General features: G+C 45.3%; 1 protein-coding gene across 1 annotated transcript; it reads left to right on the top strand.

Annotated features, from left to right (window-relative positions):
• Positions 1 to 20472: 20472 nt before the first annotated feature.
• LOC106645902 (toll-like receptor Tollo) lies at positions 20473 to 28482 on the top strand. Its single transcript, XM_089589493.1, has 2 exons — positions 20473 to 22290; positions 24028 to 28482. The coding sequence occupies exons 1-2, from the start codon at positions 21327 to 21329 to the stop codon at positions 27408 to 27410; spliced, it is 4347 nt and encodes a 1448-aa protein (XP_089445619.1). The 5' UTR covers positions 20473 to 21326; the 3' UTR covers positions 27411 to 28482.
• Positions 28483 to 72089: the final 43607 nt, after the last annotated feature.

Here is a 72089-nt window from a genome sequence, read left to right on the forward strand (position 1 = left end):
AGCTTTGAACTTTTTCTTTTTTTTTTTTCTGCCCCAAGTACAGCAGGGGATAAATAAATAAATTCAGTGGCACGAGGATGAGGAATATTTTCGCTTCTCTTTCTTTCTCGACAATCGTTGGTGTGTGCGTCGCGTACCATATATGTGTATTTAAATTTTATCGACAGTTTGATCGTGACTTTTGTGAGAGAGGGTTTATTTTCACGACTACGGTGCCTCTGTATTTATTTTAAGAGTAACATAAGGATAATATAATGATGTTTCTGGTCAACTATGTACTTGCAGTGGAAGTCAATAATAATCGTTGTACATCAAGTGTAGAAATGTTATTGTACCGAGCCAGTGTAACTTGATGAAGCTCCGATGCGAGTAAAAAATGAAGCGACCGACGCTGCAGTGCCATTTAAAACAAAAAGAGACATTGTAAATAAAACAAAACGAAAATAATACCTGCTGCAGTACGGAGGTATGCGCTGTTCTTGACGTTGCACATACCGATGTCGAAAATGAAACAAAATCGTTTACCCCTTCTCCGCTGCTCCTCGGATTGTCGTGACTTTTTGATGCAGTGCGCCGAGCACTCGCGCGATACTTACACTGTACGTTACGTGATAAATGTACAATATAAAAAAAAAATCGGGCAAAAGGAAAAAGGAGGCGAGAGGAAAGTGTAAAAAAAAAAATAATAATAAAAAAAAGTACCGCATGATATATACTTGTATCTTGTAATAAACGCGAAGTATACTTATAAAAAGTATTACAAGTGGGAGAGAGCAAAGTTCGAGGAGTGATGTGTATACATCTTATAAGCTGTACTTCTCGAAGGGTGTATATATATATATGTGTGGCAAGTATTTATACCTAGGTACATGCATGTACGTAATATATCTGTAGAGAGACGCCTTAATTGGACATTTAAGCGAACGCGCGCTTCGTTCTTTCTCTCCCTCTTGGTGTGTGTACGTGTATATAAAAGTCAGCAATGACTTGCATAAATGCAGAGAGTCATACACAGCGAGTTACAGCAAAAGGGGGTGGAGGAGGAGGAGGTGGGTGAGTGAGTGAGATCGCGCGGACACGACCTCGGGTGATTAATGATATCGGTGACTCTTTTTTTTTTTCCTCTCTCTCCCTTTTTCCTTTACTCTCTGTCAGCGCTTTACACCGTACCTCGTATACTATAAACCTCCCCCTCTGCTGTTTGTATACGTGTAGCGGTAAGAGAGAGAGACACACACACTCGTACCCACCACATATATATATAATACGTATTGTACCCAAGTGCATGCGCCAGGTAAGGCGACCACAGGGACAATCATTACAGAATACGACCTCGAATCTCTATCGAGTGTGTGTTTAGGTGGTATATGTATAAAAGCGCAGGCAACAGCAGCAGGACGAAGAAAGAGGAGGAGGAGGAAAGGCGACAGGAACATGCAGCAACAGCCGGAGAGTGAAAGTTTTAAGGAAGTTCAAAGGGAGAGAGAGGACGGGGAAGGACCTTACAGCGAGTGGTGCGTGTGTGTCCCCCGATCTAACAACGACGGGGTGGTGCTGTATTCTTTCTTATTTTTCACTTCTTCTTCTCCTTTGCCTTTGAGTTACGTTATGGACGGTATTTTAACACCGCGGAGAATCACCCCGTGCGACGATTTTTTTTTTTTTTTTATTCCCTCCGTTCTTCGCCCGAGAGCCCATATACACGAAAATGCGGAGGATCTCGGATGTGGTTCTTCTCTACTGGCGTTCCTTCGTATGTGGTTGCGTGCAGCCCTGTGTCGTGGGTAGAGCGCAAAATAAGGGGTTCTTTTTTTTATTTGGTTTTCGGGCACGGAAGGCGACCAGGTCGTGTCTAGCTTGATGTTAATTAGGCATCAAGTGGACACGAAGAGAAAGAGAGCCTATACATTATATATATCCTGCACCCATTACACGTTTCCGAGAGCGTAGCGTCTATACGCTACTACGGGTGAAATTGAAAATTATTCCTCCCCCCCCCATGGCCCTGGTGTACCCCTTACCTATTAATAGTTGTGGCGGAGAGGAGGACGACAGAGAGCCAGCTTTTATGCCTTTTTTTTAGAATAAGAGGAAAAAAGTGGGAGGGGCTCGGACGAGATCACGCACCGTCATTTGGTCGAGTGTTCCCTTTTGCTCTTCTTCTTTGATTGGAAATCGGTAATTTATGGGACAGGCAGCGATAATCGTTTCTCGTTACCTCCTCGAGCTTTATTTTTTTTTCCCCTCTATCTCCCCAACCATCTCCACGTGTATATATATACAATATGCCTATCACATGTTGTACGTGTATATGCGTGTAGTATTTGGAGAAAACAATTCGCGATTGGGAAACGCGCGGGGTGGGGGGGGGGAGAGCTGGAATTCAAATGGCCCGCGATTGTGGGGAATTGATTGACGCGCATTACTTATTTTCAAATTAGACGGGGCGGGGGGAGTAAAACGAGCCGTTCCGCCGACGGTAATTGATGATTAAATGTAAATTATGAGCTCTCCCTCCCCCCCCTTGCCCTCTTTGTGCGCAATCACCGGTATATATACATACGGTGACTCTTAATTGAATAACAATGATTATACCGGGGCTTGATAATAATTGATGATTTCACGGGGTTCATGTACAGCTGCGGGACGTTGAAAGGTTAATTAATAGGCCCGTGGCGCTATTGCATTCAACGGTAACTCTCGGGGAATTGAATATGCATGTGGACAATTTTCGGTGCGGAAGAGTAAATTTTTGGGAGGAAAAATGTTAAATGCCCAAACTGTGTATAGGTATACGTAACCCAAAGTGATGTATCGAAGGATTTTTCCGGGGGCGCAGGTTATAACATTGTACCTTTTCCTTCTTCCCCCCCCCCTGACCGAGCGCAGTGGGGGTCGCGGGCTGTCCGTCCCTATTTCGGGAGGTGCGTACAATGCGCGCGTACAGACCCGAGTGGGAAAGCATTCGAGTGTTTGGGACCATCTATTTATAATCCAACAATTGGGAGACAGACCGAGCTCGCGTGCTGGATTTTCCCCAAACCGTTTCCCCGATGTAATTTATGTTTGGATTTCTCTAAACGCCGTGGCATCTCTCGCATGTCGATGGACACGATTGTTTACGATCTCGATAACATTACGGATTTTCGTTCGTTCGAGGTGTACCTATTGGTCTTCTGTCTCCGCTCAGTGTTCACGGTTTTGTCGAAATTCAATGGGCTACGCGAGGGACTAAGATTATTCTTTATTGAAAACATCAAAGAAAGAAAAAAGAAACCACACGGAGTCCTGATTATTTCATCGTATTTCATAGAATATAAGGTATTACTTTGGATGTTTTTTAAAGTGACATTATTTAAATCCGTTGTCCAAATGGCAAAAAAGGCATCGAAGAGGTTGAACCGTGTATATAAAAGTACGATTCAAGTCTCGGATTATATACGTTGGTATCGCTCGTGGTGATACGCGTGAAAACAGGCATATTGTTATGAATCACCAAAATGGACGTAAAGTAATAATATCGATGCACATTATCTGGTTCAATAGTGCTAGCTCTATTCTGCACCAAGTTAACTAGAAAAACTAACTTGCACTCTTTTTTTTTTTTATCAGGCCATGAGCGAGCAAAAACAACAAAGGGATTGTACACGAGTCATAAAAAATGTAAGCCGAGCCACCTCCGTATGATTTATCGGCCTTAAAATAATACTATATGCCATTAATAATAATACACAAAGTGAAAAGTGGGCGCGATCATCGTGCAAGATGAGTGGGCCAAATTTCGAGTTAACAAATAAGGGCGTGTTTTGGCCAATCCACAAAGCATGTGTCTCTCTCTTTTTTTTTTTTTTTTTTTTTTTTTCAATCCTTACAAGGAGACGAAAAAAAAAAAAAAAAAAGAGTCACAAGAAGCAGAAATTCATTATTCGGGAAAGCTGGTATATACCTATCTGGCACTAAAAGCACCAGAGCAACAATACCCGGGGCCCCCGTGACTGTCCCGCGCATAATTTATCTCCGAGCCTCCTATGTATATATATATAATATGCGACGTGCACGCGCGTATATTGTAAAAACGACGGCGCGCGAGAACCACCTGCGCCTCTATTATCCACACTTACGGAAAAATAATAAGAAACGAGAACAACGTCACGGACCGGAGAGACACGAGGAATAACAAATCGCTCGACAGAACCGAGCAAAAGGATCCTCGGAAATTTTCGTAAAACCCACCCCTGGCACGGGTATACATGTACCCATACTGTGGCGATCGAGTGTCCCCGCCCCGGCTCCGCACACACACACAGAGGGGTATCGAGAAACTGCTCGATTTGCGGGCTGCACACACGTTTGCGCGAGTGGTAGGATCTCTCGGTTTAATTTATGATATTTTCAAAGGGGGCGTGCGCCACCGCGCAAGAGCTAGATCTCTCTCTTTCTCTCTCTCGCGTGCCCCAGACACAAAAAGAAAGAAAGAGAGACAACGGAGCAACAGTCGGTTAGCGAGGATAGTTCGACGGGAGGTGGAGGAAGATCGTAGCCCGGAGATACAAGCCGTGCGTATAGGTTCTTGCGGGCTTTTCGGTGACTATCCCCGAATTTATAGCCCAAAGAGAGAGAGGGGCGCGCGGTAGCCGCTCCTCTAATCCATATATATATATATATATTTTTTTTTTTCTCTTTCACTGCAACGGTGCATCCTCTTGCATTTTTTATCACTCGCTGCTCCAGCGACCCGAAGGCGAGAGCAAAAAGTTGTATCAAAAAGTCCTCTCGCGTTTCAAAAATGCACGCAGTACTGCATGTACTTACACGGAGGGTGGGGGTGGGAAAGACACGGCATCGGCAGGGCCCGTAGGATGGCGGTGGAGGGTGATTTACGGCACGAGCTGTGCAATAAAAGCGTCGCGAGGTCGGGCATACAAGAGGACCGCCGTGACGTTAGACGTGTACTCCCGGGAGGCTCTATACACACGGCATATAGAGGGCAGAGGTATTATATGGTGGGTGCGCAAAGGGCACTTTTAACCTTGGCTCCTAATCGCCGTCGTCGCCGTTCGTCCTCGGGCTTTTATTTCCGCAAACGAGCGGTCCTTATGGGCCTGGATGGATTCACGGCCGGAATGATCATTTTTCCAAAAGCCCGGAGATTATGTCGCCCCCCCCCCCACCCGCCCCAGACATCGGAGAGGCTGCTAATGTGACGAGAAGCGAGGATGGCCTCGAACGGTTTTTTACCGGACCGGCCGGTGATTTATTGGCCCTGACGGAAATCAAGGCTCTTCTTCTTCTTCTTTACAACTGTTTTTCGACATTTTTCTACTTTTCGTGTTTTTTGTGACTTTACGGGGGCCTCTCTCTCTCTCTCGCGACTTTCGGGGCAGCAATCGAATATTACGGGTATACACGCGAAGGGTTGGAGGGAGAATTTATGGGCAATGTTACTTTTACGAGTGACGAATTATAAACATTGATTGCATCCATCTCGAGGGGCGGGAGGTAAAAAAACTTTCACAGCTGCAACGCGTGAATCGAAATGTTTTTTTGTTGTTTTTATGATTTATTATTATCGTAATAACGCAATGCTCAATCCAAAAAAGGCAAGTTATGAATTTATGAAAATATATACTTACCAACAAAATAAACAACACGTTGCAGACAAGAGGGAGCGAAGGAGAGGAGGGAAAAAGTAGTATTGTAATACATTAGAAAACGTTTTTTTTTTTTCTTCAAAAGATCTACGTACGTCATGTATACGGTGAAACCGACTGGTCGTACCGAAAATTAATGTTAATGGTACGACTGTTGACTTACCACGCAGTCAAAATAACATCGGACGAGCAATTTTTGTAGCGTCACTCTATCCGTGCACGGTCGTGCATTTGCCTTCTGTGGGCGCATCGAAGTGCCGGCAGTCGAAAAAACACGTTCGAGTGTCCTCCCAAAAAAGAAACGTTTCGGTCTGTCCCATTACCCGCTCATAAATCATACCAGTTGCGCAACTGCTGGCATTTAAAATATTCTCACCTATATGTGCATCTATATGTACACCTCCTTCGCTCGACACCGGGACTGTGTTATTACACGATACGAGAACTTCCCAACGGATCCCATATGGGCGCATCTCGCGGACAGAGCTCCCATTGTCGCCAAACGAAGCACGCCACGTCCAAGTGTTATTTCAGTGAGTATAGTACCGAGAAGCATTTGAGGAATGCGCTTTCGCTTCCAAAGAGGGGCTCAATAACCCCTTTTCCGTACGTGAGTACCGATGCTTGCACCTGATGGCTTTAAAATCACCGCGCAGATTAACTCGCGGGGCGTAAAGAAAAAAAAAAAAAAAAAAAAAAAGAGAAGAGCGAGGGGTGTGGGAGAATTTTCCCGCGCGGAGATAAATTACGCGTCGGAGGAAAAGCTGTGTATACTTTTATTTTTCCGGGGGTTCGGTTTTCCCGCAAATTAGGCGAAAATAATTATACACCTAGTGCTTAATGGTTGCACGGCGCGTCACGGCCTCTTTTTGTCTTTTGTTGTTGGTGCTGTGCTTCTCGGGGGATGAAAAGAAGGCGGGGGAGGCCTGTCGAGGCGGGATACTTTGAGGTGGACGCCTCACGTGGTGGCGCGTGGTGAAAAATTACTTCTGGATCGTGAGAGAGAAACTGTTCAACTATTCGTCTTTTACCTGCGTTTACCTCATGTGTTTTATTTTATCTTTCGTGGCGGCTAAATTTTTGTCGGAGCTCATCTAATCAGAGAGCCAGCCATTCATTTTTTTCCCCCCCAAAATTACCAATTTATTGTTCATTCTGATGTCAAATAATGTTCAACTTGCTTCTTCTCCAAATTATCTGTAAATGCGACTACATATTTTTATTTCTTATACATACATATATTGCGTACTTACTCGATCAATCACGTGTAATTTTTTTCATTTTATACTTAAAGTATATTTTTTGTATTATTTTGCATAGTACCCGACATGGTTAACCTACAAGGCCTCAATAAAGTTACAATGCAACACAATATATTATTTTATTCGACCAACGGGCCTGAGGCCTGAATGTAACAAATTAACTATTGGTACTATAAAATTTACGTATATCTGCACGAATTTATAGTGATCACTATATGTGTAGCTTCTAGTTTTTGCACTTGAAATTTGAATCGCCATAAAATATAAAATCACACGGCTCGTGTGTCCGGCTCTTAATTTATCGTCATACCCATACAAGTACGCGAGCGTAAATCAAACAATCGGCAATAAGTATAATCAAGGCTCGTCGTAAATTTCGTCCGTCCAAAAGAAATACGTTCCTTGGCACCTCCCTCGAAACTGCACTGTTGTATGTATATCTGCATCGGACCCACCCCTACGTTACACATAGAAAACTCGCAGTCGAGAATCAAAAAGTCGTACCCTCACAAATACATACTCCCCAAAGAGACGCGTGGGGTATTATAATTGTAAAAAAAAAAAAAAAAAAAAAAAAAAAAAAAAAAAAAAAAAAAAATAAGCATACGCAGCAAGAAAGATGGGGTGCAGTCCTAGAAGAGAAAAAAAGGGGATCGGACACGAGACACAAAGTTAGAATCGTAAAAGATGGGTTCAGCCGCATAGAGTGGAACAGAGCCGCGCCAACCAGCAGGAGGCTGCGCGCCAAACTCTGCGGGCCCGCTGCCTATTTTGACGCGTCGGCCGTTTAGCTTTGCCCGACTAGCCACGGGGTGCTCCTCTGCAACAATGCACCTCATCCACTCTACGTCACCGTATATACATACCCACCACCGCACTCTTCCGCCCCTGACAAAAAGAAAAAAAGGAAAATTTCTCTTTCCCCACATACGTCGTGGAGCGTCTGCCCACTTTTTTCTCGGTACAACGCGCCCCGTCTCTGGAGATCTCGGAGATGATGCACCCAAAGGTAATCCACGGAGGACAGAGCGAGACGGAAGACCCCCGCGTTGTTGTCACCTGGTCGCGGTACAACGACGTTAAGTACACGGGACCCCAAAAAGCTCCTTTTTTTTTTTTCCTTCTGTTTTCCCGTGCGCGGCTTATATATATATATATATATGTACCTACATGAAAAACCGAGCCTATATGCGAGCGAGGGAATGTGGAAAGCCACCCGGTAAAACGCATAATACACCGAACCCGTGTATTCGGGGCTTTGACTTTTGGCTGCTCCTTTTATACACGCGGAGATATTGTTGTTGCACTATACGCCGGCTAATAAGCCACCCGCAAAAGAATGACAGCAAGTATACGTGTTTGGACGTCGCTTTTCTTTTCTTCGCCGTCGATCCCCCCCGCCGTTTGGCGCGTTGTGCGGTACGCGTTTGTGTGTATATATACACATGTTTATTATTTACCGTGTGTTTTCACTGCTCTTCGGTATATATAAGCGAGCACTTGTATATTGGTACAGCCACGCGCAAGAGAAAAAAAAAAGCCGGGCCGAGTCGATCTCCCTCGGTAACGGCGCGTACCCGCGAGCTTTTCCGCTATTGCTCTTTCATTGACGACCCGCGGCCTGTGAATGCTTTGTACTTTGCCTACTTTGACTTTTATACGACGGTTTAACTATATTTGACTACCGTAAGCCGTAAAATCGCTGCTGCGGTACATTTGAACTGTGTACGTTCATTTAATACGTTGTTGATCCGTTTGTAAATATCTAACGGACGGGTCGTTGATTGGCCTTTCCTCGGATCAAGTATACAGGAGGAATGAGCTCGAATGATCTTTTTTTTTCTTTCTCGTGGGTATACTTATCGTATAAATCTTTAGAGCCAACCGAGCACATTAGCACTTGATAGCGTATCGGCTACTCCATGGGTCTCTTGTCGAGATGAGGTAAGACGGACAATTTTCCAGAGGAAACAGTGCGGGCGAACGGAGAAAGGAGCTAGCATATGATATATGTACGCTATGGATATGTTATTTTTTTTTTCTTCATTGCGCAGAGAACAAACGAGCCAACCCGCAAAAGGGACAAAGAACGTTTACCTTTCATTCCGCGAAACTTTAATTTCCCGAGCACGAAAGAGCACAAAGGGCCAGGAAGTAGATCGCGCGCCCGCCAAAGTTTTTAATCCCCCGCCGAAACGTCCTGGTATTTACCCCCTGGTCCCTTTCCTCCTTCCCCGCATGCGCACCTGGAAGACTCGGTGGCCTACGGCGATTCGCCCTTTGAAAATGGCACTCTCCTTCGGTCGCGGATCGGGACTCGCGGAAAAATCGCACCCGCGTGCGGGACTTTTCAATTAAGCGCCCGTGCCCGTGCCTTTTTTTTTTTTCGTACATCCAAGCAAAAGTTGACTCGAAGGCAAAGGGGAAGGAAGAAAAATGAGGTCCGCCGGCGTCTAGGAGTTGTTTCCGGGAAGCGCGGCCTTGAGCGGAAAAAATCCCCACCGGCGGGGAAGCAATTACACGGGTGTGTATATATACGCATGGTCGTGCAGGAGACGCTTAGCGTTTTCCTTTTGCCGAGGAGACCTTGAAGCTTTCCTCGGCTACTTTTGTCCCGCTGAACGACTCTTTTGCGTTGAGAGTCAAATTTATGCGCCGGCCATTATGTCGCGGACTGTGGATTCTGTTACGCCTTTGTGCCCAGCGACGACAGCCTCGTTTTCGGGCTCGACTGGAAATTTTTTTTTCTTTTTTTTTTTTTTTTCCGGAAACATATATACAACTCGCTGCGTCAAGTCTCTCGAGTCGCTGTCACCGAGCGCAAGAGGGAAATGTCCCCGTGAAATTTTCAAAAGGCCCCCCCTTTTTTTTTCGCAGCCCCCGGGAACATTAAAAATTGAACCCACGCGGTGGATGTAGTACATATATGTACGTACACACGGTTTCTTTGGCATTTCGTGCGACGGCGCCTTTGCTCGGGTGGTTTTTAAAAATTCATCCCCGCGCTCGCGCGCAAAGAGAATCGGAGAGAGAGGGAGGAAAGGTGGAGCCGGTTAATTGGGCGCCAACGTCGAATTTTTGATAAACCCAGTAAGGGGGGTAGGGAGGGCAAATCTCATAAGGCGAGCCGAGACTGCCCGATCCCTTTGGGTAACCATATACCTCCAGGTATGATCTTTGTCATGCGTGAGCTAAGCTCTTAATGGTACGTGTATAATATATGATTCTTTGCGAGTGAAACAAGATTTCGCGCAGAATTTTTCCCGATGCAAGCTCGGCTTGGCTGTTTGGTAGCTTGCGGAGAGAAAAAGGGGTTGGAGGGAGTAAGAAGAAGAAGAAAAAAAAAAAAAAAAAAACGGGTCCAGCGATGTGTGCAGCAGTGCGCGCACGTGAACTCTCGCGGCAAAAAGTCGCCCGACGGACTCGCGCGCGGCGGTGTACAATGAAACGGGAGAAAAAGAAAAGCGACGGGTGGATTTTCTTCGGGAAAGAGCACACACGTAGGTATATATGATACACGCAACAGGACGCCACGACGAGGAGCTGGACGCGCGCGTGTGTATACGTATGCGGGGGATCAACTGCGAGGCGGAACGGAAAGCTTGTTAGACGTCTCTCTCTGCCCCCCTCCCCCCTTTGGCTCTTATATATAGGTACAACAGCAGCAGCATCAACTTATACCTGTATACGAGCGGAGAGGACTTGTTCGCTTCTTCAGCCCCTCGTGTGTGTTGCTTCCCTCCTCGCGGTCCTGTATACCTTCTTCTTCGGGTGGCTGTAAATAACAGTGCACGGGTATAGAAGGACAGGACTCCGATGAACGTGAGATGCTCGAACGAGACAACCGAGGGCAAACGAAAAAAGAAAGAAAATGCGGGGCGTGTGATAATGATACTTTTTTTTATTTGCTGAATTCGCGGATCGTTTGGCTCGAGTACACGCAGTTCGATGACGTGAATGTGGTTGTGGCGCTTTTAGAGGATCGAAAATATTTCCGTTGAAATGTTAAGCTAACAATAACAAACGGTCGATCGGTGCGCGCTCGCAGGGCCAATACCGAGATCTCTCTCGGTGTACCGTAGGCAGTGCGGTACAGCGAGAAAGTTACATTAAACACTACCAGAAGTAATGTGATCATTTCTCCCAGCCCTCGTTGGAGCGAATTGCCGTGGAATATATAATTTGATGGTCTCGGTGGGTATAGGTACATATTATATGCGCGCTGGCTCCAACAGAAAATTCATTGTTATCTCATCACTTGTAAATTTGGTTTGATCGTCGAATTTGAATTGCAAGAAACAAGCGGGAGCTCCCGAGGAATGCGAGTTCGATGATTCGAGAGGTTGGTTCCTTCAGCTTGAAAAATAAAGGGAGACCAGAAAAATGTGGAAACTTAAGGGAGGAACTTACGGAATGTTCATCCGTATAAGGTATGTAGTTTATTGTAAAGTCTTGGCCGAGTTGAGCCCTTGACTTTACGCGCGAGATGTTCATATGGTAATCCAAGGGCTCTCGGGGGAGGGATAAAAATTGTTTAAAATAAGCATAACCATCCGCGACATTGCCAAATTAGAGATGGTAAACGAGCGAGATAGGGAATGAAAAAAAAGGTTGTTACGTCTCATTAGCTTATTCATGATATTCTTAATATTCGTTAGGTTAATGGTACACCCTCCCTCTTTCTCTAAGCGCTCTGGAAAAAAATTTAAAAAGTTGCTCGAAGAGCTGTACTGGTATATATACGTACCTACTCCCGAGTTATTAATTATGAAAATTGTTCCCAAAGTCACCGCTATATAATAATTCGACAAATAGAGGAAAGAAAAAAAAAAACAAGGTTACATAAATATCACAAAAACAACGCGGGCAGAGTGTACGGGTAATACCTAAACGCATAGTTTAAAACTTGTACATATACAGCGTATCTATATAATATGACCTGGAAACTTTTAACAAAACCTCCTGTAATGACTCGCTCCCTCTGTATCGAGTCCTCCGTGCGAAACCCTCCTCCTCGCAAGTATACCTATTACCCAACTAGTAAAAAAAAAAAAAAAAAAAAAAAAAAAGATCCCTCTCAACTCAGAATGGGTCATAAAAGTCGTCGGCCAGTTCGATGCTTAATTGCGGGGTGAGCGGGCGTGCATCGGCATTTCCGCAATATATATATATAAGACCTCGCAAATGAAGCCCCATCGCGGAGTACAACAAAAACATCCATCCACCGAGGCTCCCTTCTTCGGCCGTTGCGAATGAGATAAACAGCTCTCTCTCTCTCTGAGGGAGCGTGAGCGAGCGGTCATGTTAGCCGCGCGGCGTCCCGATTCCCGATCGGCAGTCGGAGAAAGAAAGCGAGCTAGCCCCTCTATGTGGGCATATAATATATACACAGGAGAGAGCCAAAGAGGAATCGGCCGGGAAGAAGCGCCGCGAGGAGACCTCCCGAGCGTGCCTTTTATGTATATATATATGTGTACGGATTTACGTACGGTAAGGGACAAGAAAGGCAAAAAGAGAGGAGGAAAGGAGCAGTACACGGCATCGCGCGGCAGTTACCGGCTCGCCGGTACAGTTAGACCGGTAACACGGACCCCCTCGCGCTCACCTTTTTCGCGGGCTCTTCTTCCTCCTCCTGGTCGTGCTGACACAGACTCTCGCTGTACACATATATATACACGTGCACTCATTTACGATTTGATTTTCACCTATAAAATAATATACTTATGCCCGTATAAACTACTCTCCGAACCATCGATCGATCGCCGATCGTCTCGATTTTTCTTTCGCTTCCTCTGTTATCGCTCTCTACCCATATATATGTATACCGAGGAGATTATTGGACAAGGTGTAAACGTAAATACACGAGCGAGCGCGCGGATGAATATTCAAAATCCGTGGAGGAGGCAATCGGAAGGGGGGGGGGGAGCGATGACACCTGACGAACAGCGCTCTCGTTAAATTTGATTTATGTGGCGTTGTAGCCCCCCCCCCTTCATATCCCTCGACCAAACAGTCATGGTGTATTATAACGTACCTTTCTTCCTCCTATTTACGTATGTGCATTATAAACATCATCGACAAGACGCGTTTTGTGAAAATATTATACATGACGTACGGACAGCCGTGAATCAGCGGTGCTCATTAAGGAGGAGGAGGAGAGAAGGAGAGGGAATCATCATCGCAGGTATTCCTAAAATAAATAAATAAATAAATAATTCAATGGGGTCCCGCGGAGAGGAGGAGAAACGGTACACACCACACAAGTATACGTGTGTGTAGCACAATGGTTGTATGGGAGCGAGTATGGAGGCTCTCTCTCCGGCGAGCGCGAGTTGTAGCGCTGGCTAGTTCGCGCCAGCTCATTTTCATTCCCCGTAATCTCACGATCTGTGAAAGGATCGTTTGTACCCGGCGTGTGAAGGATGCCCCACGGGGTGTGTGTTGGTCCGAGACAGGCCAAAGTGGGAGGATGATGGTGGTGCGATGATGTCTGGCTCCCTTACCCTTCTCCTCCTCCTGGTGAGGAAGAGTTTTTCCTGCGCGAAGAACCGTGAACTGGCGTTTTCTCGCCGAGCGCCAGAGAATCTTCTTTCTCTTTACAATGTAATAGGTGTGCGGTGCCTGCGTGTGTTTATTACAGCACTCAAATTCAAGTTTTTTCTTACCTTTCCGTGAGACATAGTTCATATTTACTTGTAGTTGCGCTTAGAAAAACTGTAGACAGGTAGAAAAAAAAAAACAAAACAGCCGCTGACAATTTGCTTGGACGCAGGTTCGACGGTTGGAAAATTGTTTGTCGACGTTTCCCTATATGTACTTTTTTTTCCCATACATACGCGAGCTCAAAAACTTGCTTTGAAAAACTTTGTTCCAACTGCTCGGGTGCGTGGGGTTGAAGGTGACAATGGCCGGCTCATACTCGGCGGGGCGACTTTGTGTTTTATTCAAAAGTTTTGCTTGACCTATACCTCGACTTTGAGTCACACTTTTACGCCCCCTCTCCGCGAGAGGCAAGAGTGGTATTTTAGTACACGCACGACCGACAGAAAGCTCGGATCGTATGTTTATGGGTCGAGCAATGTATATTTTTTACTTTTCCACGTACCATTTCGTCGATAAGGGCCACATCCAGGTCATACGCTGTGGGAAATATATTTATGGACCTTCGTGATGTCGAGAAAAATAATTAATTTGAAGGAAAAAAAAAGAGGAAAGTTTCGATCTTAAACAGCGGTATGTACACATGTAATACACAGGTGTATAGCGGTCTTTAGACTGTGCCGACGACTTGGTCTAAAATAGAGGAGCTTTGATTTGTGTATTTAATATTTGAATGTAAGATTTTTCGTGATTAAAAACATGTGATTTGTTACCCTGCACGTTGTTTATGTGTGTCCAAAAAAAAAAAACAAAATTTTATTCCAGACGATGGATTTTCTTTTCCCCTTTTTCCCATGAAAAATTATGCATCTGTATTATATAAGTACGACGTTTCAAGTGGAGTTTAAGTTACTCTAGAGTTTGATGTTATCATTATACGCGACCGGATTTTAACTTCTCAGCAACGCTCTCTCTGTTTCTCTAATTCTGTTATTTACCGAGATTTTTTTTCCCCTTTGCTGTTAATTATAAAATTGTTTGTTCAGCCGTGTAATCTCGACTGGTAATACGACGGAAATTAAAGTTATTACAAGCCTTAGCCCAGTTTTGTGTACAAACACCAATAATTACACGCCGCAATATTTCAAACAGCCATTATTCACGCAGTTTACCTCTACTACCAGCGAAATTATTTTTACCTAGCAATTAATTATACTAATTTTTTAGTTCAAGTAGATTCATGCATTATTCAAAAAAGGCCTTAATTTATGGTAATCAACTGAGTCGTCTGATTGAAATTCACCAACAATTAGAGCACGTAAAATGCTACGAAAGTGTTTTGTGTACTTCTCAGCAGTGTACACACACGTATACATGATCAATCAAGAATATGCTAATTAAACCAAATTTTTGTCCAATTTTTCAAAACTTGTTTCGTTTCTCCAATAATTTTCAAATCGTAGGTCTGTAAAAGTTTATCCCTAAACTAAATGAAAATTAAGTCGGTTTGGATGTAGTGTTACTAGAACAAAGTTATCGTAGCCTACGAAGAAATAGTATATTTTACAACTATCGTATAAAATATTTGTTAACAAATTTTGTTGAATAGCTCGATTCATCATACCGAAATGGTGATTGTAGTAAAGAGTAAAAAGTTGTAACGCGGTATGAGCAGCCTTTAGCTCGAGAAATCATCCTCAGTTTTGCACGAGTCCAATAATGTTTGCACGGCAAAGGTGTAGATAACGAGCCCTTTCCTCTTTCACACACACACTTGTCGAAAAAACGGCTGAATTTTTGAGTCAACCGCGACGAGAAAGAGCACCGGCAACCCTTTTTCTCACTTAAATTTGCACGCGTGCGTATACATCATTGCACAGCCGAGAGTTGAACTCGCGTGGTTGTACGTGCCCCCCCCCCCCCGCCGTGCACCACCGCAACTCATGAATACACGTGTGTACCTCCACCTACCCCCTTTCCGCCGAATTGCACTTGCGCTCGTTTCCGTTTCTTACTCGGCTTTGCTTTTGCCCACAGCACTTCCACTCTTCCTTCATATGTACACACAATATTGCTTTGCTCTCGAAATTAACCCAGACGCGAAAAGTACGCCGAGCAGGAATTTTTGCGTCGATTTATCGAACCCCTTAAAAAAAATGAATAAATAAAAATCAAAGTCACGTCAGCAGCAATACTATACATAATATTGTACAGGTAAGTCCCAAGAGGAGTTTGAAAAATTGTTCGCGAGCCGGAATTCACTCTTTCTTTCGTCCCCTCTTTGGCGAACCCGCTGTGCCAACATATTTATACATGGGCCACAGAGCTCTTTTGACGGATCCTTCGCGGTATATAGGCACTTCACTCCTCAAAGTCAAAAGGTATTATATCCTTCGAGTTCTCTCCCTCTTAACATCCCACACCAACACAGCTTGGGGTGCAACATACATAGAAACATAAAAGACCATCAGCTCGTCGAGGATCACGGCGCATCGGAGGTAATGCACCTATACAACGGTTTAGATAATATATGGCCAAGAGAGCGGCGCTTCGCCTCCTTGCGCACGAGTGTGCTCCCTATACCTCCACCTTAGTTTCTATTTGTCCTGCCCTCCAAGTGCAACGGGTAAATATAATATAAAAGATATGCGCGCACATTAAGCATATACCTATATACAAGTACAAGCCCACGTCACGCGAGAGAAGGCCCTCTAATGGGTATACGTACCTATAACCCATAGGAGGGTCCGACGAAGGGCCTCCCTTTTTTTCTTTTTTTTTTTTTCATTCGCGCTTCCCTCGTTTCCTGCGCCCTTCTCCCCCTTTTTTTGCGCAACAGAGTCGAAGGAGACGGACCGCGGGGCGGTCTCTCGCTCGCGCACTCGTTTTACGTTCATACCTATACAGCGGAACTACACAAGGCGGTACCTTACATTACGCACATATACAATACTCGCTGAAAGCTCCGCCTATAATGTACGCTTGTTCCCTCCATTTTCTCTTTCTCCCAGCTGTTTATTAAACATCGTGTCTCCCTCTTCCTCCCCGCCTCTATTACATATTATACGTATTTATATACTTGTGTGCACAACAGTGTATATTATATTATATTGTGTGTTATTTGCGCTTTCACACCCACCCCACACACTCTTACAATATATTTTACCTATATACGACTGATCGTCAAGGTGTATATACATTGCGTATATTATTATTATGATACATCATCGGACGCGTGGGCTCGAGAACATCGATATGGCGGGGCTTGGCGTCATTATATATTATATACACAGAGAGAAAGATGTACGATTGGGAGAGGAAAAAAAAAAAAAAAAACCATACGTATTTGACGAGCTGACGACGTATGGACACACGCACTTTGACGCCTTTTTTCCTCACAGATATGTTATGAACAATGTTGCGCGTAGGATGCATTTTTTTTTTTTTTTTTTTTTACACCTATAAACACGAGATACTCGTATAGAGAAGGGGTTAACAGACTTTCATGCGGGGCAGAGAGAAAGAGGAGGCAGGAACAAAGTATGATGGCTCGCGGCTCTCCTTATGTACGGCTTGAAAAATTCACTGCAGACCTTTCTTCGTCTGATTCTTTTTTTTCCCCTGCGTAAATTGCTTGTGTGTGTGTGTGCGTTCTCCCATGTGTCACTGGCACAAACACACAATCGGGCGCATTTACAGAACGAAAGAACAACCGAGGGAGGAGAGGAACGAAGCTAAGCACCTTTCGCTTTTACATTGCATAGGTACACGTATAACCTTTTGTTTAACTTCCAAGAGAGAGAGAGAGAGATGCTCCGCAGTTCTGTGCGATGTGCACAAACGGAATGGATGCTCTTGTTTTTGCTCGTAAATAAACATGAGTTCGCAGAAGGATGGAGCCTAAGTCGTTTAAGGGGGGAGAAAAAACTAAACCCTTTCTCTTTTGCCGTAAGTTTATATTTATATATATATGTATACGTTCGAGTCGATAGCAGATTAGTAATTACACGTTTTATTGCGAGGTAATAATTTATGTTGCAATATTTTGCAAGTATGTTTTTTTTTTTTTTTTTTTTTTTTTTTCAAGCTCCCAGTGCGTGTAATATCCATACCGAGCCATTTTTTCAATAAGGTACTTCACGTATATCCGAGCTTTCAAACAATTCTCGGCAAAACTGTGCTTTTTTGCTCAAATCAAATGTCATATTTATTTGAAGTGTGTATTAGCAATGCTGCACTAATTATCACCTTGTAAACACGGTATAAACGCACCCAAAAACATCATGCCGCCGGACATACGCGTCATTTGTATATACGAAGTAGCATCGTAATATTGCAGTTACATGTCTCCTAGTTTGCCGTGTGGTCGGAAATCGTATGCATATACACAAATAACGCGCGATTACGTAATTACGTATATTATAATTGAGACAATTACGACGATACTTTTCGCAACGTCTCAAAGTGCACACAAGCGAGAGAGATATGATCGCATATGATCGCAATTTAAATACAAATATTTTTCGCGAACGTGAAAATTAGCTGGATAAGTATATTCGTTTCGCAATACGTTTATGTCCCCTGCAAACGCGCGGTTAAAGAAAAATAAAAAAATAAATAAAAGAAAGAGCTGTACTAGTGTATAATATACGGACACAAACGGGCCGTACAGTTACGCCACCGGCACAAAATAACATTTGTTGCAAGTGTATATGTATTATAAACCGCGCGGGTAAATTTCACTCGCCACGCGCTCGGGCCAAAATCGTCCCCACCAATATACTTTTTCATACTCTTGTTCACGTGCAACGAGAGGAGGCGCTTCAAAAGTCGATTATCCGCTAATAACCGCACCGGTGGTGGCCTCACTTTCTCTTTCGCCCCGCCACCAGGGAGGGAGGAAATTCATCTCGCCAACGCAATGTAACAAGAGCACAATGGCCGTTAACGTACACCCGCGTCCTCACAATGCGGCGATCTCATTAAAACCGCGCGATTCGAGAGAAAGGCAGATAAACACACAAGTTTCGTTTCGAAACGCATTTTTTCATTTTCTCGTTTGTTAAATATCCCCGCGGCTCGCCCGTCACCCGAACATCACTTCTGACAAACAAAGTAACTTGAATTAACTTTTACAACTCGTGTACAGCACTCGAGGGGACGTATTTTGCGTTATCGTTGCATCGCGCATGTACACGTATAGTACATGGATTTAACGTTGAACCGTTGAATGCACTTTTCGCGACCCATATAATAAACGGCACACGCGGGTGGATTCAGAAAAAATGGCACTGCAGGTAACTATACGTGATGCGTCGTGCAATCGGGACTTTATGAAACTTGGATGGATCCTCGTATAGGTGTAAAAAACAACGACAACAATAATGATGAGGAGAGCGGCTTGTAGACGGTAAAGGTCGAGGTAAGGCGAATCCGAAAAATGTAAATAGGGAACGAAGTATCCCTCGGAGTTGCTTCATTGTTGATTCATTACATGGTAGGGGCGGGGGGAGCCATTGTGGCGAGTTGGGCAGAAAAAAAGAAAAAAAAAATATGAGACCGCACAAAGGGAGAGAGAGCAGGCTTGGAAAAACTTTTGATTTTTCGGCGCGCACAAAAGCCGGGGTTGTTTTCGCTGTTGGAAAAACGCTGTCCAAAGGAAGAACGAGAAGGAGGAGAAAAAAAAAAAAAAAAGGGAGGCCGCAAGCTCACGGTTAAATAAACAAAAATCAAATCCCTCGGTAGATTTTCATTTAATAGATCAATGACTCCACTTAACTCCGGCTCCCTTACCTATACACAAGTAGGCTCTCGGAAAAGCCATTTTCAACGAGGGAACGAGATTTTCTCCCCGCGCACCCATATACACACACGTATACATATGTTACATAGTGGGAGAAAAAAATTTTTTTTTCTTCCCCTCCCCGGGACACAAAGAAAAGTAATAGGGAGATACACTGCAGGCACGGCTCAGGCGTCCAAAAGGATGATGCCCCGATGTCAGTGGATAAAACGCGGCTCTCTCGCACCGACAACGACCATATACACAGCATGAACATATCCACGAGAGAGATAGCGCGGCTACAAGCGTCGAGCTCATTCAAATGAAGCGGAAGTCGGTGCGCTCTGGTGCATCGTATCCTCGAGTTCTATTGTACTACCTATAAACGTACATATATACATATATATATATATATTCTTACTCGCGAATTCACCTCAAGCTCGCGGCGGCTGTATAAGAGCCCTGAAGGCTCCTTTGCTGGGAGAAGTAGTAGGAGGAGGGAGCGCCAGTTAGCCGCTCTCTCCCTCTTGCATGTAGCGCTTACTTATAAATGCCAGCATCAGCGCGAGCTGGAGGATGAGCATCGGAGGGGAACCAAAGAGAATAGAATAAGATCCACACGCTGAGGAAGAGCCGAGGAGAGAGAGAGAGAGAAATTCTTCTCTTTTCTTCTTCTTCTTCTTCTTTATTGTATCGTCATAGAGAGAGAGATGCTGGTGCGGCAACCTCGTGGGTGTATAAGGAGAGGGGGCAAGATCATACGGAGGGGTCTCGAGCTGCTGGGAAATAAGAGGCGACTCGAAAACGGCGGCGGTCAGTGGCGAGCACACGGCACCTCATCCGTACCTATATACCTTTAATGTCTGTATATATATATATATATATATATATATATACGGGCCCAGAGAGACGGATGCACCCAACGCATTCTCTCGCTGCACTGCACAAACACACAGAACCGCATCATCCACATAGTTTCTTCCCTCTCGAGGGGGGGGGGAGGGAGGGAGAGAGTGCAAGAAGGCAACATTTTCAAAGCGGCGCGCCATCTCGGCGAGGTAGGGGAGAGCGCGCATCATATGGCCGTGGTCGGGGAGTGGGGAGCTGGAGGGGTGGAGAGCGCGAGAGTCACGCCGCCGCGACCGCCGCTCCGACAGTGTGAATCCGGAGCTGGCCTCGGTTCACCGAGTCCCCCAGCAGTCGCCCGCCGCTCACCGTCCGCACCACACGTCTACGGGGCACGCGAGCAAGTACAAGTACGCAATTTCACTTTTCGCGCCTCTCTTGTCCATTGTCTTTGAATCGAGCGCGCGAAACCGCAAGCACGCCCGCAAGCTCCGAGCCAAAGACGCGCGGTCAGTGTTGAAATTTGAATTTGAAAAGAACAAAAACAAAAAAAAAAAAAAAAAACAAAAAGTCTGTTTCGAGCTGAGAGACTGTATAGAGCGAGAGCAAGAAAGAGAGGGGGACTGTTTCGTGCCGTGGGAAAAGAACGAGGAGCTGCAGGTCGGGCTCTCTTGACCGCGTGCTATGCATACCCGTAATAATACGGCTAAGGTAACGGCGCGAGGAGGAAGAGGAGGTGCAGGAGGAGGAGGTGGAGTAGCAGCATCAACTGCAGTGATGGTGAAGCGCGAGTGCACCGATGTCTTCTCGGACATGGTAGTGTGAAGTTGCGGTAATGGTATTATTACTGGTGCGCCAGTAAACTGTACAGTGGTGATGATACATTGTTGTTGATCAATCGTATACAGAGAAAAAGATATACTGCGAGCAGCTGCGGGTGTGCCGTGTGCGCGTGCAGTGTGACTCGAGTGAAAGAAGCTGCGCTCCGCAGAAAAAAAAAAAAAAAAAAAATAGGAGGAGGAGAAGAGCGCACGGGTCGCTGGATGATGAGATCGTGACGATCGTGTAGGACCCCTCCGAGAAGGCCAACCTACCTACCCACCCTCCCCCGTCATTCTTCGCTCCGGGCCTTGGAAGGAGAGGCCTGCCATTCGCGCGCACAAACACGCGGCTCTCCTTTCAGCCATGGGAGATAAATCAGCGAGGGGCAGAGGAGGAGGCGGATCATCGGTTCTCCTGCCGCTGGTCCTCCTGGGCTGTTGCGCCATCGTCCCGGCCGGACAGGCGCGCAGCATCAACGGCCTCGAGACGCCTCGCGGCTGCAACTGGCGGCACGAGGACGACCGCTCCCAACAGACCCTCGTCTGCCGGTTGCGCTCTATATCGGGGGCTGCCAGCCTCGTGGGCAATATCTCGACCCAGCAGGCCGAAAACGTCTTCTCCCTCGGCTTCGAGTGCAGCGAGGGCTTGTTCCTCGACAGCCAGCTCGAGGAGGGACCCGGAGCCACTGTTGGCCCGGCCAGCTACTTGGGCGCCCTGCCTAGGCTGGAGCGATTGCGCCTCGAACACTGCAAGGTCCGCAACCTGCCCGGTGGGGCCTTCGCCTCGGCCCCGGGGCTCCGTAAATTGACGCTGCGGTCCCACAGCGCCGACTGGTCCTCGGCGGCGTTGGAATTGCACAGGGATGCGCTTCGTGGTCTGCCCGAGCTACGGGAACTCGACCTGGCCGAGAACAACGTGTGGAGCCTGCCAGGAGAGTTTCTCTGTCCGAGTCCGAGTTTGGCTAGTCTTAACCTGACGCGCAACAGGTTGCAGGACGTGGCCTCGCTCGGACTCGCCGATTGGGCCAGCGCTTGCGCCCAGAACCTGGAGGCCCTTGATCTTAGTTCCAACGAGTTGAGCGCACTGCCGGACAACGGTCTGGCTGGTCTTCGTGCGCTCACCGCGCTGCGTGTGCAGGACAATGCTATCGCGGCCGTCGGAGATCACGCGCTTGCCGGTCTCCACAATCTCCGATCGTTGAATTTGTCGAGCAACCGGCTGGTGGCTCTGCCACCCGAGCTCTTCGCCAAGAGCCGCGAACTCCGGGAACTCGTGCTGAGCAACAACTCGCTGGCCGTGCTGGCACCCGGGCTCCTGGACGGGCTAGGTAATTAATTTTTTATGCTCATTTTGTGTCGAAAAACACCTATTCTTTTTGCAAAAGTGAACACAAGTATTTTGAAGGGCACTGTGTTTACGTATGATTGTTGGAAAACCTTATAAATGGGCTCATGGGGGATAATGGATATTGGATTTGTACTACACTTGCGCCTGAAAGTGAATTCGCATTCTTCGCAAACTCGTTTTCCCGATACGCGCATTGTTCTCTCAGGGTAGATGAACGAAAGATAATACTTTCCCGGGATATTTCTTTACAATCATTACTGCATGCAACTCAAGATCTCGACGTTTATTGCGTCTTCATTGCTACATGTGCCCTTTTTTTTTTTTTTTTTTTTTTTTTTTTTTTACTTGTAATCGGTTAATGACGTTAATACATTTAAAATCCCAGAAAAACATATCGTCTACTCGAAAAGTTTGGCAATAAATGTTACTTTTTTTATAAGTTTTGCCCAAGACCATTTAAATAATTTCCCAACTACTTCGATGGTACATAGTATGGATATTTCAAACGATTGTGATCTCAAAGAGTTGCAACAGAGAAAAACGGTTTTTGCATTTATAAACACTGACGATCTCTTAAGATAAACATTAACGTGTGTTCTGTTACCTATGTGGCTCAACTTCTAACGGTATTTCCCAAGTTTTTTACATTCGGGGAAATCTGGGTGTTTGCATTCCTGACACCTACGCTAGTATGAATTTCGATGTATTTAAAGTAACTGACTCATAATCGACGGTACTTAGTCGATGGAGAATGCCCACGCACTTGAGCAAATAAATTCCCGAAATTCTCTGGTTTTTCTTGTGCTTTCGCAGGAACGTCAATCGCTTATTTTATACCGTTCGTATATTCCTTATTTTCGTAAGGAGTGATCGTGACTCATTTGATCAGTCAACTCGAATCACATTAAAATTTATTTTGAGCACAAAATTTACCACTGATTTTTCGTCTTGCCGTGTTTCGAAGCACAAACTTTGTATGATGTTGCGGAAAATCCATCACGTGATAATAGCATTAGTGCTCATGAACTCCCAACTTGTCTCAAGAGTTTAATCGTGTCACAAGTTCTAAGACAACGGCCCGAGGCGTATTTACCTTCGCTACACCGAACGCCGTGTTCTTAGGAGAGATGGAACGTCCTACAAATGACTATTACCGTGATATATTACTGCCATTTGACGATTCCCTCTTCGCAGGGATTTTCCGCGAAGCCTTGTCCTCTCGATCGACAACCTCGCCGGTGTCTGTCTCCGTTTCCCCTAAGCCCCGTAACTCCGCCCCTAATGCGCTTATACCATGAGACTTGATTTTACAATGTTTTGACCACTTGCCCGTTCATGAAATTTTTGTGTATTTCGAACGTCAACAATGTAAGGGCAAACAACGTTTCACGTATACTTAACTGATAATTAGCGTAAACGTTTAATCCGCAACGTGATAATCATCTCCTCTTTGCTACCGTTTGAGTGGAATAAAATCGAGTGTCTTTACGAGCAAGGGATGATCTGGTACATTATGTATACTTTTCCTCAATTCTAACAACTGATTGATATCGGTTTCCAATGGCCAAACGTTTATTGGATGTCGTACACAATAGCCACCCCCTTCCGGTGTTTGTTATAATTTTTTAAAAATTTATTGATTACAATTACGAAACTGCGGTTAGAAAAATATTCGAAATTTATTAAACTTTATTGTAATTTTTCTGTTTATCCATAGAGCACCTCCAATCGCTGGACCTGAGCAGCAACGACCTGACCAGCCAATGGGTCAACCGCGACACCTTCGCCAAGCTGGGCCGACTGCTATTGCTCGACCTGTCGCGCAACGTGCTCACGCGAATCGACGCCCTCGTCTTCCGAAGCTTGAGCCAATTGCGCAGCCTCAGCCTGGAGCACAACAACATCGAGGCTCTCGCCGACGACTGCTTCGCCTCGCTGTCCCGGCTGCGCTCCCTCTCGCTCTCCCACAACAGGCTGGTGCGCTTCCAAGCGACCCACGCTCCGGCCCGTGGGCTGGGCCCCGCGCTCCTAGACCAGCTCTTTCTCGACGAGAACAAACTCGAGTTCGTCGAGACGGGGGCCTTTGTCAATTTGACAGCCCTGCAGGATTTGAGACTCAGTGGGAACAGCCTCGGTGTGGTGCCCCAAGCCGTAAGGGAGCTCCGCAATCTCAAAGTCCTGGATCTGGGAAACAATAGGATATCGGACATTCCACCCGACACCTTCCTCGGGCTGGACAAACTGTCGGGCCTGCGGCTGGTCGACAATAAACTGGAGAACGTGTCGCGCAAGGCTTTCTCGGGCCTGCCGGCCCTGCAGATCCTCAACTTGGCCAGCAACGCCATTCGGCACGTGGAGCCAGGCGCGTTCGCCACCAATGGGCTGCTCATAGCTGTCATGCTGGACGGGAACCAACTGACCGAAATACACGGGGTGTTCCGCAGCCTGCCCGCTCTGGTGATGCTCAACATATCCGACAACAAGCTACTGTGGTTCAACTACGGTGACCTGCCGGCGAGCCTCGAGTGGCTGGACATGCACGCTAACCAGATCAGCGACCTGGGCAGCGCCGACTTTGCCGGTAGCCGGCCGGAGCTGCGCATCAAGAAACTCGACGTCAGTTACAACCGCATCGAGGAGATAAGTGACGTGTCGTTCCCCAATAGCGTGGAAAAATTGTACCTGAACAACAATCGGATACGCAGCGTGGCCGCGGGGACGTTCATGCGCAAGGCGCACTTGAAGAAGGCAGTGCTGTCGGGCAACGAGCTGAGGCGGCTCGAGGTCGCGGCCATCGAGCTGCAGCCGGTGCCGAGCGACCGGGAACTCCCTCAGCTGTACATCGGTGGGAACCCGGTGCTCTGCGACTGCACGATGGAGTGGCTGCCCCGCGTGAACGAGTTGTCCCGCATGAGGCAGCACCCCCGGGTCATGGATCTCGATGCCGTGACCTGCGAGATGGTGCACGCCCGAGCGGCCCCCAGGAGGCCCCTCCTCAGTCTCAAGTCCAAGGACTTTGTCTGCCGGTACCAGAGTCACTGCTTCGCCATCTGCCACTGCTGCGACTTTGACGCGTGCGACTGCGAGATGACCTGCCCGGACAACTGCAGCTGCTACCACGACCACAGTTGGTCGAGCAACGTCGTTGATTGCTCGAACGCCGGCTACCGGCTCGTACCTGAGCGCATACCCATGGACGCGACCGAGATCTACCTCGACGGCAACGACCTCGGCGACCTCGGCAGCCACGTCTTCATCGGCAAGCGCAAGCTCGAGGTGCTCTTCCTCAACAACAGCGGCATCTCCGGGCTGCACAACCGCACTTTCAACGGTGCCGAGTCCCTCAAGGTCCTCCACCTCGAGTCCAACGCCCTGCGTGTCCTCCGGGGCTACGAGTTCGATCAGCTCGAGCACGTGCACGAGCTCTACCTCGACCACAACGCCATCGTCGAGGTGTCGAACGCGACTTTCCGAAAGATGAAGAAACTCGAGGTGTTGCGGCTCAACGACAACCGCATCGTCGACTTCAAGCCCTGGGAGGCTCTCCAGCAGCAGCAATTGCAGCGAGCAACGAGCAGCGACAGAGGAATGGCCCCAATGATGACCAGCGTCTCGCTCGAGGGTAACTCCTGGAGCTGCGACTGCGCGAACGCGGCGAGACTCCGGGCCTGGCTGTTGCAAGAGACGCGAACCAGTGCCGCGGCGGCCGCGGCTGCCGAGCGCATGTATTGCCGCGACAACGCCGAGACCATCGCCCAAGCCATCCAACGCTGCGGCGCCGATCCCTCGACCGAGGCGGTCAGCAGCGGCATCGACGGGCTTGGCATGGACGGTGGTAGCGACAGCAGCAGCAGCATAGTCCACCACCATCAGGCGCCCGTGCACGGTGGTAGCTTCGTGCCCATGCTCGCCGGGGCTCTAGCTGCAGTCATCGGGCTCTGTCTCCTCGTAGCCCTGGGCTTCGCCTTCCGTCAGGACGTAAGACTGTGGGCCCACGCGCGCTACGGGCTCCGCCTCGGCAAACTATCTTCCGGGCCGCCCGAGGAGGAGCGGGACCGGTTGTACGACGGCTACCTCGTCTACAGCGAGCGGGACGAGGACTTTGTGACGCGCTACCTAGCCGCGGAGCTCGAGCAGTCCGGGTTGGCTCTGTGCCTCCACCACCGAGACCTACCGCCCACCCGGCCCCAGGAATCACTGCCCCCCGCCGCTGCTGCCGCCCGTAGGATCATCATTGCCTTCTCGCCGGCTTTCTACGCCGGCGAGTGGCAGCATCCCGAGTTCAGGGCGGCCCTGCGGCTAGCCCTCGAAACGATAAGGCCCACGTCCAGGCGAAGGCGGCTCATACTTTTGTTGGCCACTGAGCCGCCTGCCCGCGATCCCGAGTTACAGTTGTTGCTGCAAACGTGTACGGTCCTCGTGTGGGGCGAGAAGAACTTTTGGGCCAAGTTGCGCTTCGCGATGCCCGACTCGGCGGACACGGGCAAGCGCAAGCCCGCCGGGGGACACCATCACCACGGTGGTCCGCTACACCTGGGGAACGCGTTGCCCGCTCGGTACACGGCTGCGCCCTCGGTCGTGCTCGATGCGTGGTCGGCCAAGCCCACCGCCCCCACGCTGCCCTCGCCCGGACTCATTCAGCAGCAGCAGCAGCAGCAGCAACAGTCGCCATCGCCACTACAGCCGGCCCAGCAGCAGATGCACCATCATCACCACCACCAGCAGCAGGGCTCGAGCAGCGGGGTGCCCTTGCACGCGCCAACGCCGACACCGACCCAGTCGACGTACGTGAGCTCGGCGTCGAGTCGCACCGAGGACGAGGACAGCGGCCACGAGCAGCACCAGAACCAACAACACCAAAACCAACAGCAGCAGCAGCAACACGTGCTCCATCACAACCACCTACACCACCACCACCTGGTGCACCAGGGTGGTTACAGCATGTTGCACCCGAGCGGCTCGGGCGCGGGTAGCCAGAGACCGGCGAGCATAGCCTCGAGGAGCAGCCACCTGTACAGCACGATACCGGAGCTCACGGTCCAGGCCAACGCGTTCGGCAACGCGCCGATACCGATCAACCCCCGTACTTACTTTGTTTAAAGGACCTCGTCAGGCAGTGCCAGTGTTGTTGTTCTTGTTGTTGTTGTTCTTGTTGTTGTTGTTGTTTTCCTCGTTACGTAAAAACGTTTGTTTATTTATTTGAGTTTTTTCTTTTTTTTTTTTTTTTTTTTCCTTTTTTCTTTTTTCACTGTACATAGTTGCGGACTCACGTTTTATACGTTGCGCGTTTTCCTGGTTCGTTTCGAGCGGACGGACGGACTTTCGTTGAAATGCCTTTCGCTTGGTAAGTCCACCACACATATATACAATTAATACAATACCATACACACGTATACGAGAAAAACTGTGCGTAAAATCAATTTGTGCCACGTGATGTGCGGATCACGTGTGCATTGATCGGTCAGGCACGACGAAAAGACTGTGTCTACTTGTAATAATATTGTAAATACTTGAACATTGTAACTGTAACATAGGCTATAAAGAAACGAAAAATCACACGTGAATGCGACTTGAAAGTTTACAATATGAAACCTCGTACTCATCGGCTCTTGTGTATACCGTCACGATATTGTATGGGTCGCCAAGACCGCGTGAATGGCTCATCGTTAGGAAGAAGTCGAGGGGGAAAAAAAAACGGCCCGCGTGAAACTGAAGAAAGCGATGTTCCGAAATTCAATCCTCGTTACGATTTTCACGTATTCTTGTTTTTTTTTTTTCGCCGACTCATCGGCGCCGGGCTACCATATACACGTCGTGCTCATCCCTTTTAGCCAGAAACGCGCACATACCTATATCATCCTGCAGGTATACTCGTATGTATGTATATATATATATATATATTACCTGTACGATCAAACGTGACGTTCCGAATGCATTCCTCGCTCTCGCGCCGAAGGAGAGGAGGATGAGAAACAAGCTCCTAGGAAAGAAAGGGAAGGAGGAGGAGGGACAGCTTCTCGCATATCATTGTAGAAACAAGACTGTTATTCCTCCTCCGTGTGTGTGTGTGTGTATACGTTATAGAGGTGTATACGGGCTCCGGTGTTGGCGAGAAGGTGCCGTGTAACGTTATTTTTATTTCGTCTGCCTTATTCCTCCTTTTCCTATACGTATATATCTTTTTTTCCTCTCTCTCTCTCCTTATAACTCTCGAGTCGACGGACAGGACTCCTCGCACCTTCATTCCTACCGGCCCGTGTGTGTTGGCTCTTCTTTCTCTTTCTCTCTATCGCGCGCATACACATATATAATATATATATACTTACAAAGAGTGTAAAGGGTACACTGTCGGCTTGGTTTATTATTTTTCTCCCGTTCTCCTACGTTCGCGCTTTTAATGTCGCGCCAAATCAAGATCGGGCGATCGTTTAAAGCGGCGAATCGGCGCGGGATCTCGTTCCTATACAAAAACCCATTGTACCTATACGCACATATGTTTAATATACACGTAATGTTTAATATTATACGTATACCATACGGACGCGCGCGCAAACTCTATATAACAAACGGTGTATTTATATATATATATTATGCGTGCCACACGCAGAGATTTTTTACACGCATATAACAAGTGTACAATATATAATGTATCGAAAGACTGGGCTGTCCTTGTTCGTTGGTTCCTCGCCATTTGTAAGTGATATTACAAACGTACCTATATACGCACAGTACAGAGAGAGAGAGAGAGAGAGAGAGAGGACATATATATACCTTACGACAGGGGCTCGGTCGCTTTCACGCTTACTAGTGGTTTAAGAGACACGCCGTTGGAATATCTTGTGAATAATTGTGTCGAAACTAAAAAAGAAAGATAAACAAGCACGAGAGTGTACACGGAGAGAGGGAACAAGTAAACATAAAATGTACCAATAAATTATGAATATATATATATACTTACTGATATCGCAAGTGCTGATGAAAAAAATTATGTCTGTAAATACGTAACTAAAATTTAATTGTACGAGAGAGAGAGAGAGAGCGAGTGAAAAGGTTACATTTGCCGAGAGGGAAAGAGAAATTAGCCGACGAATCTGGTTGTAACTTTGTACGTCACTTAAACATGTAATTCGTTGTGAGTGCCAACTCTCGGAGAAAACTTGTAATTATATATATGTACATCAGCGTATGAATAACTTGAATGAAAACTTTGATGAATTATTATGTATACGTGCATTCTACTGCGTTTCCGACGACGAACTTTTTTGTAAATAGTATTATTTAAACTAAAGGAAATAATGATGAAAAAAAAAAAAAGAAAGAAACTGCCGACTTGCGTATACGTAAATCTATATAAGCGAATCGATGAAGCGTGATTCTGTGTTGTATAAAATACGAAAAGAATTATTATTATTATTACTATTATATATATATATTATATTATATTATATGAAAATTTACGAATTTCGGGCAGCCCTTGGACTCAAGAGGTGAGTCGAGGCTGCGAGTCACTAAAGAGAAAGAAAATAAAAAAGCAGTTTGTTATATGAAAAATAAAAACACCGACTTGACATTTATTTTATCATAGTCCCTCTGTCCTCCTCATTCCATTTTTTCCTCTCACCTGTGACCTTACACGTACGCATATATATACTACTTGGATGATACACAACAGATCCTATAGCTAACTTTAATTAGCACAAGCGTCATGTCACCTTTTCCTTCTGTGTCGCTGTTGCTACTGCTCCACTGACGTAATAATTAGAGTAAAAGCAAAAAAAAGAAAAAAAAAGGATGCACAGTGGAGCGAGTGAGTTGACAGCAGCACAGGATAAACAAAAAGCAGTGCTGGATTAGAACGTTACAGCAGGACTTGGGAATTAAAAAGCCCCACAACCTGCACCTATACTTGTGCCTTTTGTTGTCATACGTTTCCCACATTTTTTTTTTTCAACATCACATCAAATGAAATTGAAATTCAATAATCAGCGTCGTATGAAAATAATATTTTCTACCCGCAGAGCTCGTGAGTGAATTTTAAAACACAAGTGCGTGAAAAAAAAAAAAAAAAAAAAAAAAGAAGAAGAAGAAAGAAAAACATTCGCCAGTGTATAATCAGGGTACACCTCTCGATCCTCGTTTGAAAGGATTACCATTTAATTGCTCTATCTATCGAGGGGAGAGGGAGGGGAGTGAGTGCCATACACATCAACGGCTAATGTATTTACTTTCCGCGCGTAATTATACACACGTAGGTACTTATATATATATATGTATATACGTGCACACTCGGCGCCTAATCAATTATGTGCATAGCTGGGCCGACATCACCCATGCATTTATGCACAACCTCCGAGGACGATTAATGAAAATTTATGACTTTGCTTTAAATCACGTGACAATGTATAAACTCGTAAGCGAAAATCGGTGCTAAATAAAACGCCGTATGAATGACCATACACCGGTGAAAATTTATTGGGTAAAATCAACGAAGAAACAGTGGTGTTTGCGATGAGAAAACTTTGGGTTAAAATAAAAATAAAAAAAAACCATCAATTATCTAGCAAGGAATGGAAATTAGAGGAGCAATTTTTTCCCCCCATCTCCCAGAGTCAAAGTTCCTAATGGTCGTAAACATCGGGGAAATAGAGCAAAACGCGGAGGGGAAAAAAAAAGTATGTACAAAACTTAGGTACCGGCCGTGAAAATATGAATCCAAACTTTTCCCGCGGTCCAATGCATCATTCCCGGTCCCATTAAAATTTCAGCCAGCCCCGACAATAACCACAGTCCCCCCGCGTCTAATTAAAATCTCCGTCTCTCCTCCGGGCAGTAGGGAAAAAAAAAAAAAAAAAAAAGAATTTCGCCTTTTCCGTGGGGGCTAACCGCACAACAAAGAGCGGGAAACCAGCAGCAGCAGGTAGGAGAGCGCAGTTTTCCGGGAAAAATTAATTTTCCAAGGGGACAAGCCGTAGGAGAGTAAGAGAAACTCGCAGCAGGAGAAGTATAGAGCCCGGCCAGCGCGTGCGGTCCGTTTATAAGTAAAATTTCGCCGGTGTCTCCTTTCTTCCGTGCCGGCGGACCCTTTTGTCTCCGAATTAATCGAAGACTGCACCGGCACCCGCATACATATATATACATATACCTTTTCCAGCCAACGTCCACTTTTCGGCACAGTCACTTTCCCCTTGGCACCCCTGCATCAGCACTTTTCAAGTCACAGGCTGACCGCGCCTTATTTCCCCGGCTGCAATCTCGGCTCTCTCCACGAGCGAGCAAAACTTTCCCCACCGCAGCACAGCCGGATTGTTTCAGTGCTCGAAAGCTCTCTCTCTCTCTCTCTCTCAGTATATCTATACATACCTGCGTCCCTCCTGCGAATGTATGTAAAGTTGGCTTCCACGCAACTTCTCTCTATATACGTAATATACGTACGCAGGCATCCAACCCCCCCCCGAGGAAACTTTCATCCCTTTACGTTTGACAGATCGCGAACCGACTACGGCGTTGTTGAGCCACTTGAAACTCCACTGTGTATTACGGAGGGGTGTATACGTGTATATACAAAGGAAAAAGAAAAATATAGGGGGAAACTCGGACTTGCGACGATTCCCTGGTTCGTACGGTAATCATACGAACCCCTACAACCCGATGCCGTTGCTTTGACGTTGCGATGAAAAGAAAAAAAAGTTGCTCTCTTCCGGGGTGGTTTTAATTTCTAATGTCTTGTATCGTAGGTATGTTGGGGTGGGACCGGCAATACTAAAATAAGGTTGCATCGATGACACACGATGTATGGGTACCCGATTGATTAATCAATTACATATATGCAGTTACGCATGGATAGCCGATCACCGCGAAGTATATATAGGTATTACGTCTCGATACGCCGCACATTTTTCCCCCAAGGTATAGAGTGTTTACATGAAGCAGCTCGACAGACCGAATCAGCATTCGGAACAGGGGCAGTAATGCCAGCGTCGGGTTCGATCGATCAAAGCTCCCTTATTCGTCATTCGAGGCGAGACTCTCTCTCTCTCTGTCGAGATTCGTTCCACATTTGCTTACCTGTGTGTGCGCGTCGTGATTCCTCGCTCGTGTCTTTCACTCCCCGCGTATTGGAACTCATTAATTTTATCCGATCTCGAAATCGCGCGCCGTTTCCTCTCGATGCGGGTGAGTAATGTAGATGATGTGTACGCTCGTACACGCGAGTATAAACGTGTTGACACGAGGCGCTGACGTATATATATATACTTATAGGCGACCTAGGCGTGCAAGCGAGAGAGTGAAAAAGTAGCTGCATCGGCTCGTTTCTGGGCGCGTAGAAAAGATCGGGCTCGTGGATCGATTTTCGGTTCCGAGGCAGAAAACGAGAAACGAGAGTGTGTACGGATGCATGTGTATAGTGTACAAATTGTATAAGATCTGCGGATGATTATAATATACTATTGATTATCGATTTAACGGCACCCCCAACAACCCCCTCCCCTCATCGAGTGCTGAGGGGCCGAGAAGCGGTACCTACTCGGCAATTAATATAATGAGCTTTCGAGAGGTCCTTTCCTCGCGGTTGGACGATCGTATCGGCCGATTTTGAGGAGGTTGCCGGTATAATTATTGTAATTGCCGAGCCAGCATCCGATGATATTATACCCTCGTCTGTATTTAGTGCACTTCCTCTTTTGGCGTGAAAATGACAAGATGGTGGAGACTTTGAGCGAATTGTCGAGAGATTCGCAACTTCGTTACAGTGTATGTATAGGTTTGCTAACTTTGTTGTTCGAGCAGTTGGGAGGGACAGGTTTATTCGTTGGTTTTTGTGTTTTTAATTGATACTGAATTGGAAATTGTTAGCCTAAAGTTGGCTAATACAAAGGTTGGCCGATTCGGTATTTCCGTGCCACTTTGCATTGTAGAAAAGCGTCACTCCCTGGAAACGAGATTTCTCGACAAGTTTAAACGGAAGCAAACGTATATGGTTTTTAATATTTACATAAAAGTGCCACATGTATAATATGTATATTTTTACGAGAAGAGGAAGAAAGATGTAGCCACGTGTACGGGAATCGTGTCTATTTTTAGTGCAAAACTCATTTCGGGGGGACCTAAATCACGAGGATGATCCGGTTGGATGGCACCCACCGTGTGACTTTATGTGTATGTATACTCGGGTATATATGTAGGAAGACGAGTATGTTAATGGACTCTCCTCGAAAAGGTTGACATTCGATTATTTCGTGGGTTAGCTTTATATTCTAGTGGTTAACATTCTAGGGACGTCCAAGCGAAGAAAAAAAAAATTCATCGGCATCAAAAACAAACGAAATATTGGGTCCCCCCCAGGTCCACGGACTGTATAAAACAGAAAAAAAAAAAAAAAAGATGCTGCGATATGTTCAACACTAACAGTATCATCGTACGTTGTACCTATACACGGTACCTATTTGCGACTCCCGTGAAAAAGCTCATCCTTTTTATTTTGGCATAAATAAAGCCGCTTACTTTCACCCGTACCATGACTCGCCCGACAGCTCCAAAGCGCTAAAAAATCGCGGAATTCGTCGACTCGCGCAAATCAACCTCGAGCACAAGAGAGCGCCGAGCTTTAAAACAAACGGACGTAAAACACGTGCCCACGCGCCCACGCGTGTGCCCTTCAACTCATCCCCATCCCATAAGAGCTTGCGCAAGCTGTGTAAGGTGCGAGTGACGCGTGTGGATCACGGTTGAGTTTGGGGGGTCGTCTCGACGGACCTACGAGCATATATCAGACCCATATAATATATACCCAATACCTTGTAGAGCGCATTAATCCCCTTTGCCTAATATGTGCCAGTGTGGCCCATACCCCCGTTAAGCCTCGTCCATATACCGTTGGATAAACTGCAGTAGAGAAAAGCAAATCCGGCGAAAGAGGAAAGTCTCTCTATCTGCTCTGCTCAACCAAATCCTCCTTCGACTGCTCTACCTCTCGTAGCTCAGCCTTTACCTTATACCGATAGATATATATATATATAGATATATATATACTCGCAGGTAGTTTGTTCTCGACAAACTGCTACCATATATATGTATACGTATATATACACGCGCACACTCGTATGGCTCAGGAATTCAATCCCCCGCCCACTTTATCCTCTCCTCCGATGTCTCTCGTGTGTTCATGTTTCATCATTTTATCATCCGCGTGTCTTACACCCATACACTTTTACGATTCGTACGTGTATGTTGCCCGTGTGTGCACGTGTACGTTGATCGCGCAAGTATAAGGTATAACTCTTTGGCTCTCTGCGCGAGAACGGAAGAGGATCGAGGCCCGATTGATGAGCCTCGTCTCTCGATGAAGTCAAGCGTCGAAATCTGTTCGATTGCATCGGACGAGCCTCGCAGCAAGCGCGAGGGCACCTATAGATAAATGAAGCCGGCAGGCAGCCCACGTGCACCGGTACCCATGCAGTGTTTCATGCTTCATGCCTTTTACATATATACATGCCGTGTATTATATGTATGTACAGCCTACTGCTTACTCTCGCTTTTACTGGAGCATCTCCCTCTCTCTGCATGTTGTACAGACGAGGTTGTAGCATATTCGTACACGTAGAGGGTATAGGTACGGGTCGAAATTTCTACAAATTACAATAATTATTTTTTCTTCCGGCAAAAAATACCCTCGGGACGTCCGTTATTTTCGCTTCGGAAATATGTTGATGCATACATTTGTTCAAAGTAGATTTGTTTTAACAAAAGCTTAAATTAAAAGTGTATAATGCAAGGTAAGAGCTCGGAGTAAAAGCTTAAATTTTCGACGAGAGTCACAAGCGCCAATGAGATGTATCTCTATGGAGTGACGAGGTATTCAAATTAGAGATGGTTTCATTACAATCCACGACGAAAACAGTACAACACCCACGAGTCGTGGGATAAAGGTATTCAAATTTGAAAAAGTTAAAAAAAAAAACACGGTTATCCAAAAAAAAAAAAAAAAAAAAAAAAAAAAATTGTTTTTCCCTCCGAATTCCTACAATAAGATGATGACATTTCGAAGACTCCGTTTCATGTATATAATACATACATGTTGTGTCCGAGCTCCTCATCCGCATCATCTTCCACTTGTATACGTTACACGCAAAGAGCGACTTTTCGTTTTGTTTCCGCTTAACGAGTCGGCGGATGTATAATAGGATGTAATATTCGCATCTGCGTCAAGAGCTCTCTTGGCTCGTCTTCTTTTTTTGATTCGCGCCTCCTGTCCGACATCTGCATGGTGTGCCGCCGACACCGCCGGCTATTCGGATGCATTGTAATGGAATCGGGGTGATAATGAGATTTTCGTCGGAGCTTTTATTCGTTTCATCGCGGGGACGTGCGTGCACCGGGACCTCTGTCTGCCACATGTATATGTGTGTGTACTATATATACATACACAGCGGGCATTAGGTGTATCGCACCATTAACGCGTTAGTAGACTAGCCGGAATATATATCACATGTATATACTTATATACATGTGTGACGGCTGGGCTCGTTGACGGCTGCATATAATATATGAGAGCGCAGAGGCAACAGACAGACAGACAGACAGGCTAACTGAGAGAGAGAAGAGGCTAGTTTGAAACGACCAACGAGCGGAATGGGGTGTTAAGTGAATCAAGCGTATATATATACGCAGGCACGGGAGACTTAGAAAATTACGACGGCTGTGATTATATATTTATGCGCTCGTCTGGCGTGACGATTCTTTTATCTATTTTTTTTTTTTTTCCAACACGGACTGGCTACTGAAAATCATATACATTCGAGTGGGTACAGCTAAATACCAACTTTGATTTCATTGCACGCGTCAAAGTAAACATTCGACAGTTCCCATTGGCCGGCTGATGCAGGAATCGTCATTGTTTGTGTTTTTATCATATATATAGACCCTATTCGACAGCAATAGGTATAACCCGCTGCTCTCCGTTGGCAATGACAACTGCCAGAGGGAGGAACTCGTATGAATAATACACGATATATTATAACGTTCACAGTAGTTGGCTACATATTGTACAGCACTCACTGTAAAATCATTGGCAATCAATTTAAATTCACGATAACGTGTTTCATCGGCTATCCAATTAAAGGTCTAATGGAGTCTATTATGGTGTGGTGTAACGTTCAACTGGGCTAAAATACACCCAAAAAGGCGAACTGTTGGGTGTTGAACGTTCAAGCTTTTTTTTTTTTTTTTTTTTGCTTTTGTTTTCAATTGACTGAAGAGCAGCAACAACACAAAAAAAAAAAACAACATCAAGGTCAAACGCACAATTAGTTTTCACTACTATTATGTTTTTTTTTTAATCATCACCCACCACCCGGAGAGAGCGCGAATCAATCGATCGCTAGAGTCCATCGATCCTCGCGCCCATCCTCTCTCTCTCTCTCTCGGGCACTATCTAAAACCATCCATCTGTTGTGTGCGGTGTACCGAGGGCTCAGCGGGAGCCGGATAAGTACACTGACCCCGACGCCACACGTTTACGGTTAACGACAGCCGGGCCCTACCATTTGGCCTTCTTCTCGCGTTAATCGCTCCTCCTCCTCCCGCTGTTAACTGTTACCGCGTCCGCGTACGTAATACACTCGGCCTCTCTCTCGCTCGCTCCCAAAGGTAACTGTGTGTGAGATGCTGCGCCCACATTTGCGCCGACAATTAAAGCGGCATTTATTTACCAGCAATTAGAGAAAGAAGAAGACGGAGAGAACGTTCCTTCGGTTGTCGTTTGTCCTCCTCGTTGTCCTTTTCTCCTTCGACCGGCTGCTGATTGAATTTTGCAATTTTAATTGCTTTTCGGGGGACCTTCCCACCAACCCGTTACAAGCGCCAGCGCGACTTTTCGCCGAACTCCCTCTCTCTGAGGACACTTCCACGAAGGAGGGCTCCTTTTTTTCTTCCCCCCGTCTCGCGCGAGACTCTTCGAAATAAAAGGGACAACTGCAGCGTCACGCGCGACTGCCGTATATATACGTGTAACTACATACACGTAATATCTACGCGCGATGATGCTCACGGCGCGCCCGTTTGTTCAACTCTTCCCTTAATTACTCGTCCGTGCATTTACTTATATACTTACGGGACTGCCCGACGTGTGTTTACCCGATCCCTCTCGCGTTGAATAACCGCGTGCTTTTCTCCATACCACTTCTTGATTTTCGCGTATTTTACCAAAAAGCGCCCTTTGTAATGATAATAATTAATCTGCCGAGTCTCTCTTTGCCGATTGCGCGCAGGGGGTGTCCCATTATGTATACGCGAAGGGTCGGAACAGCGCATACAACATCGCTTGGGATGATAATTGCGCGCGAGAGCTGATGCAGCGGGAGGGGGTTTTAAATAAATGCAGGCCAAACGAATTAACGCTCGATGCAACGGCCGTCACTTGTTTAACGGGGATCGATAAGGTGTTGTCGTTGGCCGTGCAACGCACACCGTTGGCTTCATCGCGAATAGTATATATTTTCCTTACATGTTGCATCTTTAGTCTGATGTACTTACACAATATATTATTGTGTATACATGGTACGCTTCGACACGGTCAAGATGTTATTGATTTTGGAAAATGTCGCTCCAAAGTGCATATACCCATCATGCGTTATATACACGCCCGTAAGAAATTTATTCGATAATGCAATGAATTGGACTTTGGAAAACGAGGAGTGTGGGTGTAGGGAGGGAGAGGGACATAATGGAGATGGACAGAAGCCGGTGGGACATTAAAGCCGGTATATAATGCACCGATAAGTGGAGCTTTCGAATCGGCGCATTGTGCGGAGCAGCGGCAGCCAGATAAAGCTCCGTTCCCGGTATTGCAATTATGAAGAGAGAGAGAGAGAGGGAGTATGTATAGGTATAGCGTAGGACACGGGAAGCGGGAAAAGCGTCCGCTCGCTATAGTTTATGTAAGCTCTATCGCCGGGGCCCCGAGCAACGGCCTCCCTTTATTCCATTGACGATAAAAGGCAAACTGATGATGAATGAGGAAAAAATACAGGGGTTTTTGTTTTCTTCCTTCCTTTTTTTTTTAATTTACACTTGAGCATACGTAGCGATGCTCGATCCGACGGGCATTAAAACAAACGATTAAAACATTTACACCGATCAACGTGGTTTTTTTAATGAAACGCGATGTTTCACTTTTATACGCGATCGTAAGACTATTCGGCTCTCGAGGCTCAACTGATTTAAACGCCCCACTGCGAACAGCTGAATATATATATACAGCGCAATGTATAGGTATAGACAAAATACAAACAAACGGAGGAAATCCCAATACCTTTGCTCCCTTATTTTCTTTTATTTCACTGGAACGATCAACCTATACAAGCTCCACTGCAAGCTCTCCGTTGTAGACGGGGAAAAAAAAAAAAAAAAAAAAATGTTTGAGAAGAGAAGGAAAAAAAAGGTAAACGAGCACCGTCGCAATTTAATCCAGCTCGAGCGGCCGATGAATAATCAAGCGTCTTTGGCCCCCTTTGCCCCGAAAAGCTCCTCAACTCGATCCATTCGGAAAATGTTGAAGCTGCAAGCTATATACGGCACGAGTCCATCCACGCGTATACTCACAATGGAACACTCGTCCGGAGAGCAGCGGGGAACAATGGGGGGGACCCTCGTCGGCTATATACCGCTCCGAGCCATATCGGACCTACATTTTCAAATTAAAGCGGCCAAAAGCCGGTGCAAGCACGGCCCGTCCACCTCCTCGGATATGATTACAAAATCAGAAATATGTTATAGGTACATACATACAACGGGACTGCGGCTACTATATGCTCGAGTGCCATTATCACTGCATGCACGGATTCGTTCCTCCGTACCTCGAAAGAGAAAGAGTCATATACATACACTCCCGGTAATTAAGGGCAACAGCGCCGAGATCCTCCGCGCTATCGGACTTGCGAGCTTCGCTTCGCATACTGTATAAGCACAGGTATATACGTGTCTACATGAAGGCAGCAAAGCATGCATTGCACGGTGTAGCTGTACCGTATACCTACCGATGTACACACACACATGCTGCACCTATCACAGGAGGAGAGAGACCCGTGTTCGTGCCTGGCTATCTCAATGGGCATTAACGGTCCTCGTCAATCTGCCTCTATCAATTGTCTCCTCCCCCTCTACATATACATATACATACCTACGTACATTGGCCTTCTCTGGATATACCCTCCTCTGTCTCGGTCTGCACGATCTGCTACTCTTCCTCCTATATATACTTGCTCCTTACTTACTTACTTGACTGCACGTGTACATGTGTGTACTGTGGCCGAGGCTTTGGCCATCTTAATTTACTTGGGAAACAGACGATTATGATTAGATGATGCGACGACTCGGGGTTCTGGATACGTACACATGTATATACGTGAACACGTACAATATATAATATATTATAGGTATACCGCCGTAGTGGCGGGCCGCTCGTTGACGAGAAAAGAGATGGATCCTCGTGAGCTCATGTTTTCTTTCCTTATTCCTGTAGGTATCCGATTTCCTCGCGCGAAAATTATTTGCTTCATTGAAAATGTATTCTCTCCAAGAGACGCTTCGAACGCGACGCTGGGCGTGGGCTGATGTTGCTCTATAAGCTGATGATCTCATTTTTTTGTTTTCATGCATCATTTGATATTATTATTATTTTAAATGTAGCGTGGTTACTTTGTTGTTATTTTTATTTTTTATTTTTTTCTTACGTGGTGGGTCATTGCGAAAAAAAAAAAAAAAGAAAAAGAAAAAAAAAATAGGAAGAGGTTTCGAGACCTTGGCGAAATGTAAAAGCAGTGCACAACGCAACGCCACAATTACGTGACCAAAGTCCCGAGGGTCGAGACAATGGGTCTTTATCTCACACGGGACATCAAAGACACTACTGTCCCATCTGCCAAACTGTCGCGTTTTGTATACACGCATGTATGAAAGTATACACACACCATCATGTTTCGGTCGTTGTTGCATAATATTATATCGTACACGCGATATTTTTGCGAGCCTTTGTTCGCGCATGATTATTGCGCAGAGCGTGAGCTTGAGTTTTGTTGATGGCCTTGCAGTAGTTTAACAAACAAAAATGATTCGCTCGAATCTTGTCTCGCGACGATAGAACAACAACAACAACGGGTATAATTTTAATCGACACCCCAATCACCCGAACAACTGCATAATATGGAAAAAGTATATCCAGTGCCCTCAAAAAGAAATGCTCCAACCTTCCAGTTTGATTGAGAAAAAACGAAATCTCGAGAAGTCCCGTGAATCACCAGCAGATCATACATATAGGTATACTCGTGATACTGGAAACGCATGCAGAGCCCAATGTCTTGCCAAACAAAGTTGCGACAAACGCAAAGATCCTCGCCTTCGAAGTTCTCGTACAATACTCGTTCAACCGAGTGCCTATATATATATACATTATATACAGAGACGCTCCAGAAAAGAGAGCCGAAGCCGCGTGTCGTAATATATATAAGATACATTGTGCACCTTATATTCACGTGCAATATAAATATAACGTGATGGCACTGCAAGGGCGCAAGTGGTTGTCGTTGTTCCGAAACTCGAATCGTAAAGTACAATCAGACGGGAGAGCTGTATGTACTTTTGCGTTCCAGTTCTGCTCTTCTAATGCACCGATCGCACGTATATAGCGGACGTCAGAGATCGCGTAGGTGGCTTATACCAGCGGGTGACGTTTTTCGCAATGAACTATATACAACCGCACGAGAGTGTATAAGAGAAAAAAAAAAAAAAAGCGAGAGACGAAGAAGAAGAAGAGTATATACAAGTAATATAAGGAATTGCTGATGTAAAGATCGTCCACCGATCCGATGCAGAAACGAAATACCTATTCATTCGGTGCTGACCCTAATTTTTCAAAGACCCGCCACCTCGAGGTCGCTCGTCTTTGGTATAGGCACACACTAATGGGTCCGCTTCGTTGTACGCACACACATACATAGGCACCCTCTCATGTTCGCAGAAACGAAAAAACCCAGGTGATAATGACGACGCCGAGATATACACGTGTGTATCCGAGTTGGCTTTTAGAGAGTGAGATTCTTTATTTGGTCCCCCCTACCCATCACTTTGATCGAGTGTATACAGCGAAGAGTCTGCGATTCGCCGCCAATATTATTCTCGGAAAGCCAAACATCTTCGTTTGAGGCTGATGGAGCCTCATTGTTTTTTGAGCAGAGAAAAAGAAGAGATAAAACAATCAAGTACAATTGCAACTGTATAACTACGTCATTCGCGAGACAATGGGGAGAATTACCATGTTAATTAATTCTTCTCCCGTCCCGTGGCGACCCAAGTTTTTCAATCTTCGGAGCCGTAGTGTATTACGGGAGATGTTTCACAAAAGTTTCGCAATCGCATACACACACAGAGATGAGAGCTAAAGTTGATTAATCGAGCAGCATGTACTTATACAAAGTTCCGCGAAGGAGATGAGCAACGGCAAGCGGGGGTCAAACGCACGAGATGTCCGTGGGTATTGTTCACTTTGCCCCGATATATTGTAAGTATATACATCGGCTCCGTTTCTGCCACCGAGCAGGGGAAGCCGAGATAGAGGTAAAAGGCTACCGCTGCCCCCCCCCCGAAGAAAAATTACTGCAATTTGCTTAATAAATCACCGTCTGCCTCATCGTATCTCCTTCCGAAGATGATGTCCGAGTAGCTCTCGGGTCTCTTATATGCGTGCAGATACGAGTCAAATGGCATACGGTCACACTCCCTCCCCGCGTGACGGAATCTCGAGCTCGTTGATAATCTAGGCCTTTTTTTTTTTTTTTCATTCAGAATCGCGCGAAACGAGAAAGAGAGACGAGCGAAATTATACGTATAGCCAAGACAAAAGATGAGTCTCCAAGGCTGCTTTGTTTATCTGCCCTCGTATAACAGCATCGAACCAACGAGCACATATTATATATTATATAGATATGTATGTGAAGCCGATACCGCGAAATGCGTGAATAAAATATGGCAAATTCGGATTGCCTCGCAGTAGAGGGGACAGTGTATCGATTACGAGAGCGGACGCTTTTTTCTTCCCGGCAACTAGACATCATGTTCCATCGACCACGCGTGCACACGTACATATGTGTGCATAAATACGTAATAATGGACGGATGAATGGATACGAGTGCGTTTATAGATGATATACGTGGGTGTGGGGTGTACATATATGCGCTTCCAGCTGATTGAGTTTTTCCTGTAAAAAGAACGGACGACAGGGAGATTCCTGTGGCGGTGTTATGGATATGACGAACCGTAATTCGTTCGACCATCCCATTGGAGATTGGGTGTAATTGTCATCGAGGATGTTGGCCCTAATTATTTTCACTTTGCTTATTTTTTGAAGATTTTCTGATTATTATTTTTGGATCATGTAGTTATACTCGTAAATTTAATTAAGAGCTTTTCCTCGCTTCCTTCGTTTTGTTAATTATCGTTTATGTACGATTCTCGGAATTTTAATGATACATAATTAACGGGGTCCCCGAGTTGTATGAAAATATATTTTCCTGTTACATTTTGTCGAGTTAATGAACTATCCGATACACATTCACGGGTCCTCCATCAAATTAACGCGAAAAGCCACTGACGCGGAATCGGATTTTTTTACCCCAAAAATCAATTTGCACTCGTGGGATATTTGTTTTCCCAGTCACTTTATCTGATTTTCAATACTGTTGTTGTTGTTTTTTTTTTTTTTTCAACATCCAAATATAAACTTTTTTCCAACCAAATAAACCGGCCAATACAATAATCATCCTCCTTCGTTCCGCATTAATATTTAAAAAGGGCGAAAATAATCAGCTCGACCGGGTACGCGCGAGACCTTTTAATTATGTCGTAATGAAACAACTCGGGGCACCGAGCTAAAATTAAATCGTCCATCTCTGTGCGGTGTACAAGCAAGCCGAAGTAAGAAAAAAAAATTAAATGTAGACTTTGTGCGTACGCTGCATTTGAATGTAAAAAAAAAGGGGGGACGTTTTTCAGCATTCCAGCGAGAGATAAGGTTGAAAGTATCCAGCGCGAGACAGACGTAATAAATAATGGCTCTAGTATTATGAAAGCGAAGGAGGTAGGAAAAAAAGGCCGACGTTCTAATTCCAAGCGTCGCGAACAATAGGTGAAATATTTTAGTGATACGGTGCATTATACAGCTGTGTTCATAATACATGTATGTAACTATGCATTTTAATGTGTATAGAAGAAGCAGGTACGCGAGAATCAACGCGGACCGTTTGGCCTTTTTTGTCTCGTTTCACCAGAAAAAGCGTCAAATGGTAGAAAAAAGGAAAAAACAAAACAAAAAAAGAAAGAGAAAAGAGAAGAAAAAAATGCACCTGTGAAGAGACACTCTCGTGGCACTGCTGAGTAATACTTACGTGTCCTCCGTAACGTGGACATAAAACACTCCTGAAAAGGGATACACACTCTAGTATACCGCATGTACGTACGACGGATACACACCAGACGGCATTTATATTATATTATATATATACACACGCGTACACATACATGTGGGAAGAAACACGCATTCGCGTTTACGCGCACACCTTCAACACGCCGTGGCAACATGTACATACGGTCTCAATTTAACGTTAACGCGGCGTTGGTGGTGTCGTTGTCGTCTGGGTGACGTGAAAAAATAGGCACAGATAAGGCGAACATGCCGCGGAAAGCCATACGGTATGCACGCGCGCGTGAGAGCTCACACGAAAGGAAAACGAGGAGAAGGAGGAAAAAGAGGGTAGGGAGAGGGTGACGTTTAACGTGCGCCGACCTCTGGGCGCTTTATCGGCAGCTCATTAAAAATCAGGTGCCCCGGAAACAGTGCCATCGACACCCCCGATTTTTTATTTTCAGTTTTCGGATGTGCATGTAATATATAGGTATACCGTTCAGAACCCTCAAACGACATTGCTCGTGCGCAAATACAATGTAACAATCACGAAAATCTGAAATGAATAAAAAAAGAAGAAAAAAAACGGCACCTCGAGCCGCAGCTGCAGCTGTGATTTGAAAAATTTGCTCGTCCCAGCTGAGCAAGCTCTGCACCGGGTGTAAGTGTCAGTGGGAGAATTTGCCGCTCGGCACATCGTAACCCACTCAAAAAGGGTAAAAGAAGGGGGTGGGGCAAAAAATACACGAGAGAGGAAAGAAAAGAGCAAAGACACTGTTTCTCTCAATCATCCCCCCTCACCCCATCCACAGCCCGTAACTTATTCTTCTTCTTTACACTCGCGAGGAAATAAAAGTATTCGATATTCATCCCGCGAATTTCGCATCCAGGCGCACGCACTGCGTATCATATTTTCGCGCGTATACATACACGCACATATATATATATATATATATATATATGATTGTATATACATCAACTGAACTCACTGCATACACGTATATGCGTGTCTCTGTGTACATATTTATTGACCCGTCAAGTGGCGAATTATTCATCGTTTAATCAAGCGTATGCAGCCGCGTGTGTGTATACGTATATATATGCGCGTCCGTCGCCACCGGCTACATTATAGCCTCTATATGTTGCGGCGGCGTATATCGTGTGCACATACGCGTATACGTAGCATACACTTATCTGGGTAGTCAACCGTATACCTATACGTGTGTTTGTATGCATGCGAGAATATCAGCAATGCCGGGGGTAGGGGGTGGGGGTGGGGGAGCAAAAAATAAAATCCAACAGCACGTCACAAGTGGAGAGAGAGGCCAAGGAGGGAAAAAAAAGCCCAAAGTGACGAGCGACAACAAACGCGTCGCCATTATTCTCTCTCTCTCTGGTTTTTTATTTTTATGATTTTGCACTTAATTTACATGTATATATATATTTGTACACCGTTCGCTGTCTTTTGCGCTCTCTTTCACACATACAGAGTAGGTACTATATTATGATGTTTTGCAATTTTAAGCATACCATTGGCATTCTTCTCTTCGATTCGGACTCTCTCGCATTGTTACTCGTGCCCCTGCTTGTTGGCATTTATTGAAATAACGAGCGCACCCGCTGTTATTTGAAACACGTATATCATACGCATATAGATATATACTTTTGAAAAATATATCCACATGCCCACACAGTATATGCGTTTGCAATATAGTTGGATTAGCCATAGTATTTGTCGAATTTCTCGCACGTGCATCGTTTTTCTCTGCTTGTACAGAGAACTGGTTTGTACATACACACCGGACATACATTGATTCAACGGGGCCTTTTTCTCTCTCTCTCTCTTTCTTATTCGCGTATGGTTTTGTTCTTTGAACCATGGTACGGCTGATAATATATTTTACGCAGATATGATAAGGAGAAACCGGGCCATTAATTTCATCAGCCCCCCCCCTGACTCTCCTTGCAACAACTAAACTATCGAAAAGTTCTCAAACGGCACACGAATAGGTATACTTATATACACATGTCGTAATGTGCCATTGCGCGACAAAGGTATCCAAGCGGCTGAACACTTTTTTTGTTTGCTTCTTCGAACAACAGATGTATATATATAATATGTGTACCGCGAAGGACGGCTAACGTGTGCACGTGGTGGGTAAGAATAATATATGCCATGATTCAAATTAGTATAAGCTATGTGCGAGTGTGTGTGCAATACAATCACGATGTGTATACCGCATTGTGGGCAGAGCGAGAGAGGGTCCTTTGACGCTGAGAGTATATATTATATTCGCCAATCCAAGGCTCGCGTCAAGTGTAGCCTGCAGCCGTCCGTTCGGCTACTGTTGTAAACGTACGCTCTTAATTAACCCAATTACCGGCACTCGTATACCATGCACGTATGAAATAAGTTATATCACCGCACCCGTGACGGAGCCTCGCGCCGGGGCGATAAGAGCCCATTGGAGCGTAACAGCCCCGGGGGGGAGGGGGAATGACAAAAAAACGAGGAGCTAAAGAGAGGGGAGGGAGAAAAAAAGAGGTGGAGGAGGAACAGAGGCAAGTAGCCGCGGCGGGCCTCGCGATGTAAAAGGAGCGCCGCGAGAGAGTTAAGCTCATCGAGGATGAAGGAAAAAAAAAAAAAAAAGAAAAAAAAAGAAAAAAAGGAGGAGGAGAAGCAACAGCGACCATACGATGAGAATAAAGGAGAAGCCCATGGATGGAGGGAGTATAAGGTTTATGTGTGCATTCACGTGTATATATATATATACGCGAAGCCAGCAAATAAGAGGAGAGGAAGAGCTAGGCTCTCACACGGGCTATCTCGTCCTTCTTTCTCGTATCGCCTGGTCAAGGCTGTATATATATACATATATACATACACGCATAAAGAAAGGAGCACCGAGAGAGTCTCGCGTCGTCTTTTGCGGAATTACGAGCCCCCAACAGCCATCGAGCACAACACACGCGGTACGTGTGCAGTGTGTATATATGCACGGGCGCACTTATCGGGGTACGGTATAAAGTGGCGTTTAAAGAAGAGGAGACTTGTAAATCCAAGTGCCCGTCGTCGAGGGGGTGTGTATATGTATGTACGGTGGGTACACACGTAGAATACATACATACATATATATAACGCTTACGCGCCGCTTGTCAGCACAGCTGTGGATTGACGCGCGATCGATCCCGGCTATAATAATAATTGCCGATTCTTCTGTAGCTCAATTCGACGAGGGGGAGAGAGGCTCGCTTACGTCCGCGCGACTTACGTATACCTCCCACATGGATGGTACTTCCTCTATTTGTAAATGTATATACGCTCATCTTTTTTTCCTCTGTTTTTTTTTTCTCCTCCTTTCCATTGAACTAGTTGACGAGACTGTAATTGCAATTGCGTCAATCACTACCAGGTCTAGTCCACAGCAGCTGTACATGTAAGTACATGACGTCGTACCTACGTAAGTTTCTTTTGAATTAAAACTGCATCAAAGGGGGTGGGTGTATGATATTAATAGAACACCTATACATATATACGTACGTGTGTATAACAAATACATAAAAATATACGCACCGAGGAGTTTTGGCGGGATTTTATCGTTTCGGGTGTATATATATATATACACGCCTTAATGAGGACGGGAGGAGGCTCGTAATCACGGGATTACAATTGACGTTGTGTACAAGGTGTAGAGGCGATGAGAGGGAAAGTGTATATATACATATACTTATAATGTACATACGTTGATGTGTATACAAGCGATATGTTAATGAATGGCTGATGGGCGGGGGAGAGTCGATACGTATACGTGTAAACTGCATCACGTGCAGTGCAGTGTATAGCGGACAATGTAATGGATACGTGTGATTTTTCAACCTGATCCAATTGAATCGAGCCGGTGGTTGTTTCTCCTCGTGTTCTGCTATTGTGATACAGCTCGCGATTAACCGCGACCACACGATGCTGAAGTTACAGATATATATATGTATACTTTGGGTGTTGGTGGGGAAAAAAAGAAGGAAAAATAGAGTTACTCCGGTTTTCAATTAGATCGCGGACAATGAAAGCGTGCGTTTTTGTTCTAGGGGAAGTTCAAGGGTAAAGAATAACTGACAGTGGAGGGTGTCTGGTATATACGTATATATATACGTGGAGGGGCAAAGGGGGTATATATATAAAGGAGGTGTTGCGGGTCACACTCGCAGCTTGGGTGGCAACGAGACGGGGAATGATATTTTTACGGAGCCAACGAGTATAAGAGAGAAGGGAGAAACACGGTCTCGAGTGGCGGGGTTTTGATAAGAATGGGCCCGCGGAACAGGAATCCGGTCGACTGAAATTCCTAGTAATCAAAGCAAGATTTGATACGTAAGAGAGAAAGCCTTGTATTACAGCTTTATCTCCCTCTCTCTCTCTCTCTCTTGGTGTACGGAACCATCGCCGGGCATTGTTGGATTTCTAGCGATTTATTTTCCCGAACGTGTTTTGTTCGCCGATCTTTTTCTCCGGCGAATCGACTCTCGTTTGCGCGCGTGCATGTGCTTCGGACTCGCGAACCGGTAATAGTTGTGTATATTTATATACGTGTCCTTATTATGATGCAACGCAAAAGCGCGATGTAATTGATTTTTTGTTTTTTATTTCCGTGATTAATCCGCGGAGTGACAAAGTGGAACAACAATCGTAATAGACGGAATACCAATTAAAGAGCGATATTTTTCTTCTGAGCGTCGCGACGTCACTTCCAGAGTACCAACATGATGTGCTTTTTTTTTTGTGACAAATGGCTTTTCTTTTTTTTCTTCATACCCTCGCGCGGCTTTAAATAGAAAATACTATACATGGAGGGCCGTCGTGGGACGCGCGGGGCTCTCCCATGGGGATTAGGAAGATTCTCGTGACTCTCCAAATGAAAGAAGAGCCAAAGGGAAATGTGACCGAGTACAGTCTTTCTCCAAACCCTCCCTCCCCCCTTTTTTTTTTTTTTTCTTCTTCTTATACACTTTTTCATTCCAATTAAGGGGGGTAAAAATACCCATCATTCTTGATCCGTCGAGGAGCAAAAAACTTATTTTCTCAGTGACGGAGCGCGAGTTTTTTCACGTGTACACACTTTTATAATTATTCTTACGAAATAGCGTGCATCATCGGAAAATGTACGATTGTGCTTACCAAAAAATAATTTATGCTCCATTGGATTCGGAGAGGAAGCTCTTGTAGCCGTGAAACGGACGGAAGAGCGTAACAAAAAGGTACAGATAAAAAGAGAGCACACGATAGCAACGCTATCTCGGATCGAGCCTCGCTGGGAGAGGAAGATTGCACGAGTTTCCAGGAAGCGGGTGGCAGACACGGGGAGTATAGGTACACGGAGCGCATCAAGAAGCGGTGGTACAGGTAATAGTAAGTACTGCACGAGAGAGAGAGAGTACGGCCGAGCTATTAAAATTAATGCCCGAAACTTTCACTTCCTGTGGTTTTTGGCTCCCTCTCGGTACTCGATCGCCCCGGCCGATTTTAAATATGCAAAGTGCCGCAGAGAAAAAGAGAGACGCGCACAACCGAAGCCAGTGGCTGTGGGTGGGGGGACAAAACAGTTGTATCAATGCCCACTGGAGTGTGAAATTCGGGGAAGCCAACGGAGGCACCGATCGGCGGTTGAATATACCACAGAGCGAAAAAAAAAACAAAAACAACAACAACAAGCGACGGTGAAATTGATCGAGGGAATAAAACTGACAAAGTTTTGCTGATCCCCATTGGGAGTCGGCGCTTGACGTTAATCCAAATGAAAACGTCCGTCTCGAAACAAAGAGGGAGTTTATGCATCGCGGGAGATTGTAAGAAATTTTTCGCAACCATTGTAATACACGTCCTCGGCGCTGCACTTGCTTTTTCTCCGTCAACCGAGCGTTGCGTAACCACGGGAGGTACGATGGCTTGTACGTAATTCAGAGGTGAAGGAAGAAAAAAAAAAAAAAAAAAAAAAGGTAAACGCCAGAAAACCAGCCTCCACCTTTTCCCCGGAGGAGGAATCTCGAAGCCAGTGGCAGCTGATTACGGGTAATGCCCTGTGTAAATAAAAAATTTGCATAATTTCGCGGTAATCGGGAGGCTCCTTTCACGCGACTCAAATATGGTTACGCACGCGCCTGCACGCGCCTTGTCTCGGTCTTTTCGCTCCTTTTTTCTTTCTCACATTCCAGCGAATCAAGCGCGGGCCCCCGTAAATTAAAGCGACTCTCGCGAGCGCCGTCTTTTTTTTCTTTTTGCTCGCCTCGTTCTCCGCTGACGATTCTCCCCCTTTCGGAGGCCGAGAGTTAATAATTAGTTGACGAGACTTTTGTTTCCCGAGACTCGCCGAGATGAAGATTTGCAGTTAAGCGACCGACGGACCGTGGAATTCTCGATCCAGGAGGATGAGCGTAATTGGCCCTTCTATGCTCCACGTATTAACGGTCGGAGCAAAAAACGAGACAGGTAGCTGTTTAATTATACTGTAGTTGCGAGTATAGGCACGTGTCGTTATTAATATATTGTTTATTTAGTGCCATATCGAGAGCGACGATCTCTCCTCGTATGTACACCGTATCAGCTGGTGCATAATGTACGTGTTCACTCGCGTAATTGACGGTTGATTCGAAACTTCCCATTTGCATAAAACAAAGATATCCATCTTTGCTCCGAGGGAGCAGCACATAGGTATACTATTTCTCCTTTTCGTCGCATAAAAAAACTTGATTCGACGTATTTATTGCTTGTATCGCGCGGTAATCGGGGGAAAAAAAAAAAAAAAAAAAAAAAACCTTTCAAAGATTCACGCGCGTTCTCGAAATTTATTAATTTCAAAGCCGCCGGCACGAACAGAGCGCACACACATTTCCAACGCCGATCGAAAGGAGATGAGCTAACCGGATGATGAAAAAAAGAAAAAATTAAATACCCAACGAAACGTCCGCGCTGTACGCGCTCCGGCAGCTATATCGGCGCACATTCTACTGTGCGATCCATGAGAGGGCGAATAAATCAATCACGCGCACGCCCTCCGTATATAATATATAATACACTTATGTGGGTGTAATAGGTACACAAAGAGCCGTGACGAAAAGGCGCGAATAAATAACTCGTCAAAGGAAAATTCCATCCGCGCTCTCTCTCTCTCTCTCTCTTGCTATCTTGCGTACATATATATATATAAGCATCGGCCGAGGCAAATATTTAAAAGGCATACCGCGCGCATATCGGCGCACCGGAACCTGACTCGCTTCGCAATTATCTCTTCGCTCTTTTGCCCACGAACGAAAAAATAAAGGCTCGTCGCAAGTTTATATCCATGCCGATATACACGTTTATATATATATATATATATATATATATATATATATATATATATATATACAGAGGAGGCAGAGAGGACACTTTGGACTGCAGACCAGGTGCGTCTTCCGGTGTGTATATGTAACATATATTATACCGAGAGCGCATCTGTGTAAATGTACGTATACAGGTATATCCTCTTTTCTTTCGTTGAAGGAGATACGGGCACAATGGACGGCACAGACGGAAAAGCAAAGAGGAGCGATACTTAATCTTTCGGGTTGGAGGAAAAAAAAAAAAAAAAAAAAAAAAAGATGCACGCGCGTGCCCGCTGCGTTTACGTGCAAGACCTATACCTATACACGTGCAGTGTGCACAGGTGGTGGGAGTTTAAAATCGCTCGGTCTATGCACCTATACGTATAAATGTGTATAGCCCCGGCACACACGAGCAATTAGTAGGTACATGTGACTAAACTCACGCTAATGGCTGTTCAAACTTTGCTGCGGAACAAACGAGAGGACATTGAGGGATGCGGATCGGGAAAAAAGAGAGCAAGGGAGAATATACGTAGTTGCCTGCTAGTGTATTTGTTTTTCTGCGTCTATATGTATGTACCTTCTTTCCGTATAATATACCTCCGACGCGGAGTGAACTCTCCCCCCCCCTCTCTCGGCAAATATTTAATCATGACCGCGGATTCGGGGCAACGCTTGGGGCAAATCTACTCTTCCTCTTTTTTTTTTTTTTCTATTTGTTTGTATACGGTACAACAAGGTGAGAGACTGTATCGGGATGCTCGGATGGGAGAAACAGCTAAAGTATTGTTTTTTGTTCCGGGATGGACCTGGTTGTAAAGTTTCAAGGTTATCGAAGTAATGTAAAAATAATCTCCTCAAAGTGTCAAACCCCGTAAATTACACGGCGACGCTTCAATGCCGTACAGAGTGAGACGCGATTGATGCGAGGGAACAGCTGACTATCAAAGATAGCGTGGCGCATCTTTCCACGCGCCCCGAGGTTTTCTCCGATAAAATTTAGAGTTACGCAAGAGCAGGGCTCTCTTTTCGTGTATATTTTCCTTTGAACTCGATGAAGAAGAAAGAAAAAAAACTCGTCGCCACGGAGAAAGAGATAAGACGCCGGCAGCGCACGTCTTAATAGCCCCTCTGAAATACATATTATATATTACACGGTGTGGGTCAGATGGGCTGTATGGCATTCGGAGTCGCAGCACGAACCTCGTATGTTTTATGTTTATACTCGTTTTCCTTATCAGCGGGACGATTTTCCTCGTCGCGCCCGAAAACTCCAAGAGTTCAACTAATTTCCGTAAAGAGAAGCCCGATCGGTAAATCAGCCGATCCCGCACTTTTCCCGAGAACGATTGCCCGTTCGCGAAAAACCCCAGCTTGTTTACCGATATATTATACGCTATGATCGGTAATCCATTCCAAGTATGTATGTTACAGCAACACAAAAGAAGCCCCCTGAAGTTGTGATAGCCCCTCCTTTCGGCAAAAGTTTCGGCAAGTGCACGCCCCGTCTCGTGTATATATACGCGTACGGCCTTTTTTTCCCGCAACTTTTCCATTCTCGATTCCTCGAAAGATCTGCCATTGGGGCAAACAACGGCTTATCTCCGCGGCGCAAAGTCAGTCAAAAGCCGAGAAGACTCTCCATAACGATTCGTTCATTTTTCACCGGCCCCTCGCTCGCATACACGCGAATATTGAATTATGACGCGCGCAAAATCCGTATATGAGAACTGCAAGCGTATAGAGAGGCCCCGTGTAGGGGGATGGGGAGAAAAATAATCCGCGAGTCATTCCCCGAGCGCCGTCGAGTTGCTGCCGTTCTTTCAGAAAACCGGCAAAACGAGCCGACTATATGCGACGCACAGAGCCTCCCTCTGTTATATGGGTACATTATATGTGTGTGTGTGTGTGTGTGTATACTCTCGGGGGAACTGCGCGCTGTGGCGATGCGTTTGATTTATCGTCGGGAAACGACGGCTCGTCGCCGTGACCTGCTGGTCATCCTCTCCCTCTGATGTGCCTCACAATGCGCGAGCCTCTTCTTCATCTTCTCCGTTTTCTATACGTATCTTTCATACCCTTTCTTCCATGTACTTTCCGGCCTTTTGCCCCCTTATTCGGCCTTTCTCGTTTTCTCTGTAATATACTATACGACGATGCCGATATTGTTTCTCTTCCCCCGTCCCTTTCGCTCGTTGACGGGAATGTTTTAAAATTTTCGCCGAATGGAAAGATCCGCCGCTATTTACAGCTTGTATCACGTGTTATTTATTTAGTTTATTTTAAGCAGTAAGTTGATGTGCAAAATTTTTGTACTCCCGCAATTTTTTTATTTTTTTTTTCCTCCCCCCGTTCGGTTGCTTGTACACAAACGGGACTCTGAGTGAAAATAAACATTGTTAAAAAGCAAGCACGAGGTAAAACAAAAGTTGCGTTGTTTACTGGAGTCAATACTGGGGAGTACAAATAAATCGATACATATACCAACGCAAGGCAATCCCATACAGCACGACTCGAGCTGTGTCACGTTGCGTCGAAATTCTCTCATCTCGAATTGATCGAAAATTTAATATTTCACGTGCTTACTCGGTACGTAGGATTTTACATTTGTATATACAAGAACAGAGAACAAATGGTATACTATACGGAGTCTCTCATTTGACAAATTGAAATGACAAAAAAAAAAAAAAAAAAAAAAAAAAAAAAAAAAGAGAGTCAACCACGCGGCACTTCATCTCGAATTTATGTGTATCTTTTCCCGAGATTTATACGACGCACGTTACACCGCAAGGACCGATATTTTTTTCAAAACAATGCCCAATGAATTCCAAACGGCTGCCGTTGCTTTATCACACCGCACTCCGTGCATAAATCGCTAGATAATTAAATTATTACGGGCAGCCTCGAGAACAGGACAAAATAACCCGAGGAATTCACAGCCGCATCGCTTTTTTTTCGGACATCACGGCGTTAGATCAAACTCTCGAGTGTTTATATCTATATAAAAGATAGTTCGAGCACCTATACATAACTCCATATGCACCATCGGCATTGTGCAACCGCGTAATGTATAACAGCCAAGAATTCCATTGTCCGGGTACGCATGTACCTATATATTATACAGGGTTGGCATGAAAAATTATTCCACGAGCTTACTTGTATATATTACACGAGCAATGCAACGCCTGTCTATACACATATACATGTATATTTTGTAGGGCAACAAATTATAAAACCGTTCAAATATAGCCGTATGAATAAAAAAAAATACCGTCCCACTTGATTAACCATCGGTATAGTATAGCAGCAATGCAGCCGATCTCGATCCTTCCCCGATTTTCATCATCTCAATCCTTCCTCGGTACGTATACATATATGTGTGTGTACATAAGTCACAGGCAGGCGTGCACTCAGCTCACAAATCTGACAAATCACCCTTTTATACGCGCTCCCGCTCCCGCGACACCCCTTTAATTAATAATCCGCGCGCTGACGGCGGGCGCTGACGCTTCTATATGCGCGCTTGTATATATATACACTAACTCTTGCTCCGAAACATCAAAAAAGTCACGCGTGCGTGTGGTGCAACGCTCCGAATAAATCAAACCCGAGGAGAAGGAGGAGGAGCGTGAAGGAGCAGGAAAATCGTGCTACCGAAGTAATGCGTCCGCTTAACCCTCCCCCCCAACCACACGCAGGATGGGTATTAGAGCCCGACTAGGTACAATGGCCGAAAATAAACTCCGATAAAAAACACAGACGCGGAAGCGCATCTTTTTTCCTCCTCGTAGTCCCCGTATTATATTATAGGTACTATATACACCCCAGTAGAAGCAACTGACTCCGCCACCGTCAGCCGTGTGTTCGTACAATAATGAGAAAAGCTCCCCCCCCCCCCAACCGATGCTCTTGGTTTAAAAGTTGAGCGAAACAGCGTCGCATCGACTAACCGGCTGGAAATTAATTTTCTATTACACGCCGCGTGCACAAGATATTTATGTATATAGGCGTCGTATTATCATATAATACACCTAGTACATAATATATATGTGTATATACTTAAGTACGAACAAAAAAGAAGAGAGCGGTTCTGTGGAGGATCTCTCTTTTCGGGAGTGTGTGTAGGTGCTAAGGCGAATCGGGTGCCGTCGAGCATCGGTAGTGCACACAAGAAAGAAAAAGGGCAGCCGGGATCTCCCCTCTGGGAGCGAAAGCAAAAATCACGGCTCGATCGTTTTTATACTTGTACATGCTGGGTGAATGATCGATCGGCCCGTTTAACGGCTTTTACCGCCGATGCGCGCTTCGTTCCGTAGGGAAATTGCTCCTTCTGATGATGACCGATGTGCAACCCTGCACGGGTGTACACCCATATGTATATATATACGTATGCGCGTGACAACGGGTCGACGGATGCGCGCGGAGAACAATAAAATAATACAACAATAGCCATCACGGTTACAATACGAAGAATTGGAGGGAGTGGAAATTGAATTTTTCCAGTCTAGGCGAGCGCGTGTGTGTTTTTTCGGAGGAAGTTTTTGTTTTGGGCAATATTTGGCTTTTTAATTGACCGATGTTGGTGCTTTTCTTTCACATGTATACGTGACATGTATACACAGCTGTTGCGGTTCTTAAATGCTTTCGGTGCAAAGGGCACCATTTTCTTCAAATTGATAAAATCAATTGGAACCAAAGTATTTATATGGATATAATATGCACTTGTCGGCAATATGTCGCGTGTCGTAACAATCCGTGACTTGTTCGATCGGCGGTTGAGGTGAGCTCAACGCTGAGACAAATGGCTTAAAATTTCGCGGTAGAAAAAAGTAAACATGGAGACACTATTTGTCAAACGAACGCAGTAATGACTGTAATCATGAGCATTTGAAGCCGGAAGAGGGGCAAAATGAAGGCGGACAATACGTGCGATTATGGCACGTCCACCTTGGACCGGGGGGTTCCACCTACTGCGGAGGGATGACCGGCGAAAAAAAAGCCGCACGCCCGTACATCCCGTGGTTCGCGAAAAAATGACTTTCCAACGACTCCCTAATGACCCGCCCGACGCGAGATGTTCCCCGAACGAAGACAATGGTCCCAGAGGCGAAAATAATCCCAAAAGTGACGAAAAAAAAAAAAAAAAACAGCCACCACTCCTTCGCGCGACTCGGCAGTGTATGAAACGCATCGTCCCCTCGAGGAGCAAAATAAACACAAAGAGGAGGAGAGAAAGAGCAGACGGGGGCGTCGAGTCGGTGTACAAGACTCGGCTGCACATGAACGAACGGAATAGAACGGATGGGCCGAAGAAAGAAAAGACAGGAGGGTTGAGGGGGGGTGGAGACCTTCGGTGTGCAAGCATCGTCGTGAGCTACCGAGGTGGAGGCGGATTAGTCAAGGACTGGGTGCACGCCACCCGGGTGATGCGCATTTTGCGCCAGGCCGGCCTCCCTCTCGTGCCGGTTGGTGTATAGGACAACAAACGCGCCGTGTATAAGATTGACTGCAGTTGGGCCGTGTCTTCTTCTCCAAAGAGGTGCCGCTCTCACGGCCATCACCGTTCCTCCCTTTTATTCCATGCCTCGCTTCTCTTACATTGATTATCGATAAATTGTTTACCGGGCCCGATAGTGCGGACCCCCCGACTACGTTGCGTGCCGTTTCGTTGGGCCCCTCGACCTTGCCGGCGCACCTATCCGTCCCTCTGGAGTGTAACTACATTGACGCGGGAAATGAAGGACGTGTGCGGGTGTCCACGTTGGACGAGGCCCTTTTCACGAGCCTGTGCTTTGTCCACACTCCAAAGGGCGGTTTTTATTGCAAGGCCGTGAGACGGTAGTTTGAGAACAACACAATCGATGATCTTCCTATGAAATTTCCATGCGGGGCTGTGTCTTTGCTCGGGTTGTAAATTTCAACGCGATACGTTCATTTGAAAACACGTACCGAGAACAAAATTGAATAGGGATGGATTATGGGTGCGTGTGGAGGTACAATACTCACTTTTGACGCGAGGCGAGGTTAAGCAGACAAGGCGCCACGTTTATGCAGGTGTCGATAAATTATCCGTGGGCTGCAATGCTTAACTTGCCTCCGCAATAACATCATTTGTGACTTATCGATGGTTACAGTGTCAACACACTCAAAGACCACGAACCTGATAGAAACGGAGACTCCGTTCTGGTAAAGTGTCGAGTTTGAGCAGTTTCTTACAAATTTGGCCATTATATGACATTTTGGGCCATCGATGTATATGAGATGAGAGGCATATAGGTATAAAAAATAAATGCGCCTATTACATAACGCGTATATAAATATAGATGTATGTATAAGACCAAGACGCCCTCGTGGGTGTAGTAACGTTCCAACTGATTGCCACGAAGATGAGCGATGACAGGGCCGAGTAACTTTCGAAGCACAAACGCTGAGTGCCGATGAGTTTTTCTTTCATTAACTTCGTTCAAAACAATAAGTACGCATAGAGGCACTCGATAGTTGGTCCATCCGACTTTGGTAATAAGGATGGGTTGAATAACACCTAGCGACAACGGTACTGTTGCACGTATATATGAGGATAAGTAGTAATGTTAGTGCAATGTGTTGCCGGAAAATAGCTTCAACCAACATATACGATGGGAAGAAAGGAGCGGTGATTCTTTTCGGTTTTTCGTTGCTCGCCTCCCCGTGCATTATCGACGCCTCATTAATTAGCCGTGCACACGAGAGTGAGATATTTTGAGCTCTTTCAGCCAGAAAATTAAATTTTCTAACGAACCGAGAGCGCCGGGAGAGAGAGAAAGAAAAACCCGTCAGCCAGACAAATGGCCGGTAATTTACGCCGAACGCGTTCTCGCGCACTATACTCCCCGGTTCGGTAATTCTCTCGCTCTTCGAAACTAATCAAACGCGGATAGTCTGATGGATCGATTCCCTATGCAGCTCGACGCAGACTACACGTCTATTTTTTGAGACGTTACTTATGTATACGTCACACACGAGGGGGGCGAAGGAAAGGATGGATTTAGACGAGTGCTCGAACTTTTTCATTTTGTCAACACGAAATACGCGTAGGGAGGCGTTATATTGCTTCTTGATGTACACAAGGGTATACAACGCGTTGCGAATCGCGACATTCATGAGTGGCGTGGAGGGTCGCAAAAGTGTGTGTGTGTATTATATATATGTACATAACATGTTTGTATAGAGATACGGGAAGAGGAACGAGATGATAAGTCGAGATAAGTGGACAGGATATAACGCCTCGTCAAGTGTGCGGCTCTTTGTCCGCACCGCCTTTTATATTGGCGGGATATACCCTTCGGTTCGTGAGAATCCGTTGTCTTTGCACAACATAAGTATACCCACGCGTTATTTACCTTGTGACTCTATTAATAACGCGGAGTTTTTGGCTAACAATAAAAAGTCTCTGGTTACAATTGTGAGGAAATACTGTATCATTTTCTGGCAAGTAATTTTATAGAATACTTTTTTTTTTTTTTCTTTTTTTAATGCAACATTTGATAGCTTTGAAGAGAGTTTACACAAGGGAATTCGGTAAATAGCAGTCAAGCAAAGAAAGTTGGTCAAAGGTAAAATAAAAATGGAAAATCATAACCATCCGCGCAGACGAAGATGAAATTCAATAATCTGCAGGAAAGAAAAGTGTTTTTTTTTTGTTGTTGTTTAAGTCCCAAAACTTTTCTTCGGTCAATCGATGATGATACTGCTGATACGCGTCCAAGTGCAGTAGGGTACAGCCGACTTTTTGGAAGAAAAAGCTCTCGACCTGAATACCCAAGAGAGCATCAGCAGCGAGAAATAATAGCAAAACAGGGGGGAGAAGTGCAATCGTTCATCGATGGAAAAAAAAGGGGGGTGGGGAAGCGAGCTCGATTCTCCGCGAAAGGGGAAAAGAAAAGTGGCAAAAACAACGGCACGGAGGGAGCATCGGTCGGTTCGTTCTACTTCGTCCGAGTCGCAAATTGCCGTGGTTTTTTAATTGAAGGCTTCCCTCCGTCCCCCGATCCCCTTCTATATACATCGCGTAATGAAAAGGTGATGCTCCTTCGATTGAAAAGTCGGGCAGCAAAAGTCGGGGCGATGAAACGATCAACTTTTTTATCGCTATGTATAGATCGGGTCTTCTTTTAATTCGCACGGACTGACGGAAGGGAGAGCCTCTCGTCTTCTTATTTGCCGGGTATATAGAAGGGACGGGCAAAGGGGCACGAGTCTTTTTGTTATTTTTCTGCCGGCTGGCCTTTGGCTTCCTTTTTTATGTTTTTGTCACGCTCCGTCTGCTTGACCGAGAAAATTTGATCGGAAATGAAATCGTCTCAGGCCTGATTGAGCAAATTTTTCGACAATGGGCTCGGTTTTAACTTTTTTTCTTTTCTTTTTTTTTTTTTTTTTTTTTTTTTTTCGCTCACTTCCATTGCTCAATGGCGCTCTGTTATTCGAAACTATGCGTGTTGCTCCGACGAGCTGTGCTGTGTACGAAAGAGATTGAACGCGTGGAAAGAGCAATTTATCGACATTCGGTGGATTAAATTAAATTTTACCTTTTTTCTTGTTCACAATGTGCGACCGGAGAGGAGAATGTTTTTTACATTATTTCATGTTTTTAAAATGTCACTCGTACGAGCATATGAGGCGAGCTTAGTATCTCGGTGCTGTGAAACGAATCTCTAGCATCGAAAAGTTGAATTATCAAAGTTTCCAACTTATTCAATTTTTTTAAATGAAAAATATATACCTAGACAACGTGACATTCAACTCGGTTTCGTATAGCTACAAAGTTTTTAATAGACTTTTCGTTTCTCTTGACGCGAGTATATTATATAATCTGCCAATGCGGGCATACACCGAGAGAGAAAAAAAAATAATAATAATATACCATGCTACAATGTTATACTGGTGCCATTACATAGTTCAGGGATATTTTACTTTGGCAACCTTATTTTTACCATTTTTTTCAGTAATTGAATGTATATTGTACAAACAGTGAAACGTCCCCCCAGACGACGAAACATCGCCAGATTGGTACAGCAATTATTATTATTATATTTTCTTTTTCTCTCGGTATATAAATAAAAAATTCACCCATTGACAAAAACAAAATGTTGCCATTAAATATCTTCTAAAACATGGTTTTAAATATTTTCTCCTTTTTTTTTTTAAATTACTTTTCTTCCTTTCGTAAGCTGCGTCATCAGCTCAAACAGTGGAAAAGCATCCCGAAAACCCCCTCGCAGCAGTAATAAATCTCAGTAAATCGGCCGACGTATAAATTTGGCCCCATAAATGTCGCAAACGTCCCAAAAGCAGAGGAGAGCGAGTAAACCGGGCAAGCACACGCGGGAAGAAGAAAAGAGACACCGGAGAACGAGGCGTGCGCTTGTGTATAGCCAAGCCATGAGCGAGTGAACTGTTGTGGCGAATTGTGCGGCACGTCGTTATTATAATTGATTCCCGGGCTTTGGAGCCTCCCCTTTGCTCGGCCGATCGAAACTCGATTGATGTATACGTACAGGGCGACCAACCCCCCCCCCCCGAGCCGAGATATTGTGGGCTCGGGCAATTAGCGACTGGCCTTTCGACAGTTGATTGACGCTGTGCGGCAAAGCCGGCCGATCAAGTCTTTCTCCCCCATCTGCTCGTCGTCTCCGTGCTCGCTCGAGAAGCCCCTCCTCGATAATTCTCCCGAAGGGTGCCGGGGAGAGAGAGAGAGCCGAACAACTCGCTCGACTGTTGGGTATAAGGTATATTATGCCTCCGCTGTTACAGTTCGCGAGAGTAGTTTGGCTTGACAATTGGCCCGTTGCGCTCCTCTCTCTCTTGATGGGCTGCTGCGGGTCTTTGACGTATACACGGCTAATTGCTCGAATCAGCTTTATTTGTCTCTTCCTCGAGGCGCGTCTCTGGCGGCCAGAGGCGCCTTATACCCACTCGCCAAAATACATATGCTGATCACCGACTCTGTGTTTTATAGGTATTGCAACTGTAGTAAGAGTGGCTTGTTTGGTGACCGCAGTATTTTGTATATATTTATACGTATACGCACTCCTCTCGGGAAAATATTACGATGTGCATTTTGTTGAGCAATGGGCCGAGCTGATGTTGGTGTCGAAAGGACTCCTGGGTTTCTTTTTTTATAGGTCGCGGCGCGTGGTTTGGCTAGCTGCGGTGTCTTTTTTTTTTTTCTTCCTTCATCTCTATGGCTTTTACCACGTCGGTACGTGTATATATGACATAGGGGGGAGGCTTTATTGTTTTTGACGAGGTTTCGGACTTGGGTATGGGAAATTTTTCAAATGGGCCTAGGAATTTTAATCGAATTGCGCGCGACCGCGGTATCATCGCGTTTTAACGATGCTGGGAAGATGATCACTACTTTTGACGTTTTTAACGATTTATAATATTCGTTTATCGAGGCAATTGAGTATCGTATGTATATTTATGTTGAGTACATATAGCGCGACCTGCTAGGGTTTGGAAGATGATTGTCTCGGTTACTGGTAAGTATGTGGATACTGGGCTCGTCGAATCTTTATGGTTTCAAACTGTGAAAACGAGCATTTCTGCTATCTCTACGATCGTGAAAAAAAAAAAAATGTATTATCCACTGGGTTTTAGAAGAACGGTATTTCTTTGCCTGATAAGACTGGATTTGTTGGCTACGGTCTTATGTTTGTGGAAAACTATTAAAAAAAAATTTTTTTCTTTTCTATTACCATTTACAGCCTTTTTTATGGATAATAAAGATATTTTTATTGTTTTACCGTCCATTTCGTGAATTGACAATTGTGAAAGGTCTTGAGGTGAGTATACGTTTTATTACTGTGACTTAAAACCTATTACCTTTTGACATGATTTTGAAAGGTTTTTACGATAACTTTGAAGTTCATTTGAATTGACATTGCCAATCCATTAGATACTACAGCTTACTTTGATTAAAAAATATTGGGGAATACACAAATAAAAAGATTCGATTGAAGAACGGTTTTGATGCATTTCATGACTCTATTGGTACACGGTCAAGAATTGTAATACGATACACTGTGAATTTTGAAAGTTGTAGACTTGATTTTTTCATATTTCCGTATAATTTACATTATTTGCTATAAAATCTATAACATTTAATCGATGCGATGGATTTTTGTTGTAAAAGTCGAAGCTAAAAATATTGGATGGATATCCTGAAAAAACATTCGATGTGTTGGAAATAGTAATCGAATCCATCGAACATGTGCTCCGATAAAATTTAGAAACTGTGAAAACTTTTTCAATTATTTTTGCAATTCGCAGATTGGATACAGGTTTTCGAAATCGCCGAAAGAATTTTCCATTCATTCGTACACTATTTTAAACCGAACATCATTCCCAACTCCATTCGGTCGAGCAACCCGAAAAGAAATCCTCGATACGTCGATCGGTAAAAGGATCTCCCAAATAAAAAATTAAGGAAAAAACCTTTTCAAACAGCCTCCATTGCCATCGAATTTCCCATTTTACTAATGCATCGAGTGACACTGCAGTCGCCGCACAGGTCCTTATTTTGGTAACGCAATCGTTATTTTTAGAAAAAATATAGAGAACCGCAAAACGGCGGGGGCGCCCGGGGATGTTAAAATAATAAGCAGGGGCCGACAGCAGTTGGGAGAACAAAAAAAAACTTTAGATTACAGCTTTGTTTCTCCATCTCTCTATGCTCCCATCCGTTCCGTGTATATTTTTCTTTGCCCCCCTTTCTCTCCGACCCAACATTGTCTTTGCTCTCTCTCTGCTACTGCATCATTTATTTAAAAATTCCTGTATCTATTGGCCTCCCCCCTAGAGCGCTTGTTCACTCGATTCTCTCAGCCAAAGAGAGCTTGGAAAATTGGGGGAAAAAAATACACACACACAAACAGGCAACAAATTTTTCAATGGTAAAAATTACACGCAGGTAATACGTAGTTTTCCCGGAATAGAAATATATCGAAAATCTCTAACGAATTTAGTTGCTCCATCCCTTGTTCTGGAAACAAAAGCCCCTTGTATTCACCTCGAAAAAAACGTGGCGAATCGAAATGGAAAAAAAAAGAAGAAAAAAAAAAAAAAGCTCTCGTGCATATAGGTACATACGGCAACAGCCCAACAAGAGATCTCGTTTCGAAATCCAAAAGACCGCTGTTAATCGCGTTTCGAAGCCATACGTGTACGTAACACACGTACAGTATGTACGGGGGTGCGGAAAAAACTATACATACAGAGTTGTCCACACACGTACAGAGAGATACCATTGAGAATTTCACAGTGCCGTGGTGTGTATACCCTCTTTCTTTATCTTTTCACTCTCAAAGTGGGGGTACGAAGCGCGAAATCGTGAACAACCTATACTATATGTATACGGGAGTGGAGGCTAAAAACGAGAGCCGAGCTTCTCTCCCCGTGTATAATAATAATACACACGGTAGCCGCTCGCTGGGAAAAAGAGAGCGAGAGAGAGAGGAGAGCTCCGAGCGATTCGTCAGGGATAGGCATCGGGCACGTGTATTATAGGTCCCGTGACCAATTTAACCGGATACCCACCTCGAACGGCTACCCTCTGCTTATATACGTAGGGCTCAGCGACTCAAGAGAGAGAAAGGAAAAAAAAAAGGCCCGCCGGTCTTTCTCTCCAGGATTTTCCTTCTTCTTTTCATTATTCACGGAATATTCATCGGGCATCGGCTTGTTGTTGGTGTATCTGTTACAGTGGCCGTTTTATTTACTGCTTGGGTGTGTGTTTGCTGTCGTGTTATGTCAGAGACAAACAAGAGGACGAAGAAAAATCGATGCAACCGGGGGCGCGACAAATTTTCCGAACCAATTGTCATCGTAAAAAAGTAAATAGAAAAAGAGGCTCTTTACACCGTACAATAGCGGTAACATGCGTGCTGGACAATATTTGCGCCTCCTTTGAAGCTCCTCGCCCCCCCAAGCCACGACACTGGGAATATCTGGTTCTAGCGGTAAAAGGAAGGAAGGGGGCGGGGGGGATTGACTTCCCTCCAACTCTTGCGAGGAGATTTATGGGCGCTCGCGTGTGAATCTCGACGATGTTTTAGGCGCGATTCTGGGCCGATGACTTGGAGGGGGGGGAGAGTCCAGGATCTCCTCCCCCCCTCCCCTCCGAATGAATCGCGCGTCCCGAGATAACGAATTAATTAAATAAAAACTCAAGCTGGCTTATCTCTCTCCCTGGGACGCCGGAATTCATTTGATAATTGGCCTATCTCTCTATTATATGGCCCCGGGGCTCTCTGTCTTCTGGATCCTTTTCCCCTCGTTCTTGCTCGGTGGATTGTGTGGGTCTGTTTTACTTCGCCAAAACTGGATTTGATTCGCAGCTCGGATTATCGCTTATTCACGGCATCGGGTCCGTGGGCCCGCATAACTCGCGCCCCGATTACTCCCCGATATCGCTGCTTCGGTAAAAATTTGTTTGTCTTATCTTTGGCGGGATACGGTGCCAGTATTTTCGGTCCCTCCACGGGAGCTCCCCCAACGCTCGTTGGTTTTTATCGATTTTACATTGATCGCCGTCATTTTCGCGGACGTTTTACTGTACACATCGGAGTATATAGCACCGATAGTATGAATTATCAGTTTTATATTAGTCACCCATGCGGTATTCAAAGTATTATATACATATATATATGTGTATTTGCTTGAAACAAATTGTTTGCTCGAATAATTTGTGCGTGGGTTGGACGTGAATTTTACGACTTTCGACTCGATGATGATGCGCTCTTTCCCGTGTGTACAATGTAAATTGAGATAGACAAGTTAAACAGACGCGTCATTTCTCGTGTGATTTCGAAACGCGGGATGGTGGTAACACGAGCGATTTTTCAAATCTCTCGATGGTGATAAAGTATATAATTTACATTAACATCATCGCACGAGAGAAGAAGAGGAAGAAGGGGAGGGAGAGAAGAAGCGTAACTCGAGCCTTTCCACGTTGTAGTATTGACACAATTTTCAACGACATTTAAATTTCTCACGCGCCAGCTCGAGACGACGGCAACGACGACGCCTGTGGAGCCCGTATTTGACTTTGCGCGCGGCCTCATCAAATTTCAATCTAACGGTCCTTGAGAGCTTATTAATGACTAAGTCGGGATAATGTATATATACGCGCGGGAGCGGCGTCAACGTCGTTTTGGATTATTTCAGCTTGACGCGTGCACCGTGCGCGACACGAAATGGCTTGCGAAAACCGTGTTGGCTTTCGAACAGTTTTACCATTCCCTTTATTATTTATTAAATAAATTTTCCAGCGTGTACATTGTATCTCTCGAATGGCCCTTCAAAAGTCCAATTACTTTTTAACGGATCATAAATGTTTCCATCGTGCCATTTTTACACCTGATCCCGATTATCCGAGCGCGAGTTGTAATGGTCGGAGGAGTTAATATTACACGTCGAGGATATGCCTTAGTATTACTCGATTCCTCGATCAAATGGGGAATCCGTGTCGTCATCAATTTAGATTTCGAAAGGGTATTAATAATTACAGCGCGCGCTCTGCCCGAAACTGATGTTTAGTTTTCAATCAGCGTTTCGAGCGGGGAAACTCCCGGTCGACGTGGCTCGTGGAAAAAAAAAAGTTTTCAAATTTATTGCGCCCGGATAAAAAAAAAGGTAACGAAAATGTGTGTTCTTTGTTGAATGTCATTATTCGAACATGACGAAACCTCGGGCGAGAAGATTCGTTTTTCAAATTACCCGCCGCAAAGGGTATCACTCGATGAAAGCTCTGCTCCGATCCGTCTCTGAAACTGTACTCGCTGAGCACGTGAAACGGAAGCTAATGAGTAATCGTAGGCGTCGCCGGGAAAACAAAAAGTGGTTGGTTGGACGAGCCATGCGTCATTATTCAAAATCAATCGACGAATCAGTCATCTCGCGCGTGACAAAAAGTGCTTTCTCGCTCAGGAGAAAAAAAAAAGGTGCACTCTCCGATAGCGGGTACACTTGGATAAGTCTTTATGGTAGAGTGGGGCAATCGTTCACAGGAAGTAAATCGATCGTAAGTGCTGTAGGCGACGATGGAAACGGAAGGAGAGAGTTACTCTGGGAGGGGGGCATTTGGCAACGCGAATTTTCGGTATTTAGGATGGTATTTAAAATGCACTTTGGGAAACGAAGGGTCTTTTCATTTTGGCTCCCACTTAATGGCTCGTTGGTTGGCTCGCAAAAATTTACGATATTTTAATGAGCTCCCTACAGTACTTGAAAAAAAATCGAATAATCGCGATAGCCGATGTAACGTTTTTTTTCTTCGATCGATTCATGCGCTCCGAAATACTTTTATCAACAAAGCGTTTCGCCCATCGGTGAATTTAATAACGGAAGTCATTTGGGAGTCCATTATACTTTTTTAAATAAAATTGCAACTCGCTCCCAACATTTATATATAGGTAAATCAGCTATGGAAATCCAACCCGATTTCAAAGAATGTATATAAATGGTTAATCTGCGCGCGATTCATCGCAACAATACCTGCAGCTCGAGGCTGGGGAGGAAACAAAGAAAAAAAAAAATATTTTTCAGCGCTTCTGTCGAAAATGTAAAGCGCGTTTAAACGTAGTATATTTCGAGCACTCGTAGGTAACGTGAAGTGTAAAAATAGGCATTTCTGTCTCCTCGAAACGACCTGAAAATGTCGAAAAACTAGCTTTTCATTTCTACGAGAGACGGACTTTGTTATTAACTCGCGCGAGTAATGAAGCTATTGCACATATTTTTCAACTTTACTACAATCACATCTAACGGGAATACAAAGAATAAAGCACAAATAACTTTTAATGAGCTAAGGACGAATCCAAGAAATGAGTATAGAGCCAATGAAAAACATCGATTCGCAGTGTCAAGCGCATTGAAAGCCAATCGAGCAAGTAAAAAGTAAAAAGAAAAAAAAAAAAAAAAAAAAGTTATATTAGGTATCACAGTAGCGAGACACCGTTAGCACCCTTGGTCGCAACATTTCGCGAAGCACGAGGCAAACGGACAGATTTCCAAATGAAAATCAATTCGAGCGTCATCGCCGGCGTAATGGCCAATACGTGTACACACTTGCATGCCGAGGAAGACACGATGACAATAATGACGACAAAAGAGCGACGTCTCCTCGCGCATCAAGCGGCAGACGTTTCTCGTATCAGAGATAATATCTCTGTCTCGTATTCTCAATTAAGGTCGGAGGGTATTTAAGTAAGTAAGTATCGCATCCGAGGAGAAGAAAGAAGGGAGGAAGAGGAGGAAATTCGTAAACATGTCGTCGCCGTCGCCTGTCCCTCGCACGAACAGCGGCACCCGTTAACGGGCAAACATGCGCAAATATACACACACACACACACAGAGAGAGAGTCGCGTATAGTCGTATCGCTCGTCGGGCACTTTATATCCCTCTGTCGAGCGAACTGCAGAGAGACTTACTCTCTCGAAACGTTCCGGTAATGGCCGAGAAAAAGAGAGACAGACGGACAGCGACTACGGCGAGGGCGATACGCGTATATATGTGTATATACGTATATATACCCATTATCGTGCCCAATGTCACCCCCACCGGTACACAGCAGATGGGCTGATTCTCATCGCCGAACGACACGACTCTGCTGTGGTTATTTCGAGGCTCGCATGTATATATATACGTATAGGCAAATAGTGTGTACATAGCAAGGAAAAAAAAGGGGGGGGTTGGGGTGACAGACTAATTTTCTAGTTTGGAAAATTCATTTGCCGGAGCTTTTTAATTTGCCCTCGATTCCCTTTTCAACGGCGGCGGCAGACGGTCGCTGCGTATACGAGCATTAATTATCCGATGAATTTGCTTGGGACTATGTGTATAATATTACCCACCCACCGGCCCGTAGTTTAATTTGAATTTCAAGCCCTTTGCCGCGGCGGGAAAATTAATTTTCATTGCTCTCGATCCTCGTGGTTTGATAGCCGCCAAGGATTATTCGTATTTTTTTTTTTTTTTTTTTTTTTTTTGCTTTTTAATCTCCGGTTACTGGTGTCGGTAAATTTTAATGACAAAAGCGTGGCAGGTGCTCGCTTGGACCAAAATATCAATCTTAAAATCATCGAATCACAGCTCATACGCAAAATAAAAAAAAAAAAGAATTTTTATTTTCCATAAAAAACCATACCACAATGCAGGGCTCTCAAGTGGGTACACCTTGGCAACGCGCACAGACAAACACATAACTACCCGACAAATTATTTACGATGGTAGTTTCGCGCTGCAGTCACGCGTGTGTTTATAAACGCGTCGATCGGCGTTACAAAAATATACGCACGGTGAAAAAAATGTACGGGCGTGCATACCTCGCGCCTTTGCCGTGCACCGCGGCTACATACTTACATAGTTTTCCAGCCGCCGAGGCACGCGCGTTATTTGTTCTGTTCGCGAGAGCACGTATTTGTTATTCGTGCAACGTATATATTTATAGGCGCCGGAATTATTATAGGTAAAAGTCGCCGCGGCACCGAGATATATAGGGAGCAGTTGCCGCGAGTCGGGGCTCTCTCGTTAAAATTTACACACTTGGATTTCTTCAAACAAAGATGTGCTTACACCTCAACGATGAAGAGCGCAAGAGCAATTTTGTTTTGCGCGAAAATAGTTTCGAAGGAACGCCGCGCCCCGGGGGTTTTTACGTTGCCGGCGATATTGCCACGTTTGCATTTTACAAATATAAACAAGTATGTAACATAGAAAGGGAGGCGCGCGAGATGGAAAATACCTCTCGTGTATTTATGCTCGTCGGGTATTTTTAACTTTTACCGTGGGACGGTTCACTACAAGGGATATGGTTCAATGGCAAACAGAGAGCGAATATACCCATTACCGCTATGAATCGGTAAAACTGGAGCCAAAAAGCCGTAAGATTGATCGAAATCGGCAGACGGGGACCCACTACTGTTTGCTCCCCTAATGCGCTGCGTTCCGTATATGTATCCTGAAACAGATATATAGAATAATATACACGGCGTGGAACAATACACACGCGCGACATTAGATATCCTCGAGATGAGATTTCGGAAAAGGTTTGCACATCGGTTATTACTCGCCACGGCGCTGAGTGATGTGTATTTTCTTTGCTCGGGTAAATCTACACCAGAGTCCGTGTGCCATTTTTCCTCGGCTCTGATTTTCCTACACGGCCCGGGTGGTACACGATTTAACGTTTCGAGTTACTCGCGTTTTAGGGCCCTGTGTTTGCGCTCACGATTACACGGGCGTGTAGTCAATAAATAGCTCTCTCTCTCTTTCCTTAATGTCTCTGTAAAACAAAAGTGGATATCGACCCTACACGTCTGATTTTTCGAAGAAACCAGCCCTTACCCTATTACGCAATCCTCACGCAATATTGATTTCATAGAATAAAAAAAAAAAAAAAAAATGCCACTAGCGATAAATATAGGTGCACCTGCCCGTATTTTTTTTTTTTCTGCAAAATGTCACGTCCAACGGAAAATATTCGATAGACGCGATCTGTAATAACAGAGCAATTGTCTGTGCACAGTTGGTTGAGGTATACCTACGTGAGAAATTGTCGCGGAGCGCGAGATACATGTATGTAACAACGAGCGGCAAAGCCATTCGCGCGTGTCATACTGCACGTGTGAGTACATATATCCGCGCAATTTAACGAGCAGCTGAATATCGAAATTCTAGCAGTTGTTTCGGGCATATAGTCCGATTCGGTGCGAAACCCGCGTGTATAGTACCTACATACTATATGTATACCTATGTGTGTATGGATCGAGGAGAGTATTACAGGGTGCCGGTGGGAGCGTCCGGAAATAGTGCGCCGACAGCGAGCGATTTGTCTCGGACTTTCGGCAGGGCTTTCATTAACGCGCGGCTGAAATATAGCTCGCCATTTCGGACCTTTTTCTCTTTCTCTCTCTCTCATTCCCCTACATACATGTACCTACCGATAAACTCTGCCGCTACGACTTTTGCTGAACGTTTTATGCGCGGGCGTTCGCACCGTGTATTTTTCTCATCGGCTCGCAGCTTTTATCCGGGCGATCTGCTTCTGCCATTTTTTTTTTTTTTTTTTTTTATCCTTCTTGGAGAATTTTTAGGCTCGATTTCTTAATTTTGCGACCGATGACCCACATACGAGGAATTTTAGGTTTCATTTTTTTTATTCGATCAAACGACTCGTCGGGCCGTGATTTTCATTGAACGCGTTACGAGCTTTTGTCCATATCGATTGCAATCACGGTGAGTTTCAACAACAGCACTACAAAGTTTTTGGGCGATATTTTCCGCAATGGTTACAGCTCCACCATGGAATGTTTCACCTCGAGTTGTTTTTTTCGCTCGGACGATTTTTCAAGGTGTTGATTTCGAGGAAAAAATTAGTTAAATGCTCCGCCAACCCTCGACTCGGCGGTCCCGCGTTTCACTTGTGTATCCGCGCTGCTCGATCTTTTCACCGATGGGCCACTCCTCCGAGGCAGACTTTGACGAATCCTCATTAATTACGTACCTGCGGCCTCTTTTCACCGTACACTCGTATTACGTGGTTAATCGATTTTTTTCGGCCACGGCATTCATCATCGAGGACTTAATTACGATCGGGACATTACGTGGGGTAAAAAAAAAAAAAAAAAAAGAATCGCAGGACTGACGGAAATTGTTTTTTTCCCCCCCGCGATTAATGGCTCTATTAGCCGTCAAAAATTAAAAATTCCACGATCCGCACGATTAATCGAACGGTACACTTGCGAGCGATGTGTATGTTTTAATACCCGAATCCAGCGGCCGAGCGCGATTTTTCAAAGGGCCCACGCGTCCCCTAAAACAAACACGATTATTATACTTTCCATTGACAGATTAATCACGCCCGTCGATGCCCGTATACATAAATTCCCCGAGAAATAACTGTCCCCGGTAATGTTCTCGAAAATTTCGGTAAATCGCAGCAATTTTCGTCCTCCGCCAAAGGAAGCGAAAGAGCCAGAGAGAGATCGCCCGAGTCCGACGATCCGAAATAAGTGGCTCGTAAAGATAAAAAATACACTCCGCCCCATCCTTTGCCTCCGTCCCTGCCTCCTCGAAGCTCGTCACTTTGAGGAAGAATCGAATCGCTTACTAAAAGAGGAGGCCACTGATATTATTTTTTAATGAAAAAAAAAAAAAAAAAAATAGGCAGTCGTCCAACCGTGCAAAATCACACCTCAAGGAGCTCGTGCCTATAAACCCAAACTTTATCGCTGACGCTTCGCAGAGTCAACTTTTTTTTTTTCTTCTTCTTCCGCTCCTCGTGTTACGCGAAAGGGGTCGATGAGAGAGAAATTCTTTCGGTCCAAGTGCGACTCCCTCCGTCGGACCACCCGCGCCGCCCGTGTTTCCTTTCGCCCCCTCTTCTGCTCCGTTTCGCCGCAACGCGTGTCTCTTCCTTCCTTTCGACTTTCCCCCCTGTCCGGAAAAGCGCACAGGAGCCACGGATTTTCTTTCATACCGTTTCCTCCTCCAAATCCGAAATTCAATTTTACCGATCTGCATCGCAGTTAGCTGCCTCGAAGCTGTAAAGTGCAATCGCTCCGAAAAATGGCCCCGAGGAGCTCGTCGTTGTTCGACTTTGGCTCCGAAACGATGGAAATCATCGCCAAAAAGAGTCGCCGTTTGGCCGTGGAAGTTTTTTTCCCCAGTGGTTGTTCCACTAGTGTTTAATTTACTGCCAAAAACGCAGTCGCGTGGAGCAAAAAAAGGACACCCGACTTGTTTGCTAATTTTTTTTCCCCCCCTCTAAAACGATGGAGCAATCGGAGCCGGTAACCCGGTGTTTTCCTGTCCTTGTACGTACGCATCATACATACCGGTGTGCCTTTTAGAGCCAAGAGTCAGCGGCATCGCAGTGCAGTATAATACAGAGAGAGAGAGAGAGAGTAGTCCTCTCGAGAGATTTATACGA

Source organism: Copidosoma floridanum, unplaced genomic scaffold (genome assembly GCF_036245765.1).
Source record: "Copidosoma floridanum isolate Cflo_tuat_1 unplaced genomic scaffold, Cflo_Japanese_pri ptg000009l, whole genome shotgun sequence".
In the NCBI taxonomy this organism is placed as follows: domain Eukaryota; kingdom Metazoa; phylum Arthropoda; class Insecta; order Hymenoptera; family Encyrtidae; genus Copidosoma; species Copidosoma floridanum.

Coding starts and splice junctions, on each gene's coding strand:
- LOC106645902 (XM_089589493.1), top strand. CDS start 21,327: ATGGGAGATAAATCAGCGAGGGGCAGAGGAGGAGGCGGATCATCGGTT. Junction 22,291..24,027: donor CGGGCTCCTGGACGGGCTAG/GTAATTAATTTT, acceptor GTTTATCCATAG/AGCACCTCCAATCGCTGGAC.